The sequence below is a fragment of the Xiphophorus maculatus genome, chromosome 12 (assembly GCF_002775205.1).
Source record: "Xiphophorus maculatus strain JP 163 A chromosome 12, X_maculatus-5.0-male, whole genome shotgun sequence".
Taxonomy (NCBI): Eukaryota; Metazoa; Chordata; class Actinopteri; order Cyprinodontiformes; family Poeciliidae; genus Xiphophorus; species Xiphophorus maculatus.
The window spans coordinates 24,541,740-24,610,656 of NC_036454.1; the positions used below are offsets into that span (position 1 = coordinate 24,541,740).

Sequence of the window (68,917 nt, forward strand, 5' to 3'; positions counted from 1 at the left end):
GGAATGTGTACTGAGAGAAAGAGAATAGTTGGATATACAATTTAAATAAATGACTAACTGAATTAAGTTAATCCTAGTTGATTTAAGTTTGTTTAACCTGACAAGTTAATCATAAATTAATTTAGATAAATGTGATTCAATTACTTACCAACTAAAGCAATTATTTTAAAGTTGTAGCATCTGTTCTCTCTTTTTAGGTATGTAGGTTTCCACCAAGTTTTATTTTGTGGACCTTACCTTTTGAAAAAGTGTACAACTGGATATACTGTCAGACATACAAGCTTTTGACTATAATTACTGCACCCTATGCTTTTCTCTATTTTAATTTGTAAAATAAAAAATCCTCCACTTCATAGTGATGCATTATATCCTGTATTGGTCTATTCCATAACATAACCTCCTGTTTGCAGTTTTAACGTGGAAAAAATGCACAGGGTATTAAAACTTTTCCAAGACTCAAACATGGTCCACAATAATGATGGAAACAGTAACAGTTCAATGATACATTTCACTAAAAAGGAATCCAAAATAATTTTTATTCGAGTTATATTTGAAGAAAAAACTTCAAGCGAATATCAAAAGGTCAGAACCGACTGCAATACTTATATTGCCCACTAAGCGTCACACAAACACAAAAAAACAAGAATCCTGGAACAGAAGTTGTTGGACTCCAGTTTTAGGGGCATATTAAGATGATTAGATTGTTATATTGCTCCACCATATGTTTTATTTTGACAATTAAACACAACATAACAAATTTAAATAGAAAAATCACTTTATTTCAGATTCTATTCATACATGAATTCCAGTATATACACGTCACAGAAAATTTGAAAATAATAAAAAGTTCTCAGTTCAGCGTGGCGGCTGAGATGAGAGCATCAATTTCCTTAATGGCTTCTGCGGTTCTCTGAAGCGCTTCAGCAATGTAGTCCTCATTCACCACTTCATCCTCCTGTGCAATTGTTGAACTTGCTCCTTCTAAGTTTCGTTGCTCACTTTCACTTCTCAGCAGGTGGTTGTTCTCCAGCAGAACTGAGCACAGAATGCTAAAGACTAAACCTCACTGCATTGTATATTTTCTCAAACATTGCATATTATGCTCTTTGATAAAAGGATACAGTTGAAACGCTTTATCTTCTCCAGTTCTGCAGCGACAACATCCGAACTAAAGTTGAAGTGTGAAAACAGCTGTTCAAAAAGGTAGCCGCCCCCTTTTCCCCTTAAAATTAAGTGATCTGAAAGACACAACTTACAGACTTCCAGCTGTCTGCGGCACCTTCACTGCACTGGAAGGATTTTGCTCCGGTTGTATTGTTTTAGAAATATATTTGTCCTGCAAACACAATTGTATTACAATAAACAAATTAGAAGCTTTAACAAGTGCTAGAACTGTAGATGTAAACAGATGTAGAACAACCTGTTGCAGACAGGTGTGTATGACAGGAAACTTTAGTAAATGCTTGGCCTGGTTATAACAAACAAGAATCCTGTGAGAAACATAGGTGATGGTTAAAATCCTGAAAAAAATGGAAGCTTTATACGCCACAAACTGGAGTGAAGTGGTACCTTACCTGCTGGCACGGCTCACGATGGAGCCCACAGGGCACAACTGTCCAGGTGTATCAGGGGGAAGGCTGCTTAAATGGTACGTTGTTTCTCTTCCCTGAGCAAAAGACGGCAACAGTTACCTGCATCACTTTGATTTCATAACACGTTTGCAATGAAAGACTGGAACTGACCTCCTCAGAGCGAAGCCTGGGTTTGTGATGAGTAAAATAAGAGTTTAGGACACCGTTGGAGCGGATCACTGAGCCGTCTCCTGGGGAAACCTCTACCACTGGGATTTCTCCACTCAGTATCCTACAGAGTGAACATGAGGACAGAGAGTTGTTATGGAGCAAATAAATCCCACCACTTAAATTAGAAAATTTTAAGACACTAAGACTGCAACTAACAATTATTTCAGTAATCAACTTATCACTTGAGACGTTTTGTCTAACACATATTTACAGACAAATGTATTTTTATTTTAAATGCAAAATGTACAGATTTTCTGTGCAGTTTTGGCTCAATTACTGCCCCAAAATATGTTGATTGTTTCACCAAACTGCCTTTTTTAGAGTCTGCATACTCCAGTTAACAATTAATCGATTACTAAATTAGTTGACGATTATTTCAATAATCAGTTAATCATGATTAAGCCGAGGCACTCTGATCAAAGATGTAAGGCAAATTTCCAATCTCAGCTTTTGTGAAGACCTGCCGATACCACATTTCATCTGTTTCCTTTAAGAGCTTAACTAGCAAACATTCAACTTCACAGGGTTCCAAATGTAGGCTCTGTGAAAATTCAAGGTTTGCTCAGGTGGTAAAACCCACTTTGTGCCAATAATCAACATCAGATGAAAGTTAATGCCTCCAGGTAAACCGAGCACAATTACTACATATGCAATGCCTATTCTTATATGCTTCTACACGTACCTGTATGTGACTCCTTGACACCATAATATTTTTACAAGCTCCGTTGGAAGATCTGATATTTCTTCTTCAACCCGAGATTCTTTAATCTTCCACCTAGAAAGCATAAATATCAAGCTAAATTTGAAATTTAACAGAATCAATTAGCGCCCAAAATACTTAATCCACAAACCTGTGCCAGTGAGGTGACGGACATGTAAGAGGAAGAGCCTGGGGGAGCTGGGAGTCTCTGTCTTTATCATTTTTGTCAGATATGTTAATCTCATCATCAGCTTGTCTGGATTTACTTGGTTCTTCAGATTTAGTATCTTTACTGTTAGAGAGACGGGACGTCCAGTGATGCCGAGCCAAGGAGAGAGGATAGGCCCATGTGGGATCAACGGCAAAGCAAGAGTGATGCTGTACAACTGTGGTGGTCTGGTACATCTGTTCAGGCTGAAAGCAGAAGAGAAGTTGAACAATGATAATCGTATCAAACATGAGTTTAAAGCACAATAATATTCAAAAGGTAATACCTGTTGTTGAGTAGTGCTGGTAAGATGTGAGGAAAAAGAGTTTGATTTAGTTGACTCCTTCCCCAGATGTCTCTGATCATTCTGACTGTTTGCTTGCTGCTGACTCTTCAGACTGCCATCAGTTTTGTTTAAACTGCACACAATTTGGTGCTGAGGCTGACTCAGGTTACACGCAAACTCGACAGAGAATTCCTCACCAGACGGCGACAACGTCAACACGGCTCTCCCCTCTTCTGACCTGACTACGATCTCACCTCCAGGTCCAAACTCAGGCTTGTAAGACGAACACTCGGGCCATTTAACACCGGAGTCAATGCTGTAAAAAGGCTGTCAAGATAAACCCATGATGTTTAGATAATTTTACTCAACTTAGAGGTGCATCTCAAGGTATACAAGTTTATGCATTTTATTAATTCAATTTCAAAAACTGAAACTATAACTCAAATGTTATTAGGCTCCATTACATACAGAGTGATATATTTTGAGCATCTATTTCTCTTCATTTTTACAATTATTGATTACAACTAAAGAAAAGCTTAAATTCAGCTACTATGAACATTAGAATTTTACCAATAAGACGGTTCATAATAGAAAGATTTTGTGTTATAGATATGTTTTATGCTTATGTTCAGAAAAATATCATTTGTATATGTGAATTTCTGGTGTATTAGTTCATAATATTAGTTTAAAATACACAGGAAATACTGATGATATGTTGGAACACATAACACCAGTTTTAAAGTCCCTACATTGGCTCCCAGTAGCTCAAAGAATAGATTTTAAAATACTGTTGTTAGTTTACAAATCACTGAATGGCTTAACACCACAACACATTAAAGATCTGCTGTCGTTGTATCAACCTTCCAGACCCCTCAGGTCTTCTGGTCCTGGTCTGTTCTGCATCCCCAGAACCAGAAATAAGTATGTAGTTATCTACCCAAACGAGGAGAAGTACAAATTTGGAACAAACTTTCAGAAAACTGTAAAATAACTGAAACACTGACTTCCTTTAAATCTCGACTAAAAACCCACCAGTTTAGAGTAGTATTTGAAACATAATCAATTACAAATTTAACGACGGCCTTAGACTTAATGTAATGTTTCGATTGTTGATTCTATGTTGCATGACTTTGTGTTTGTAATGATGTAAAACACTCTGAAATGCCTTGCTGCTGAAATGTGCTATACAAATAAAATTTGATTGACTATGTTCTTAAACATTATTTGGGCTCACTTTTGTTTTGTTCATTATTTGACAGAACCAGAATATGCACATTCATTATATCTTTGTCTGAATACACAATTTCTAAAAACAAAACCCTAAAAAAAATCTGATTACAGTCAGCTCCTGTACTTGAGTAATTGTTTCTTTTTAAACATAACTTTTTTTTTTTTACTTCCGCTTGACTGATTCATTAATAGGAACGCTAGTCTTACTTTTAGTTTGGAGGTTATCTACCCAGTAATGACAAATTAACAGAAGCAAATATTTAAAATATAACACTACGTGAATCGCAATAATTTATTAGAAAAATGTGAAATAAATAACTTTAAAAATATATTCTAATCTATTGAAATGCACATGCCTATATTTGAGATTGAAGTGGACTGACCGTACCTTCCTGTTATCAGCAGAGATGAGCTCTCCTGGAATGTATGGTCGACTGGCATACTTATTCCTGAACGCCAGTGCGGTTGCCATTAGCGCCTTCGAAAACAAAGTGAACCTCGTCGTAATGCCTGAGGTACAAACACAAAATAACACTCGAGTGTTTCTTCTACCTTAAAGGCGCTGATAGTGAACCTGGTTCTCTGTCGGACTCGCTCCGTGGGCTGCAGAGGATGTCCGAGCGGGTCCGTGGCTTTAACCAGTACGAATTCACTGCCACACGGTGACAGCTGTAAATGAGCTCCGTGTCTGTAATGAACTTCCACGGACTCGTCCTCATACATCACCATCGCACTGACGCCCTCTGCGGTTCCCATTGTGGGTGGGGTCGTGCTTTCAATAATAAGCCAGACAGAGAAAGAAACATAAAACAAACTGACAAAAGTCCTCAGGTGGAGCCGTTTGACTATTGGCGCGATGTTAACGAAGGGGTCACGTGACCGGAAACATCCGCCTCAGTGGTTTACTGTGGGATTACAGCAACAGAGTGCCACCTACTGTACAAAAGACGGTACGACATCACAGCGATGTATCGTCATTGTCTCTTCTGTCCCTTCATCTGTCCTTAGCAGAGGCGCATTTAGTCATATTAGTAGAGCCTAGGGTAAAACATGCACCCATTTCCATTCTGAGTAAAAACATTTGACTAATTCCTGTTATTGGCAAAATTTGGAAAAAGTGGTAGAAGGCAAGTTTAAATCTTAGTTTAGGTAGTTTGTACAGAGGCAGTCCTATTAAAGGTATTTAATTATTTTTTTATGCTGGGCATTATTGTTTACTCTTGCTGCTTGACATAGTGCAGCACTTCTCAATTCCAGTTCTCAGGCCCCCCTGCTCTGCATGTTTTAGATGTAGATGTACCTCTGATTCAAATGATTGCATGACCATCAAGTGCTGCAGAAGCCTGTTAATTACCCACATATTCAATCCAGGTGTGTGGCAGAAGGGAACCACCTAAAACATGTAGGGCAGGGGTCGTGAGTACTGGAATTGAGAAACACTTACATATTGTAGCATTTGTTGTAGACCTGTGTCTATTTAACAAGCCACATCAGGCTATTTTTTGGCTGTCAACCTGGTTTCTTCCTGTGTACTGGATGGGTTTCTCTGAGAAAGCCATGCATACTACTCTGTGTAACATCTGGGGTTCCACAAGGGTCAATGTTTGGTTGATTATTTTCTTTTTGCATTGAGTAAGGCCAGTGTTCAAAATCTGGAAATAATTTTTGATTCTGACTTCACCCTGGACTCTATTAATAATTAATTACCCAATTGACCATAAAGAAGGGGATGGGATGTGGGGATGTGAGCATGTAAGTGTGCACAGTTGTGATGGAGGAGACAGGCTTTTTTGTGCATTTAATTAAAGTGTTTCAAGAAAAACAAAGTTGGGAGTATGGTGTTCTTCTGATGGCAAGTTGTTTTTATGACCAATATACACAACCTTGGTTCAAGAATATTTTGAAAGTGAATCCTAAGGTGTCTTAGAAAAGCTTGACATAAACTGCTTCCTCTAATAGTTTTTTACACTTGATTTACTCAAGATACTAGACATTATTTATATAAATATCTGGTATTTTGGCAGGATTCTACACTTTAGAGTGGTGCCCAAAGTCGGTCCTCGAGGGCCGGCATCCTGCATGTTTTAGTTCTCTCCCTGGTGGTAGTTACAACATTTTCAGCATGTCAATGTTCTTCTTAGGCCTCCAAACATGCAGGATGCCGACCCTCAAGGACTGACTTTGGGCACCACTGCTTTAGAGTGTCAGTATATTAATTTAATTTAATTTAATTTCTGTTAGTCATTAAGTTGTGGCACATTTCCCCTCAATGTAGTTCTAATTTACATTGGTCAAATAATGCCTATAGATTCAATGCATTATATTTTCCATTTCAGTTACTTTTTATAAATTGAACCACTTCTACAAATATAAGCCATGTTTATTATATTGTTACATCTCTTTGTAAGGTTTAAATATGTATACAGTACATATCAGTAAGTGCCCGGATGCCCTGGATGTTGGTTCTCTTTAATATGGGTGGGGCACAGTGGGGAAGCCCTCCCGTTGATCTGTTAAAAAAAAAGGGTGCCTGTCCCTTTAAGAAGCAGCGCAGGCAGCGCTCGGTGGTTTTATTCCACAGGAGTGCACCTTCTGCTCCATCACCAGACGATGCGCCCGGGTAACTTCTGAGAGACAGCGCTGCGTTCAGGAGCCGCAGCAAAGATGGCAGACTCAAAGCAACAAGGGTATGCATTTCTGTGTTCCTGCTGATGCTTCTCCTTGTTTGTCTCATCATGAAAATGGGGGGATCAGACAATCACACCTGACTCACGAATGGAAAGCAGCGTGGAACAGGAGAGAGCTAGTAAGGTTCACTTTGCGCTCTTTTCCATTTTGTTATAAATTTTTAATGTGGCATTTAAAACAAAGCTTATTTCATTCGCTGTAGCGTGGCGCGTCTTTTAGCCAGGGAAGGATGCTGCTTATAGACGTAATTTCACGACGCACTGCTACTTTATGACGGCGTTCCTGTTTCTCGTCGGGAATAAAGCGTTACGTAATTACCAGGGAGGCATCCTGCTGTCGCCATATGTTTATCGAGGCCAGAAATCGGATGATGTTCCGATGTTGATGCCGGAGGTTTTGACGCAAGCGGATGAATAATCCTTACTGGTAACAATGCAAGGAATAAACATACTAAACAAAGAGGAAAAATCTAATTCATATGTCATCATTTCACACCTGAGCGATGCCTTTTAGGTGACGTGGACCGGTGAGAGAAGTGCAAGAGTCTGTATCCGCTGTGTGTCCCTCTGTTTTCAGCACATGCAGGCGTGTGAAAGGCGGAAATGAAACAATACACGTATAAAATCCACGATAATAACAGCTCCGCTGTTATTATCGTTATTATCTGATATTAACAAGTACACTTGGGGACATTGTTTGGACAGAATAAAAACATCATGTGTTGAAGGGGTTTAGCTGTTATGCAACTCTTATCAAGTTCATAATGCACCTGGCTGCCCATGAGTGCTGTTGACTTTGCATTTAATATACTCAGACATATTTTTTCCAGCATTTTGCTGCTGATATTTATTCACTAAGTGATAATTTACTTGAGCAGAAAATGTACTCCTCACAATGTAGGTTATCTTGGTCTATGGGGGCATTGTAGGATCTGACCTTTGGGGCTGATTGGCTGATCAGCCCCAAAGGTCTCGTCGGGACCTTTGAGCAGCTGACAGCCCCTGGGTGGATAAATTGCTTAACAATGCTTCGTCTTTAAAGACCTTTTAAAGACGAGCTAATGTTTTCAAACAACAGCTACCCCCCCAACAGGAATTCATGTTTATCCATGATCACACAAACTGACTGCCAACACCATTAGTGCACCAGTAAATTCACACAATAAGAACATGCCTCTTAAATGGCTCACTCTTGGGTAAGAGTGAGCCTGTGAAGGTTTTGCATAAACCAGCCAGAGAGACATTGATGAAAATTCAAAATATAATCTTAATTTATTAACAAAAAGAATCCAAATATGATAAATTGGGCCCAAACTGAGGTCAACATAACAAAGTACAACTCAAATGGTAACAGAACAAACTCAAGCACAAACTGACCTAACAAACAAGACATGAGTGGAACTTAAATAGTGGCTGATCAGACCATTAACACACACTAGGGGGTAATTAAACACACAAAAACCTAACAAATACTGGTCAGAATATTACTAAATCTATAAATGAAATAAATATCAAAATTTAACTAACTTTCCAAAAGAAGAAACATTAAATAAATGGCAAATTAAACTAAAGACCAAATTTCCCCCTCCCCTGGTGAACAAATGGAATGGTCCGCTGAGGAAGTTTGACACCCATATATGGACACCAATCAGCTGGAGCTCATCTGTATGATTTTCAGGAGCAGGTCCAGAGGAAACTGGTAACTCAAAAGAAAGAAATTAATTTGTTATATTTAACAAAATATACAAAGAACTGACACATAAAGTTAACTAAATGGGTGCACAACAAATAGTTAACTAAAGAGACAGACTAATGAAAACAAATTTAAAGATAAAAATCTAAACTACTCACTAATCAATATATAAAGTAATATTAAGGGAAAACAAAAAACCATTACCAATAGTGTCTGCGTGTGACAGTCGTGACAGCTGTCACAGAGCCATCCCTGATTTGTCTCCAAATGTTACAAACATGCACACTCCCTGTGCATATGTGGCTTCTCTCCAGCCACTCCAGCTTCCTCCCTCAATCCAAAAACACCAGAATCAGACCTTTATTGTCATTATACAGAAACACAACGGAATTTCATTTCATTACAACACGTCCAAGACAGGTGCCTGAGGTTGCAGCTATTATTACTGTTAACATGATTGTTACGTTAAATGGTGTCTCTGAATTGTCGGTGTGTGTGTATGTGTGTGTGTGTGTGTGTGCATGGTTGTTTGTCCTTTGTGTATGTCACCCTGTGATGGACTGGCAACCTGTTGTATACCCCGTCTTTTGCTCAATGGGTCCTGGGGACGGCCACCAGCCTGCCTGCGATCCTGCAAGGACAAACTTTGTTGCTTTTGCATGGCATTCAAATTAAAAGCTAAAATCAGAATGAAAGCTGCATTATTAGCGTTATGGAATAAACTGTCATTTTAAACTGTTACCATTTGTTGTCTCTCTAAAAACAATCTAGGTAAATTTATTGCTTGGGAACAATGATACTTTGCAAAGTTGTGAAAACAGGGACTGTGAAGAGGATATTTTGACTAAAAACAAAAATCGCCACAGTTTATATTTCAAAAGCTTTCTTTAAATTTTCTTGATCCTAAAGTGAAGTGTACAGTTTTGTCCTGAAAACTTAGACCGTCCACGTTCTAATGTGTGAATTTCCTTTGTTTTGCAGGTCATCTTCATAAGTAGTTAATGGATCCAGTCTGAAAGCTACAACACCCACCCACTTCACTGACCTGTCTAAGACTGTAGCCATGGCAACTTGTTCGACTGGTTGTGCGCCAGCTGTGCGCCTTTGTCAAAGACTGAACCGGCTCAAGACACTCGATGGTGACATGATGGCGACTTCCCTGAAGCGCTGCCTCTCCACGCTGGACCTGACTCTGATGGGTGTTGGTGGCATGGTTGGCTCTGGGCTTTACGTCCTGACGGGAACGGTGGCTAAAGACACGGCAGGACCAGCTGTCATCATATCCTTTGTTTTTGCAGGTATCGCTTCTCTTCTGGCTGCCTTCTGTTATGCAGAGTTTGGAGCACGCATTCCTAAAACAGGATCTGCATATATGTTTACCTATGTGTCAGTGGGAGAAGTGTGGGCCTTTCTCATTGGCTGGAATGTGATTTTGGAAAACATGATTGGCGGTGCTGCTGTAGCGCGGGCCTGGAGTGGCTATCTAGACTCAATTTTTAACCATGCTATCCAGAACTTCACAGAAACGCATATCATGCAGTGGAATGTGCCCTTCCTTGCCCATTACCCTGACCTCCTGGCTGCAGGAATCCTTGTATTTGCCTCTGTCTTCATTTCCTTCGGAGTCCAAGTGTCCTCTTATCTGAACCATATCTTCTCCACCATCAGTATGGGTGTCATTGCTTTCATCTTGGTCTTCGGCTTCGTGCTTGCCGATCCTGCCAACTGGAGCCAGGAGCAAGGTGGCTTTGCGCCTTACGGGATGTCAGGGATCCTGGCAGGTTCAGCCACATGCTTCTACGCTTTTGTGGGCTTTGATGTGATTGCTTCCTCCAGCGAGGAGGCAAAGAATCCTCAGAAGGCTGTTCCCGTTGCCACTGCTATCTCTCTTGGACTTGCGGCGACAGCCTACATCCTGGTCTCCTGCGTGCTCACATTGATGGTACCCTGGCGTACCCTGGATCCTAACTCAGCCCTGGCAGATGCTTTCTTTCGCCGTGGCTACAGTTGGGCAGGAATTGTTGTGGCTGTGGGCTCCATCTGTGGTGAGTATCAGCATTTGCAAAAAAGTACGATATGAAGTTGTGCAACATGTTTTTCGGTGCTGTATTTTGACAAATACTATTTTTTTTCTTTTTTATTAGCCATGAACACTGTGCTTCTCTGCAATCTCTTCTCCCTTCCTCGGATTGTGTACGCCATGGCAGAGGACGGATTGTTCTTCTCTATTTTCGCCAGGGTCAATCCTGTCACCAAAGTTCCGGTCAATGCCATTCTAGTATTTGGAATCCTTATGGCTGGCATGGCTTTGATCTTTGACCTAGAGGCGTTGGTTCAGTTCTTGTCTATTGGGACTCTCCTTGCGTACACCTTTGTGGCAGCGAGTGTTATCGTGCTCCGCTTCCAACCAGAGAAGACCAACTCTAACGACACCACCACCACATCTCCCAACGTCAACGCAGAGGTGTCCCCTGCTCCCTCAGAGTCACAGACCATAACTGAAGACAGCGAGGAGCCCAAGCAGTACGAGTCCTTCTCCGACAAACTCCAGCTGGTGGAGAGGCAGAAGACGAGAGAGCGCCGTGGGGTGGGGCACCTGAAGGCCTACTGGGAACCCTACTTAGACAGGCTGCTGGGAGACTGTGAACCAGGTGAAGTGGTGGCTTTCTGTGTGATGACCCTGATTGTGAGCTCAGTATCCCTCTGTGCTGTGCTGGAGTTTGGAAATGGACAGCTACAGTTCCCAGTCTGGTGTTTCACAATGCTTCTGGTGATTTTTACCTCAGCTTATGTTCTTAGCCTGGCACTTATATGGATTCATGAGCCACAAAGAAACAACCAAACATTCCAGGTGAGCTTTCATACATGCTATATATTAAATTTAGCATGCAATTTATTTATATAAGGCAACATATAGTGAGACTGTATTCCCTATGACCAGAGAATGAGATAAGTTTTCTTGTTGCATAGGTACCTTTGGTTCCACTGACTCCTGGTGCCAGTATTCTCTTCAACGTATTCCTGATGATGAAGCTAAGCCTCCTGACCTGGATTCGATTTACAGTGTGGATTGCTATAGGTAAAATAACACCAGCATCAGAACAAACAAATATGTTCAATAGGCATATTTAAAATGTACACTTTAAATGTTTGAAAATGTTTGGTATCATGATAACGTTGTTTTTAGATAATTATATAAAGTGTGATAAGCTTACTGTTGCTGTTTCAAATAACTAATACTACTGCAGCATAAAAAATGTAACATTGATTATTTTTATTATCTATAAAATGTGTTCACTGTTGATTTAAATCCATCCATCCATCCATTTTCTTCCGCTTTATCCGGGGTCGGGTCGCGGGGGTAGCAGCTTCAGAAGGGAGGCCCAGACTTCCCTCTCCCCGGCCACTTCTTCCAGCTCTTCCGGGGGAATCCCGAGGCGTTCCCAGGCCAGCCGAAAGACATAGTCCCTCCAGCGTGTCCTGGGTCTTCCCCGGGGCCTCCTCCCGGTGGGACGTGCCCAGAACACCTCACCAGGGAGGCGTCCATGAGGCATCCTGACCAGATGCCCGAGCCACCTCAACTGGCTCCTCTCGATGTGAAGGAGCAGCGGCTCTACTCTGAGTCCCTCCTGGATGACTGAGCTTCTCACCCTATCTCTAAGGGAGAGCCCAGCCACCGTACGGAGAAAACCCATTTCGTCCGCTTGTATCCGCTTGATTTAAATATAAAACTAAATCAATCAAAACAAGACTTGCCTGCTAAATTAGTTTTTTGCTTTATATGCTAATTTATACAGAATTTTCAACCTTTTTTCATTCTTGTTTTTATAAACAGACATAATTATAACAAACTGATATTAGCTAACAATCTCTACCTGAGTCTGCAGTGTTTCAGCTGCGGAGGAAACTATGTGCTAGCCTGCAGCAGGATTTAAAGAGTGTTACCTCTCTAGGAATGATGGTTATCACTCCATTAGTTTTCATTCCATGGCTGTCCATGTTTTTCCAGAAATGGATATATTCCCAAGCAGCAGGCATATTTGTATTTCTTTTAGCAAGGGAAAAGTATAGTATCCCTCTATCAGGGACCAGGAGTGTGCAACAATAGCTGGGTGAGAAGCAACATTATGTTGCTCTGCTCCGTACAGAAAACTCTGGTCACTGTCTGGCATCATATTACAATACTTGTAAACTACATGAACATTATAACGTAAAATTTGAAGCTGACAGAACAAAAACATTAACGTGCAATTATTGGTTGCCAAATGAATTTACTGTCTGCCATGTGCTCTCAACTGCCTCACTTTACAAATACTGAACTGCATTCGCTTGTTAGCATATTATGATGTGGCTCTTATCTCCAGAAAGCAGTGTCATAAAACCTCCACCGTCTGTGATCAGTGAACTTGATGCTTTTAATAGTTACACAAACAGATTGCACAAAGATTTTCTGTACTTAAAGGAAACAGAATATTTTCCTTTTGAGGGCAGTCTTGTGTGAACATAGAAGATGCTCAGACAGAGTTAATGACCCGATAGAGGTTCGAGAGTCACAGGGGAAAGTTGATTATCTGGATTTGCATAAAGCTTCATCAACATGGTGAACTCATATGGTTGAAAACCAATTCTTTTGAACTATTTCACATTACTGTGAAATTATATTTGCAAGTAATTAGAACCAAAATGTGGTGCTTTAATGTGTACCACTAAAGCCTGTCCAAGTACCACAAACTGGTACTTACACAAGTTGCAGATAATCCTGTTTATTCCTAATGGACAGATAAGACTATTAAGAAAAGCTAATGGAGAATTTGCAAATGTTAGCATGTTAGACATTTGTTAAATTGGCAATGCTGAGCAAGTTAGCTTGTGTTTTTTGCTTTTTATTTGACATTTTAAGCAGATTAGGTTCTTGTCAACGTTGCAATGACATCAGCAAATGTACTTATTCATTTAACACCTAAGAAATTACAGATGGCAAAACGCAACAATCATGTCCAAAGTAGTCTGTCTTCTAACCTGTGCTCAGTGTTCTCATGGTTTAATCATGACTTCCAGTGACGTGTCTCCCACTGCCCTGTTCCCAGGTCTCTTTGTGTATTTTGGCTACGGGATCTGGCATAGCAAAGAGGGATTGAGGGAGCTGCAGCCCAAAGACATGGCTGCCCGCTATGTGGTGCTACCCAGCGGCAGCCTGGTGGAAACAGTGCAGTCCGTTCAGCCCGACGGTCAAGTGGTCACCTCAGCGCACCAAATCAGCTCTTCTGCTGCCCCGACAGCCGCCGAGGCTGCAGGGAAGAGATAATGTGTGACCATTCTGAGTCATCATCACTACTGCCTGGTTTTTGTCTGTCTCCCACGCATCCTGTATTATTAGTGTACTTTCTGTATCTCTCTCTCCCTGTTCCGCTCAACAGTCTGTACTCATTACTCTGCTAAAGTATCTACAAGATAGGATGGGAGGCACTGTCTCTTTGTTGAGCACATGTATATATGTTATAAGAATCAGATGTGCACTAGAGATATTTATCACTGCCCTAGGAACATAACATAACTGGGAACATGCTTCTTTTTTTTTTCTTGCAGTCTTGCCAGCTTTGTGCCGATCCATGTTCATACTGTGTTTGCGTTGTTACTAAGGACTTTTAATTTTCACGTTTCAACTTTTAAGAGTGGAGCTGGGAATTTAGGCATATTTCAAAGGAACACAAACGTTCAGAAGAAATTTGTGATTTGTGCTTATAAACGGTAGCCCTATTTTGGAAGAGTACAGTTTCACATCTGATTTTCTTTCCAGCTTAGCGTACAAACCAGTTTATGTATAACTACGAGCAACGCTTATGAAATGAGGTACTGCATACCGTAGATGAACAGATAATGACGATTCACTGGTAGCTTTTTTTCCATTTTTAATTTTTTTTTCTTTTGTTGTTATTTTGGCAAAGAACTGCATAATTTCACTTTTTTCCCTTCCAATTTCTATACATGCTGCATAAGTATGTTTAAATATTTATAATTTAAATAACGTGTGCCCTCTTAAAACTCCTGTAGGCATAAAGGAGTTTCTCATTATTTTTCTCCTACTCTATAAAATATAATGTATGCTTATTTTTCTATGAACACCATTCTGATTTTTAACTGTTTCAATATTACCTGTTTGTATCTTTACTCATCGCTACTCCTGCATTATATACTTTACTTACACTTGTGGCTTTATTAATCTCTATAAGATATTTACTTTTAAATTGCCTGGACTCGTCCGTTTCTTCCATAATTTTCTAAATCTCATCCCATGACCCTCTCTTGTGTCCCTGATCCCCAACATGTGATCAGCCTTTCTCCCATGCCTCTCCACACTGCAGCCTTTTCTTCTTGTTTTTATCTGATTGGCACAGCATTGTTTGCCAAAGCCCATAAAACTGAGATCATGTCTCCATATTCTATATACATGAGTGCATGGACAAGCAGAAAGTTATTCACAGGGATCCCTTACGCATAAATATTGGTAGGCAGGCATTATGCCCCCGTCCTGTCTCTCCGAGGCCTCCGTAATCTGTCAGATTTGCAGTAGTCCCTGTCGCCGGTCTGCCTCCTGACCCAGATAAGAAAAAGCCCGTAGATGTGAGAACACTCCCATGACACGGAGACAACAGTCACTTTACTTTTGCTCTTGTGGTTATCAATTTGACATCACATCACATATGTAGAAGCACCAAAAAAGATGTCAGCTCTATTGTTATTGATTTCTCTTTGCTTTTGCATGTTACAATAGAAACCAATGGCCTTAAACATGTTGCACATCTTATCTCCAAAGCTGATTTACCTGTTTATTTATTTGCCTGACGGATGAAGAACCGTATCTAATCATCGTCATTCATTCATTCAACTAAAGAATCCAAATATAGATTGTAGAAAGCCTTTTGGTGTAAGATTTGAAAGAATTTTATACAACTTTGCAAATATTTGTCCAGTAGTTTTGTTTCATAGCTAATGCTTTTGGTGTCAGGGTTAGTGACAATATATTTATACTGTGGTGCTTTTTTTAAGCTGAACATTATCACGACTCTTTCTCTCCTTTTGTGCCCTGATGCACAAATATCAGCGACTAGACTTTTCTTACACCTAAATGTCATTGTACTCTGCATAAGCACATGGAAATCACAGATTCCTGTCATAATGTTTGTGTAAAATGCAAAAAGGACAAAAAAAATAAATGTTTTGAAGCAGCATTAAAAACCACTGGTGCATTATTAATAGATGAGAATGAGAATTTACATCACATCGATTGATTACATAATTTACATAAGAGTTGCTATGTGTTCCCGGTTTGTTTCAAGTCAATCACAGGAAATAAGAGCAAGACTTCAGTGAACATATTTATTTAGATAATAATGAGGAGCAAGTAGGGAAACTTGTAGAGTTATTTATAACCATTGAAAGTTTTTTACCCCCCTGTCAATAGAGCTAGCTTTTGTGTGCAAATAAAGCAGCAAGTCCTCAGAGGTATGTCTCAGTCAGTTTTACAGTATTTTTTCTTCTTCTTATTTTCTGATTTTTAGTACAGATTTAGCCCTTTAGATGCCCCATTTTATTTGCTTTCTGTTTAATTTATATTTTATTTATTTTCTGTAACTTCTGGGGTTTTTTGTTATTTACTTTTCATCCACCTACTTATTTAAATAATTGCTGGGTTTTTGTGTGTGATTTGTTTTACTTTTGGTTTTTGTTTAGTCATTTATTGGTTTGTGTTGATGGTATTGATTTGCCAACTTAGATTTGATTTGATTTTGAACATCTAGTTTCAAATCTAACCACAGAATGTAAATTACATCTGGGTCAATCTAAGACAGGAAGATGTTTTGAAAGTTTGTAGCTTTGATGCTAACATCACTAAGTTTCTCTCTAGGGATTGAGTTCAGGTTAATGTGGCTGAAGGCCAAAAATGCCAATTTTTCTCCCATCTGACTAGAGGTTTTGTGGAAAACTGCAAAGTGGATTTATATGACTTTCTTTTAACATTCACTTTCTTCTTATCACTCTTCAAGAGATTTGTGGAGTGCAATGATTGTATTTTTCCATAAGCAGATCCTCCAACCCGAGCTAGGAATCTCTGCAGCTCCTCCATGCTACCACATGCTGAAGTCATAGAACATCTTTGACCTGAAACGGTTAATTTTATGTCAGAGTTAGTCCCAGCTCCATTCATAAGCCTCTAAATAGTTAAAAAGTTTTGATATCAGTACATTTTACTCACCAGATACATCAAGGTATAGTGTGAAAGTTCGAAGTTTAAAAATATTCAGTTTATCCAAGGAAAATGTAAAGGAAATATATTTTTACAACACCATCTGCTATGTGTGAAGTTGATATTTTCCCAGTAAGAAAGTAATCAGAGGTTATATGAAAGGAGACCAGACCGCAGGACACAAGCGCTGAGGTATCATGGAAACACATTGCCATGGAAACTAGCACTTGCTCCTCTTTACCGACAGCACACACAGTGACACAGACACCTGCGTCTTACGTCTTTGTGTGACACTCAAGGTTGAGTGAGCTGCTATGTACTCAGAACCACGTGATTCATCCGCTCTGCAGGCCGTTCTTTCAGACACATGCAGGTTTGTTTGAGAAACCGATCATATGACCTGAAAGCTGATACGTGGCATCCGTGACTGTCCCCGTTTAGTAGCATTAAAGAAATGTATTATGAATGGATTACCTGCTTCAAGATATTCACACTTTTGGGGTTTGTTTGTCTTTTTGTTTCTGTATCTTGAAAGGAGAATTGATTTATATTAGTGTCTGACATCTCAGAACTCAGCCACAAGCGATTTAACACTGCAAGCTCGAACCACCACTTGCATCTCCCTTTTTTTAAAATACTGCATATTGAATGGAAGGTTGCAGACGAGACCTTTTTGACCATCTTCATGTAGTTGAGATGTCAGAAAAACAACACAAAGCATCACTTAATAGGTCCTTTATTTTAATAAAAACTTCACAGCAATGCACCGCTCATGTCGATTATGTCATTTCTTCAGGTAACCTGTGAGAGAACATGTGCAGGGTCAGTGGAGAGCATTAAAACGGCATGTCCCAATCCAACCTCAAATACAGCAATAGGGCTTAGCTACACCATTTTTAAAAGGATCATTATGGGAGGTTAGCAGACTGCCAGGACTGACAGTGATGTTAGGATTGTTACTTCTGCATTTTGAGCTTTTTTAAAAATGTAATCTGTTTGGGCTTCTACTAAAACAAAGAGCTTATTGAAACAAATTAGCCAACAATTGTTGTATTCCAAATAGTTTTTTACCGAATCAGCATTGGTCACACTGAAACTGCGATTGGTGATTTATTGGTGATATATTGTTCAATCTTAGGTTTGACTTTTTTTTGTACATTATAAATCAAACGAAGAACATTAAGTCACATGGGTTGTTTTTAATTCAGAGTGAAAGATTGATACTTTTTAAAAAAAATAAAACTACTCGTAAACACCAAGAAACAGCCACACCATTAACAAAAGAAGATCCAGAGCTATCATTTTAAATTTAATATAATCCCATTGTCCTGAAATCAATCACTACATTCTTGAATCGAAAATATTGACATTTTGTAGACGAACCAAATGCTTCATTCTAATTGTGTCTCTGATCATTTGTAGAACAGTGGAATGCTATAACTTATTTGTTTATGGTCAGAAACTTGATTCCTCACTTGAAACCAAGTAAACTCTTATTCTCCCATCACTGCCAAAGCTGAATAATAAACTCCTTGATTTAAATGTGAATTCACATTCACATGTCAGTATTGCTAAGTAGGAGCCATGTTACAACCTTTAAGGGAGTGCTAAAAACAGACTAAAGCAAACATTTCCTCCTGGAGGCGAAGTATGATAAACAGAAACAGACATACTGTCGATTTTCAAGCGCAGCCCTGTGTTCCCCTTCTTCAGACACTCCTGCTCCTTGATTAGCTCAGAGATGTCTGTCAACACAGTGCTAGAAAACACAAAAACACATCCCCAAAAAATTCTTCATTACAGATACATGTTTTCTACCTGCACGTGCCACTTACTGGTACTGCTTTAGCGTTCTCAACGTGGAATCCCACAGTTTAACTCTCTCCTCTGGGATGATGTTGCCTAGACTATTCCAATACGCTGCATCCTTGGAAGAATCCCGCGCGTGTGCAAGCCACAGTCTGGAAAGCTCCTGGGCTGAGCTCGACCTAAAAGAATACCATGAAGATGACAGCATTGGATGTAGGTGATGAGGCAAAACAGAGATTTCATCTAACAGTCATAAACAGATGAGGGCTTTCAAAGCGGTTTATGATTGTAGTGCATACAAGCTCATCAGGCGTGAACTTTTATACACATTTAACTACGTTCATCAAATCTTCAAAAAACAAAATGGTGAAGCTGGACTCTTCGATTCATCGCAATCTGGTCAAAATGACTCTACATAGATTGCATTCCTTAATCTTTAAGATGTGGATGCTTTTATGACCTTGCTGTGTTCAAAGGTTGTTTGTTTTGATTCCTGTCGATACACGTCAGATATCCTTTAAATATGATCTCATTTGTAATGTTTGGGAATTCAGAATGCTTCCAAAAAAGTCATTTGTGATCAAGTCCAAACTAGAAATAGTGATTAATGCAAACTTATCTCTGCGTTCAGTAGGTTGATTACATATTCGAAACTGAAAATACTGCTTTAGCCGTTTTCTTTCCTTTTCTTTTTCCTCGTTGAGATTAAACAGTGCAACATAATAATAGATCCCATTTTTTCCTAACTGGCTGCGCAATGCAACAATCCATCTCTGACGGACTGATGAGTGCTGGTAATGTCTCGTCTCCCACAGTGCAGCGACCCCACTACTAAAACGCAGGAACACATAATATTAGTCCTGGCTTCTCTCCGTATAGGCTTTCAGTGTTCTTAAGTAAAAAATTAAAGCTTTTATTATTTGCCTTTAAAGTTTTCCATGTGCTCCTTCACACTTCGGTCTGTTTTAAACCGACCAATTTGTCTTAGATTCTCCGAGATCTAACCTAAAATATGAAAGGGGATCGAGACCAAAAACACAGAACAGTTTTCTGGTCAGTACATGATTGGCCGAGCCTGTTCGGTGGTTTAGATCAATGCTGAAAACTAATTTTTATTCCTCGCCTTTTAATTCCAGCTGAATCTGAGACAAGATCTTTCATTACGTTTATTAGTTCTTTTAATGTCCTTGCATTTATTTTGTTTTGTGTTATTTCACCAATTCTAACCTCTAATGGCAAGATTTGTAGAACTGCTTGCAATTCAGTGCAGAATTGTAAAGAAATGAAGTCTGATTAGAATAACTATTTTTTTAAATGTGACTCATCAACTTTTTAAGAATGTCAGTCATTTGCTGCAGTTAATGATACATAACTTTTTCTTACAGACAGCTCCCTAATATTGAAAGAGTTACTCCTTCAGTTGGAACTTTGACACACTGAGACTGATTGATTTCTAATACTGTATGTTAAAACAGTTTAGCATAGCTCCACGTTGCTACAGAGTTCTTACCTGAAACTTTGTTGCTCAAGAAAGCTTTTCAGAGCACAAAGAACGTGGTTAGGGTGGATGAGGTCCAATGAAGTGCTTGTCACGCTGGCCCTATGTGACTCCTGGGAGAATTAACAGATAGTTTTTCACCAAGACCGATGCTGCAGAAAACCCACAGAGCTCTTCATCTGTCACTCACCCCAGTCAGCTCATTCTGCTGATCCTTGTACCTCACCAGGAAATCGGTCAACTTAGGCAAATCCTTTTCGTCAATACCCAGAGTCTAGAATGGAAGACAGCATGTCTTCTTGTTCACGTTTCGTGCCAGGCTGAAACATTGGTGCTGAAAGTGATTTGAAGCAGCTGAATGTGTGCTTACGTAAAGGATGGATCCCAGCTTTACTCCAGTCTGTTCCTCAGTCACCAGAGGAGCCAGCAGCTTCAGGATCTTGGCTTCCATCAAGAAGTCCTGCTCGGGAAAAACAGGAAAATTTACGGCTCGGCGTGTCTGTGCTTTGACATTCTTTTGCCATCATAAAAACCGAATTAGTAACCAACCATTTCATTACACAGCAGCTCCCTCAATTCGTCCTGCATCTCCTCATTCAGCTTCTCGTCCTCCCATTCGGGGCCGCTGTCGGTGAACACTAATTCCTCTTCCGTGCTCCCTGTCGTATCCAGATTCTCGACGTGAGATTCAGCCGGACTCTCCACCAGTTGAAGCTCTGTCTGGACTATCTCTGTTCTTGTCTTCCAGGGCCGGAAGGGACTGGAGAGCAGCAGGAGGTTCAAATCCGTCTGGCTCTCGGGTGAACCGTAGAGCTGCTGGGAGATCACCGAGTCTATGGCCAAAGCCCTCTGTGCTAAGTGCTTTACCTCTTCTTCAATCATCAGCCACACCTCCTCAAAACGTCTTGCATCGGCAGCAGCAAAATGCCTGCACATAGAAACAAACGCAGTCACAAAAACCAACAAAAAACAGGTCTCCAGAGGCAGAGCAGCACTCGTTTGAAGCGGCAAATCGGACTCACCTGACTTGGTTCTTAATGCGTTCATGCTTCTCAATGTGCTGTGTGTAATCTGTCAAAGCAATACTCTGCTTTGCAAATTTTTTCTGGTGGTCGATGTAGATATTCTTCAGCTTTTCTATCTCTCTCGCCTCCCTGGAAACACAAACCAGTTGATGTATAGCAGCATGTGCAACGTAGGTTTCTGCATGGAAGAGGAGCCGTGCTACCTGTTGATCCTGCCTTTGATATTTTTCAATGTGGTCAAAAGTACTTCTTGCTTTTCCGTGTACAAGTGTTTTTTCATCTTCAGGGGTAAGTTGCTGTTTGTGTTTTTTTTCTGCTGTCTCTCTTGGGCCTGCAAAGCAAAGAAGAGGGCCGCGTAAGCCGCAAGTCAAGTCGTAAAAACCTTTTCACCACTGACAGGTAAGCGAGGTAACCATGACAATTTCACTGTGGTCCTTTTCACACGCTTTTTTATGGCTCTCATAAAGGCTTTTGGAAAGTCCTCTTCCATGACGTACTATGAAATAACTCTCTGGTACTGTGAGATCCAGGATCATGCCACCAGCTCATTGTAATTCTGAGGTGAGGTAACAACGAAATGAAAGCGTTTCTTGTTGGCTTAACTATGGTTGTTTCTCTAGTTTCAGAACTCGCTGGACCTCACAGGCCATTCTTGCACCTTTACGTTCATTCCTTTTTCCTGCTTCAAACTTTACTTTCAGAGTAAAGTCAAGTAAAAGCAATTCACGTGATCTGTGAAACCTTCTGATTTGAATTTCATAGACCCTCAATAAAGCCAGACTTTATTGAGGTTTTAAAGATAATACTCATCTAAAAGAGTATTAATCATTGTCCACTCAGTTTGTTTTAATTTTTATGCCGTTTTTCACCTTAAGTCTGCTTAAATTAAATTATTTCCTGACACTACTAGAGACCAGCACCTACGGCCATTCAGTTTCAAGGGAAATGTCAATATTGTGGTTCCTTCAGCACGTATGTATTGATAATTGACAAATCTCATTATTGCTCCTCTACTGTATTTCAGTTCAATTAAAATTCAAAAATATTTCATCCCAAAGGGAAAATAAAGGTTGTAACTCATATCATCCAAGAATCTTCAGAGAGTTGTTGTGGATATAGTGATGCTGTGAGCAGGTAGGATCTCCTGTAGCAGTCAATACAAGCAATAGGCCAATCAGGCAACGTCTCAACCCAAACAAATTATGAACAAAAGTCAACAAAAGGAACAAATCAGAACTAACATAACAGAGCTACTCCAACATGTCGCCACCACAAGTAGGGAAGTTCTGGAATGAGTGGAAAATATTACAAATGGTGTAATAAAATGGCTCCATGATTATGGAAGTAAATGTATACCTTCAGATTGATTTTTGGTAGATTTTGGAATGATAACAACTGCAACAAGCAAGACCCCTTTACACTCTTCTAACTTCCTACATACCAGAATTCTTGAGCATCTCTCATAATCCAAGGCATTGAAGACGTAATTGCTCTCTTGACCGATCTCGTGAACTTCTCTCTTGTATTCCTCCAATTTCTTTTTTCTCTCATTTAGCCTCTCGAGCTGCAATCACAGTCATTCAGTGGGTCATTTAATGAAGGAAAATGAAAACGTTGGACTTTCGTGTCAAAGTGCAGTCATCCTGACCTCTTCATCCCAAAGTCTCTTCAGTTCTCGATCCAGTTCTTCCTTGTCTTTTGTAAGCAGGATGCTTATTTCCTGCCGATGGCGACTCTGCACAAACAAACACCCCGGCGGTCATTAGTGAAATTTACATTCTGGGGAGTTTACAAAGACATTCGTCATGGGAATGACTAATTTTTTTTCTATGATTTTAAAAAACAAAACCTCTGTGCACAAGTTTTGAATTTATTTTGAATTTTAATTTTAAACACATAGATGGTTTAACACAGAAATACACTCCTTCTCTTTATTATTGTCCTTAGACAAAATGCACCTCAATAATGCTCTCTTTTCCAGCCACTAACAAGGTTTTGGAATAATCCTGGTGCCATTTGACCAGTCATACTGCCAAAAATGTCTAAATTAGTTTAAACTGCTTCCATGACATACATCCTGATTCAAAGCTAAGTCAAAACATTTCATACGGGCATTAATAAGGGCATTACGAAGGACCTTCCACAAGTTTGACAGTTAACATTAAGCTTTAGGAATGACCTTCTCAAAGTTAACTTTTGCTTAGAAGCAGCTCTATGATATGTAAATATAGAGTAGTGAAATACCCAGCTGAAATGATCCCAGAAATTTGCTAATAGCTAAAAAAAAACAACAACAACAACAAAAAAAACAAGCCATCAATGATATTACATTCATGCTCAAACAAGAGCGTATGTAAACATTTTGGTGGAATTGTAGAAAAAAACTCGGAACAAATATAAAATAAACATAAATAGTTATTTTGTTTCTTGGTTAGCTCAATCCATTAGATGCCCGTGGCAGATTCAGGAGCTTTCACCGAACCATTCGAAGCTGCTTCTCTTGTCAGAACTGGGTCCCACCTCAATTTGGGCAAGTTCCTCCCGGTAGACTTTGGTCATAAGCTTAATTTGGTCCTCCATCCGTGCAATCATCACATTAATCTCCTCTGTATTCTTCCTCAAGGTGCTCGCATAGTTATCATCTTGGAACTTGAGCGCCTGTTCACCACAAAGTGATCGAGCTCATGAATTTGGGAAAAAAAAAAAAAACATAAGAGAAAGCAGCAGATAACTGAATGGATTTACCTGCAGAAGATCATTTATGATGGCTTTCTTATCATGTATAATAGCGGAATAAAGCTCCTGCTGTTTCTTTAACGCTTTCTGCAGGTCTTCAGAGATCGCCTTCGGATTAGTAAAGTTCTCAGATTTTCCTTTCAGTATTTCATCAGATTTTTCCTGGCTTGAGGTTGAATCATTTTCCAGCACTGCCAATCTGATTGACAAAAAAAAAAAAACACAATAATGGTTTGTGTGGTGATTTAACCTTGAGATACTAACTTAACCTACCTGCTGAATAAATGTAAAATAGTTACCTCTTTGCTTGAGCTTTGGCCCGCAGTCTCCTCTGCAGCACCATTTTGGCATCACATGCAATTTGGGTGTTTGTCACTAACGTACTCAGATCTTTCTGCAGAAGTTTTATCCTCTAAAAATAACAATGTTAGTTTTACTGTAAGGGATGAAATGTTGCCTCTCAGAAATTCAACCAAAACAAACCGAAAGATAATAAAGCAGAAAAGGTTTAGACAACAAACAGAAATAATAGTGTGTTTCTTTACAGCAAACTGCTGATTATTTGTATGAAATCAACACAGTGAAAGAACTGGCGAAAAGAAACATGCAAGTCAAATATCTGACAGCAGCAATAATGTCACTGTAGGATACTTTTCAGATGTACTAATTAACATTAAAAAAAAAACTTTAGTAATTTGTGCGTTAGGGTAATAGATTCTGTTGCCAAATAGTGAGACACTGTTGCCAAGTAGTGAGATTCTGTTGCCAAGTAGCGAGATTCTGTTGCAGAATAAAACATTATGTGACCATAACTCCAAGCAGTATGAAGTTTTTTTTGTTTTTCGTTTTTAAATCATACAGAAAACAAATGGTTTAAAAGTGCAGACCTGTCCACTTTCTCTCTCCTGGTCCTCTCTTGGTTTACTTTCCTCTTTACCCTCCATCTTGAAGATTTTCCTGTGAGAAAATATTTTTCGAAAAATGACCTCGTTCGACAGAACATTAACAGTTTCGGGATCAAAGCAAACAACTTCCGTTTTACGTACTCAGTTTACCTGCTCGCTGCTTTACTGCCGAACTACACAGGGAACTGTCGTACCTCTCTATGGTTTGAAATAATTTCGTCCTTACTCACAACACGTCAAGTGAAATCTACTGAAAAAATGTAAGCAGTTGTAGTAGAAACGAACAGCTCGTTTGTTTGCAAACTGTTTCTATGGCGACAGAGCTACCAAACTGCGTCAAGTGCTGCATTTAAAGACCCTCGTAAATGTGCAAGAATATTAATATCACAAGCACCATCTGTTTGCTGCAGCGAGGTGTACTTGGGTCCTGCTGCTTTTGTGTGACCTCGGACACCTGAATTAGTTTGTGGAAATGATTTCACAGACTAGTTCACTATCTTCTACCTGTTTTCAAACCTGTTCCGACTTCAGCGGCATTTTTTATGTTTTGAGACGTGTGAAATGGGAATTCCTTCTTCAGAAATTCAAAAGTACCATTGTTTATTTTTTACTTATTTATTTTATCATTTACAGTCAGGGTCTGTCTGTTCCCCCTTAAATCACTAAGACAACTCAAAAGACACTTGTACTTTTGAAAACGTGAAAAATAAAAACTGTTGTGTTATAATTATGAGTTTTCAAGTAATATTTTTCACTGCAAAAAAAAAAAAAAAAAAAAAAAAGGTCGACATAAAGATTCATAATTATTAGTTTGACAAATGTACTTTTGAGATGTAAAGTACTACTTGACTTTCAAAATCATAATATTCATTTCAAAACAAGTATTGGTTGTTCTATTGCAAAGTCTGGTGTTATATATTCTTTTGGACTTTACTTTATAGATGCACCTCAACAGGAACAACAACAATAAAAACTCTAATAATGTTAATACTGCCATGTATAAAATATTCCAACTTATTGGGTTTTTTTTAAATATAACTTAAAAATATATATTTTTACATGTAAAGAAATGTAGCAATCAATTTCTATTTTCTATTGTTGTGTTGAACTATCACACACAATCTAAACAAAATGCATTGCAGCTTTTAACATGACAAAGAGTGAAATTCAAGGGATATCAATACTTTTTCAAAAGTTCTGCATCCTAGTCATTCTTTTTCTATGCATAATAATGAATTATGACCATCTTGGAACACATTTACAACATATACACTTGCTGACGTGCATTTGTTGGACTTCAGTTGTCCAACAAATGAACATTAGTTGGACATTTATCAAAAGCATTTTTTTTTTATTTTATTTTAGTATTTTTGTTGATTTCATTTCTTGGACTTGACACGCTCAGGCTTACAGCTGGTTCACTTTGTTCCTGGCTTCATGTGGGTTGAGACGGAGCTTCCTGTTTAGACAAAACAGTTTTCCATCATCCAAAGATCACATGAGAGCTGCTGTAAATGTGCAACAGTAGAGAAATCCATTCCAACTTTTAATCCAACACCGTATCTTATATCATCATATCTCACATTTCCATATTCTTACTTTGGTGATATTCAACATTCCTCTTTGTCGTAGTTTCTCGAGACTTTTGTGTAGAGTAAAATTTTCCTGTTCCAGAATTTTGATGCGAATGTTATTTGATTGCTGTTGTTGCTCCATATCCAAAATCAGGTTTCCTGTACCTTGTAAATAAAAAAAAAACTAAATCATCATATAGTTCAACATTGCAATTCGCCACTGCAGAAATGACAAGAGTTATATATTAAATATTAAATTCAAGTCCAGAAATACAGCGCCACAGTGATATTTGTGTCATGAACCTGGGCATGGGGATAGTAAACACCTATGTTTATTGACCAACCCAGAAAATATTCAGAAAAGTAGAAATTATTTCAGTTTTTTCAGTGGCATAAACTCACTAAAACCCCCCCAGCTGTTTTCAACATGTTCTCCACTCTTCCGTTTGAAGAGTAGCTATGACAAATAGGTCTCTGCGTCACATAGTATTTTTACCCTACAAAAACAGAAAGTTATGGAATACAGTTCCAAGACACTGATCATCTTGAAAAACGTCCAATATACATAAATAATTACAGTCCATCTGGTGACATGGGAGGAAAAAAATTATAATTGTGGCCACAAATTATATATTTTTTCATTCATCTGTCCCGCCATAGTCTTCCAGGTCGTTCTTTCGGAAGCTGCATGATGAAATGTACAGCTTCCCGGAGGTCAGCGTATTGTTTGTGTTGAAGCCCCAGTTTTTTAAGCAGCCGAATTAAGTGTCTTGCTAGGAATTACTCCATGTCTAACAGCAGGTGTATGAAGAATATGATTAGAGTTGATTCCCAGATTGAAATAAAACAAAAAGAGATTATTATCATTAATAATGCTAATAAATAATGTTATTATTAAGTCATGGCCACAAAGTAAACTAGTCGTTCCCACAAGTTAAACAAATCATGGCAGTGAGTTATTAAGTTAACAGGGCAGACTTTCTCTTCTGCCCTGTTATATATCCATTTCTAACACCACTCATTTTGATATAAACAATTAATTCTTAATTGTTTAATTAAATGCAGTCAAATTACATGTCGGATTTCTGTAGAAGATTTGGTTTGAGGTATGTTACTTCAATAAAAGAGGCCTTTTGTATCACAAAATATATTGTGTGGAGGACTTTAAATGCAGGTGGGAATTTCCTACTTTGTGGTTGAATGTGAGCCCAGTTGTTGAGCTCTGGGAAAGCCACCAAGAGTCTCTCTCTCTCCCTCAATGCTTGCACGTGCTCCATCAGTTCGGCTACATGCTTTTCTAGCTCTTCCACACGTGTCTGTAGAGTTTGCTTCTCTTTTTGGAGCTCTCTACAGATGTCCTAGTGGAAGAAAGCAACTATGTAAGCATTTAGAATAAGTCTCTGAATTACAGAAATGGAAAGGCTCTTATCTACCTGCTGCTGAGAGAGTTCAGCCTGCTGCTGCTCCTTCAAATCGATTATCTTTTTCAGCTGATTGTCTAAGTTGGTCTGTACCTCTTCTTTTTCTTCCAACTGCCTCTGTAGTTCTTCACGCTCTTCATCAAGAGCATCGACTCTCTTTAATAAGGACTTCTGCTTGGCCTGCATTGACTAGATTAACAGCCACACAGCATTTAGCCCATAGGTACTTAAATCTGTTGATTTGCGTAATAAACAGCTGTGTTTGATCTGCAAAGCTGACCTCCTGTTGACGGAAAGCGCTCTGATACTTGGCCTTCTCCTTGTCAAGACGAAGTCGCGTGTCAGTAAGCTGAGTCTCGAGCTTCTGGATCATTTGCTGCAGTTCACAGCAGGTCTCCTCCTCTCTTTGTAGTGTTTCCACTTTCTGTTGAAGTCCCTCTTTTTCACCCACTATTAGGAAATGGATGATAAATGGTTCATTATGCAGCAATGTTTTTTTTAAAAAAAAGAGGCTGGATGAAGAGAAATTTAGCATTTTTTCGCTTTTTTTTTTACCGACTGTTTCCAACGTTTCTTGCTGGAGTTTTACTTTCTCCTTGAGTCTTGTGTTGCTCTCCTCCAATGACAAAATTTCTATTAGAAATACATCAAAGAAAAATGTTTATATAGTCACAGTTTTTCCACATTAAAACCACAATTGTCAAAATATATTTTCCCAGATTTCAGAAACCAAACACAAGTGGTTATAAATGTGGAGTAGAAATGACACATAGATTTCTGGTTCTCAGCTGAATTTAGGTCAGGACTTTGACTGGTCATTCTGACCACTGAATATGCTTATCCACTGTAGCTCTGACTGTACTTTTGTTATCCTGCTATAAAGTAAACCTTCTCCCCAGTCACAACTCTTTTTCTGCCTCCATCTAGTTCTCTGTAAACTTCCCTCTGTAATTAGCTCCGCCCATCTTTCCATCCTCTCTGGAATGATGAGTTTAGGTTGTTACTTTCAACAGTGGCTTACTTTTTGCCAGTCTTTCAATGGGGTTAGATTTCACACAGCAGCTGATTTCACACTGAGATCAAATTACAGGCAAGATGTCTCATTTTAATTATCATGTGATGGGCCTGTGATGGACCTGCAGCCTGTCCAGTGTGTGGCCTGCTTCTTGTCCATCAACTGTTGGTGATAGGCCTCCTGCAAGCCCTAACAGGGCATAGATAACAACTGGATGAATAAGATCAGGGCTGAATGTGTGAAACAAAATTTTCTGACTTTTATTTGTCAAAAATTTAGGAAAGCATGTAACATTTTTCTCCACTTCAAAATGTGTTGCACTTTGTTGGTTTATCACACAAAAATCTCAGTGAAAAACATTTAAGTTTGTGTTTGTAACATGATTAATGTAAAAAAAAAAAAGGGATTAAATGGATTTAAATGAAGTCACTGTATAAATAATACTACCTCTTTTAGATTGCTTTTGTTCTTCTTGTAGCCTTTGCTGTCTTTCTCGTGCGGTCCTCTCTGCTTTCTGTAGGGAAGACTCCAGCTGGACCATGCAGACCTGGTGTTTTTCCACCTCCTGCTGGAACTCCTTCTTCGCGCTTGCCAGCTGAGAACTGAACCCGTTTCGATCTGTTTCCGCTTTTGCGAGGGCTTCTCGAAGAGGCCGGATGGTACTCTGCACATCCTGAAGGTGCTTTGCGAGGCAACGCATGTCCCTGAGTTGCTCTTGGGCCCACTGGGTGACATCACCCGCCGTCATCTGTCCCGGACCCACTGTGTCTTTCATGGCGCCTGAGAGACGCTTAAGAGACGAGGGTAGACCCTCACTCTGGAAAAGGTCTATCAAAGCATCTCCTGTGTTTCTCAGAAGGGACTGGACTCTATGACACGCTGCACAGGGAACGAGGGATGACGTTGTCGTCTGACAGGCAGTATTGTGGTGTTTGGCTTTAGAATAGAATGGAGCATTGTGAGTTGGACCTGAATGTTCGCTTTTCTGGGGTGAGGTCGGTGAAAAGGAAGCAGATGAACAATTTCTGCATAAGTGAGTGCTTGAGCTAGTTGGGGAAGACACACATGACTCTGTCTTTGAGTAATCTAATGTCTTTGTTTTTGTCTGTTTTATGTCTTTGGAGTTCTCCTACAAAACAAAATAAACAAACAAAAAAAATTGAAATGTACTGAAATATTTACATTGCGTCCAATCTGTAACAAAGTCAAGCTTACCTTTTTGTTCACACACTGAAGTAAAGTACCCCAGTAGTTCCTAACCACAAGGCCCACAGAAAGGCATCCTTTTTGATGGATTTGGTCTCTTCCCTGTCTTCCCCTCTGCAGCTCAGTATAAACACTGACGCTTTGCAGTAGGAAGAGGAGTCTAGTCAAAGCAGAGGAGAAAGCAGCATGTTAAGAGAAGGCCTTGCACAATCATCTTGTTACACATCTATGTAAATGCCTTCCATATGTATTCATATCCCTAGAATTTTCTCGCATTCATTTCTTCACAACCACAAATTTTAACATATTTTATTGGCATTGTGTGTCGTAGACCAACAGAAAGGAGTACAAAATTGTAAAATAGAAGAAAAATGAGACAAAGTTTATTTCACAGACAAAACTAACAGGTGAGAAAAATCTATTAGTATTCAGTCTCCTCTGCAAAAGAATTAGCAAAAAATTATTTTTGGATTGCAGCCGTAATCCAGCAAAAGGTGCTTCTGCAAACATTTAAAACCCTGTACCACATAAAACCCAAATAAAATAAGCTTACGCTTGTGGTTGAAACTTAAAATTTGTCACAAAATATATATTTATATATATATATATATATATATATAAAATAAGAATATTTTTACAGCTTAGTGTAATACCTGTCAACCACTAGCTCCAGTAAAACAACATGCGAGTGCTGATTGTATGCGTCCTCTCCATCGACGAAGTCATACTCCTCTAGCAGGTCCACCAAATCCAGATCGCTCGCCAATTTGTTGGGAAACTTCCAGGAGGTGTAACTGATCGGTCCGGTTCTAGAAACCACGTCCATAATCGCACCCTGAATATCCACCAGGTCTTTCCGGAGGCTCTTCATGCAGTCATTGTGGCCCAACAGCTCACTCATGTCTCACAATTAGCTTTTATATTCCCAGTTAAACACAGAAATAACCCATCTGACTTGTTTACGTCGCGTTTCCCCGACAACGACAAGAATGCCACTTCAAGGTCCATAATGCACTGCGGCGTGTTTCCGGATGTAATAAACCTCCATTAGGCCACCGAAGTTGAACCGTAGTAAGTATTACGAGTTTGGCAATTTACCTGTAATTAATTACACCAAAAAAAAAATACTTTTACAGTTAAATTGGGTTCGGAGTGTGTTTACGTGTCTTTGTGGTTGTCTGGTCTTTTGGTAGCTTTCTGTTTGGAGCAGTGGAGACGCAGCCATGCCGCCTGGGCCCGTTCAGATAGTTCAGCCGGAGACCAACAACAAGGTAACGCCGTAGCTTAGCTAATATTAATGGTTGGACCACTGACTCGACGGAAAGACTGTGTGGACTTCTGTCCACGTTCTTGCTGTAAAACATATTGTTATTTGTCTGAGTGTGTGTGTTTTGGGTTTTAAAACAAGAAGTGGCCTTGTTGAACATGAATGAATGAGCGGTTTAGCTCGTTAGCATGGAGGCTCTCGGTAGTTCGTTTACAGCGGGGTCTTTATTTGTTAGTAGCCTGACGAGAAGAAGTGCAGAGAGAGAGAGAGAAGGGGACGACATGCAGTAAATGGTCCGGGCCTGGACTCGAACCTGAGACGGGCTTTGTTAACGTTACACCCGCTCTACGTCTGAGCTACGCGCATAACTTAAATCGTAAATGCCTTGACTGCTACACAGCCTTTAAATTTGTGGACTTTGAATGGAGCATTTTTCTTCTCTGAATTATTAGAATAGCTTTCTAAATAAAATTTGCTCAAAAAATAAAGTTTCTTATTGATTTTTGCTTAATTGCACATTTCTTCTCAAGATCAAGGGTTGAGCTAGGACATTTTTCTGTAAGACAATTGATAATAGTGCCAAAATAAGTTGTTATTAAGTAATAAGTTGTTTCCTGTCGAAATTTGTTTCAAATCGTATTATTCACCTGATAAAACAGCGATTGCTCCAAAAATAAGTAAGCTTAAGATGCTTCAGGAAAATGAGACAATATGACTAAATTAAGAAGAAAAAATCGAGTTACACTGTTAGACAATTTAACTAGCATAAAAAAATTGTGCTTTCATGACAAAAATGGTTGGAAGATTATATGACGTATTTGTTCAATTGAGCCTGAATTTGTCGGTAAATGTGAAACAGAAATTAAGTACAAGCAATCCTATTTATCAGTCAGATGTAGAATTATTGTAAATATTTACATGTTGAAATTAGATTTTTGGTCGAGTTTATTTTCTATTCAGCATTTCCATTGAATTAAATAGAAAAATAAATCACTTTGTAGTGAATTTAATTTTTTTTAATATAAAGTACGTCTGTGTTCTAGAGTTGTAAACTTTGAACTGTTAAACATTTGTGAATCCCATCAGCAGAATGATGGACCTGCAGAAGAGACTCCAGCCACTAAGCCCATCGTTGGCATCATATACCCTCCTCCAGAAGTCCGAAACATTGTCGACAAGACGGCCAGTTTTGTTGCCAGGTTAGTTATTCTGAATGTGTCATTGGTACACGGTACACCTACAATCTTAAATGGGTTTCTTTTTACAATCCAGCTTTTTTTCTTGCGATTTCACAGGAATGGACCAGAGTTTGAAGCAAGAATCCGTCAGAATGAGATCAACAACCCCAAATTTAATTTCCTCAACCCCAACGATCCCTACCATGCTTACTACCGCCACAAGGTCAATGAATTTAAGGAGGGCAAGGCACAAGAACCATCTGCAGCAGTGCCTAAGGTCATGCAGCAGCAAGCCATGCAGCAGTCCCAGCAGCTTCCTCAAAAGGTATCCCACTCCCCCTACTCTGTATCCCCGCTTTTGGGGCTTTTACTTGAGAAAATTGTTTTTTTAATGGTTTTCAATGCTGCGTTTATTTCTAGGTGCAGGTGATTCAGGAGACCGTGGTCCCCAAAGAGCCACCCCCCGACTTTGAGTTCATTGCGGACCCTCCATCGATCTCTGCGTTTGATCTGGATGTTGTGAAGCTCACTGCCCAGTTTGTGGCTCGCAATGGCCGACAGTTTCTCACCCAGCTGATGCAGAAGGAGCAGAGGAACTACCAGTTTGACTTTCTGCGACCACAGCACAGCCTCTTCAACTATTTCACCAAACTGGTGGAGCAGTACACGAAGGTGAACTACAAGGTTCAGCCTGAATCTGATTCAGTGGTCTGTGCTACTGTATAGATGTTAACTACACTTTAATCTGTCAATTTTTTAGATTTTGATCCCTCCCAAAGGCCTGCTAATCAAACTTAAAAAAGAAGCTGAGAACCCAAAGGAAGTTATGGACCAGGTAATTTCTTATAAGTGGAAAACTGAAAGCTAACCATTGCAGATTTCTCCTGTTAATTGATTGTTTTCGGATCCAAAAATCAGGTGAGGTACCGTGTCGAATGGGCAAAATACCAGGAGCGTGAGAGAAAGAAGGAGGAAGAGGAGAGGGAGAAGGAACGGGTCGCTTACGCCCAAATAGACTGGCATGATTTTGTGGTGGTGGAGACGGTGGATTTCCAGCCCATTGAACAAGGTAGTATATCACCAATTAGTTTATGCATGCAAGCTGGGAATTTAGTTGTTTTGACTTTATTTGCTTTTGTTTTTCTTCCCTCAAGGTCATTTCCCTCCACCCACGACACCAGAGGAGCTTGGTGCTCGCATCCTTATCCAGGAGCGCTACGAGAAATACGGAGAAAGCGAGGAGGTGGAGATGGAGGTGGAGAGTGAGGATGAAGAGGATGAACGAGAAAAGCGGGCTGACGGCCAGCCTTCTCAGCCTGATCAAGACACACAGGTCCAGGACATGGATGAGGTGAGAACTTAGCAGAGGAGTCAGACAGAATCTAAACAAGCCCATTTGTACCAATTTTAGATAGAATAAAGAATGATTGCTTTGTAAATTTTTGTAGAAATCTAAAAGCACGTTGCCAGTGCATGACTTGAAAATAGTACTTTTAAAAGATCTGCTTTAACAGAATTTCCCATGCATTTCTTCAGGGATCTGATGACGAAGATGAAGGTATGAAGGCTCCATTGCCACCAGACAACCCGATGCCACCCCCCCTGCCTCCAGCTCCAGAACAGGTTATTATTCGCAAGGACTACGACCCCAAAGGTAACTTTTAATTCACTCATTTATATCTTAGTTTACTTTAATCCAAATAATTGTTTCAGTCCTAATGTAAAACTTTTATTTAAACTGTGTGAGGTGAGCTCTTAAATGCAGTTGATTTTTGTGGTGATTTCAAGAGTGAGAGGCATAATAACAGTTTTCTTTTCTTGAATGAACAAAGGGAACTCATGGTGGGAAGAGCATATAGGCAATGTGAAATGCATTAATATAAATTTAATCTCTTTAATCAAGGAATACACAACAGAATCAGAGGCAAGTCTTTTATTTCATTAGCCTCAACTACAGATAGCTGATATTGACAAAAGTTTAACACAATACTATGTTGTATTTATTGTTGTAACGTAAAAAAAGTGATGATAAAAACTCATTACAATTATTTTGGTAGTAGTTATCCAGATTGAAATGTCTGTAGGAGGACTGAAAACTGATCAAACTCGTATTATTTTGCCCTTACAGCTTCCAAGCCGCAGCCCTCGGTTGCAGCTCCAGATGAATACCTTATTTCACCGATCACCGGTGAGAAAGTCCCCGCCAGTAAGATGCAGGAGCACATGCGCATCGGCCTGTTGGATCCGCGCTGGCTTGAACAGAGAGACCGAAGCATTAGAGACAGGCAGACGGAGGATGAAGTCTATGCTCCCGGTTTGGATATTGAGAGCAGCTTGAAGCAGCTCGCTGAGAGGCGTACTGATATCTTTGGTGTGGAAGAGACAGCCATCGGAAAGAAGATCGGCGAGGAGGAAATTCAGAAGCCAGAAGAAAAGGTAGGGGATAGCTGTTGGTTCAAAAATCTCAAAACATGAAATCAGGACAGTTTGTTTTTTCCTTAAATATGAACATTTGTTTTCATATTTTTCTGCATTTTTGTTCTGCAGGTCACCTGGGATGGCCACTCGGGGAGCATGGCTCGTACGCAGCAGGCAGCGCAGGCCAACATCACTCTGCAGGAGCAGATCGAAGCCATTCACAAGGCCAAAGGACTGGTGGGAGAGGATGAAACGAAGGAAAAAATTGGTCCCAGCAAGCCGAGTGAAATTCATCAGCCTCCTCCCATCCCCTCATCGGCACCAAGTCTGCCTAAACCCAGTCCTCCTGTCACAGCGGTGCCACGCCCATCTATCTCAGTAAGTTGTTATTCAAAATGGCTTAATGAAGATCAGAGAAGGAAGCAGACAGATCACAGATTAAGTTCTGGAGAATTTAAAAATGGAGTTAGGTTGTTAAAATTTTGAAGTACTTCTAGCATGCTGATCATATGAACTGTTAATCAGAGTATGATATGGTGCTGGGATGCTGTCCACCACAGGAACAGTAGTTTTTCTCCAAAAGTGATAATCAAAAATTCACAATAAAAAAATTGGTTTTGTTAAATAAATAGTTCTACACCAAAAACTAAGGGGTATGGTCTTTAGTTTACTGGAGTCACTTTTTTTAGAAGCAGTGCAAAATATTTAAATCTCACTTTTAAAAAAAAACATCGTTAAGAGTTATTCTTTTCAGAATCCTAGCTCTCTACCAGCAGTAACTGGGAAGCTTCATTTAGATTATGAAAACATTGATAAAGCAAAATAAAGGGACCATCCTGGAAGAAAATCTCTAATTCCACTGATATTGATATTTGTAGTAATGTAGGAAAAGTTAAAGTGATACAAACTCCCTAATTTGCCTTTCAACAGGTGGCTCCTCCAGTCCGTACCACTCTGTTGTCTGCCGTACCTGTGATTCCACGGCCCCCGGTGACTCCCGTGGTGCGTTTGGCGCCAGGTCAAGTCATTACACAGATGCCGCCCATGATTCCTGCTCCTCGTGTCAACGTGGTTCCCATGCCACCAGCGCCCCACCTCATGGCCCCAAGGCCACCCCCTATGGTTGTTCCAACTGGTAAGCTCAAGGTTTCCCAGAATCGTCTTGGAAAGTCTTCATCATTCACTTCTTTTTTTATTATAGCTAAATCAAACCGTCTCTTCTTCCAGCGTTTGTCCCCGCTCCTCCCATGCCTCAACCACCCAGCGCTGCCCCAGCGCCGCCCATCCACCCACCCCCTCCTCATGAGGACGAACCTATGAGCAAGAAGATGAAGACTGAGGACAACCTCATCCCAGAGGAAGAGTTCCTTCGTCGAAACAAGGTCTGTTAGTAACGGTGTATAGAACTACACTGAATTATGTGCAGCTCAGATTATTTATCCAAACGAAGGTTTTAAGATACCCTGCAGTGTGCAGAAGCACAACATACACACCTTGATTTAAAAAATAAAATAAAATTTGTGGAAATCCTATTTCTGGCTGCATTTTATAGAATTTTGGCCATAATGGATGGCGATTTACTTAGTCACAGTGGATGTGATCACATTGCACATTACTTTTGTAACATGGAGCGTGTACAAACAAATCCAAATTTTCTTTGTTTTGTCACATTTCTTGCTGCATTTAGGGTCCTGTGGCAATCAAAGTACAAGTCCCCAACATGCAGGACAAGACCGAATGGAAGCTAAATGGCCAAGTGTTGAATTTCACTGTCCCACTTACAGACCAGGTATGTTAATATGCATCTTTTTTTTAAATGTGTGCTTGAAGATGTGCCCGTTTCAGACTTATGGATAAATAAATGAAATGTGTTTACAGGTGTCTGTCATTAAAGTCAAAATCCATGAGGCAACAGGCATGGCGGCTGGAAAACAGAAGTTGCAGTATGAGGTAAGCTTGTCTCTTACTTCATTGGAACATTTTATTAAATCCAAATTAATCAGATTTACAGATTCGTAACATTCATGTTTGTTTTACAGGGCATCTTCATCAAGGATTCAAACTCTCTGGCTTATTACAACATGACCAATGGTTCCATCATTCATTTGGCTCTGAAGGAGAGAGGTGGAAGAAAGAAGTGAGACGTTCGTCACAGAAAAAGTTATTACGCTACTCATCCCTAATACGTCGGTGTAGTTCAGGAGAACATTTTGGAAAAATGCTTGCTTTTTTTTGTCGAAAGAAATATTCTAAAAGTTATTTTGTTCTTGAATGGCATGTTGTTTCTAATTAGTGGTGATTTTTAGTGTTAACTCCTGATTTATCCATGACATATGTACACTGATGTTGACTTTACAAGTAAATTGCTCAAAATATAGATTCCTGGCTTGCTTGCTCATTTTAAATAAAGGACTTAAAAATTATTTGTTGCTGTTTGACATGTAAATTATTGTTCAGCATTTACTCATAATGTATTTTAACCAATTGTTTACAAACTGGTGCACTGCTGGTACTTGGCCTTTGTGAAATTCTATTTTTTGAAATCAACAAGGTAAACAAAGCATATTGCCTGAATGATTCAGTGAGCCCAGTCAAGAATAGAATACAACAAAAACAACTTTAATTGCACATCCATGGAGAAAGTCAGAAAAAATTTTGAAGCAGTTAAAGCACACCCATCTTTGGATTTAAAGATGGATCTCCTTCTTCAATGAGAGGTTTCAATAACTTCCCAGACAAAACTGAAACATAACAGTGAACCAAATTACTGATGCTTACTTATGTTACTCTGTATGCACGCTCCAACAAGTGTCCTGCCATGATTGCTCTGTATCATCAGTTACAGAGCAATGATAAGAAGACTTATCAACTCTCAACCACTTTCCTGTTCATGCTGAAAGAAAATCCCAACAGCAACATGCTGCCACCACCATGCATCACAGGGGGAATGCTGTGAACATGGCTGCACATTTCAGATTTTGATTTCTGAAAAGATTTGAAAACCATGTACTCGGTTTCTCCCACTTCCTAACGATGGGATATTTATGTTGGTTTATGTTTATCACATAAAATCCCAATAAAATGCTGTGTCTGTAATTTGGCCAAATGTGAAATAGTTCAAGCCCTTTTGTACACACAAAAAATATGTTGGACGTATGTTCATGCATTAAGGTTTAATGACAAAATGCCAAAGTTACAGATATTATGGATATCCCTGTACTGTATTTCAGACATATGACAGCCATTTTGGATTTGGAGGTCCATGAGGGAAAGACCAGGTTTCCCTCATGGATGTCAGACTTTTATTTTTCTCAACTTAAAAGTTAAAAAGAGGGCCAAGTTTACGTCAAATGTCTCCTTTTTTTTCCCCCCTTTCGTTGCTTTTTGCGAAAAAGCACAACAGGCCGTAAAGTATAAGTGGTGATGTTGTAGTGCTGCTTTACAATGTCTTGACAGTAAAGTACTACTTGGGAAACACAGTGGTGCTATTTATAAAATGTAGAATCGGTGTAAATGGGCGCTAAAAAGTGATTTATTCTATTCTTTATTCAGCCACTAGGGGTAACCATAACATTACCTTAGGAAAAATCCAGTCAGGAGTGTGGATTTGGCTGCTCCCTGGTCGAAGCGTCTGTCCAGCTGTACACTCGGAATGACAGCACAGCACATTAGTCTAGTATTAGCTGAGCTCAAAATAAGTTTAATGACATAGATGCCATGGGTTGTTAGTATCTGCAACATAGTTTTATATGATGTAACTCTGATGAGTCGAAGGTAGGGGCGGTCAGAAATAGTTTAGGTCGAGTTAGTGCGAGCGGTTAATGCTAACTAACAATTAGCTTGCTAATGAGGAATTTAATGCAAGTTAACCGCGAAGGCTAAGGGGTAAATTATTGATTGCGGTCCGATAAAAGGGGCTTTGGGACATTTCGCAACCAGGGCTGTTGTTGGGAAAAGTTTTATTGAGATTTAGGAATCATGGCGTCGATGTAGTTTGACTGAGTTTGGGCTGTCAACAAGCTCGCTGCTGACGTTAGCTAACCCTGGCTAGCCAGCTAACTCTCCTGCCACCATGGCCAAAACAGAGAACGGCCGCCCGTCAGTGGACATGGGGAGCATCAGGACGCTGAACAGCAGCCACATGGAGGATGAGAGCTCCCTGGGATCCGACTCGGAGATCAACGGCTTCACTAGCGAGAGGCAAGCCGACAGATACGGCTTTATCGGCGGGGCGCAGCAGTACTCGGAGGAGTCGTAAGTTTGTTTCTGCTCGAATGGTGATTCAGTCCCACACAATGTTGTTTTGCAAGCATATTCTAAAGGAAACTAAAACATGGGAGTGGTGGAGTCCATTTCAGATTGATTGCACGAAATGGGAATTGTGATACTTTTAATGTAATGTATGATGAAATGTCACAAGTCAGGGTGGTGATGTTCAGTTGACTTGCATGAAGTGGAAAGCTCCGAACCAGTTGCGTGGCACAGCCTGTCTTTCTTTCTCTCTGTCTTTACAAAAAAAAAAAAAAATTCAACTCCATCATGCTTCTCTTACTTTTGATAAATAATATTTTGATTCTCTAATATTAAGATTCACCAATAATAATCAGCAGAGATCTAGTCAATCACAGGGTATATATACTGTATATATATATATTTTTTTTTAGGTAGGTGTTATTTTCCACAGTATTTCAATCTGGATATCTGATTTTAATCCAATCACATTGGTGTTTTCTACAGAGGCATTTCTTCTCCTTTCATGGCAACGCTAAAATAGTGAAAGGAATGAGTGAAAGCTGTGCCAGTCACTCCCCAGGTTCTCTTTCTGGAGTAGTGTTGGCAGGCATAGAGTCCCATCTTCTGGTGCCCTTATACTAAAGGGCCTCTTTTGGCTCCGTCTGTTGGTCTCATACTTATGGGTTTGCTTACAGTGCTTGGCAATAAAAGTAACTTGATTGTTTAAGGGCTTTGAAAGCCTAAAAGGGAGCATAACTTCTTGTATTTGTGCACCACATCCAGCCTACACATTTAGCTGACTGAGAGCTCTCCTGTGTGTGTGTGTGTTTTCTTAAAGTTTACTCTATGACTGAGTTTTAACCCTGCTATTACAGGCTTAGGTTGATGAGATAATTACACACCTCAGTAAAGCATTAGACATCACATGTAATGTTAGCTTTGACCAACTTAATGTCTTCATTTCTGTTGGGGAACTTTCTCATTTTATTCCTTTGGATAAAATCACTTCAGGTCAGTTCTGAAGCTGTTTAAGTCGGCTTCATCTGAGTCCATTTGATTTTGGTTGTTAACGTATAAAATCAAAAATAATCTTATCCAAAACAACAGAGATGCTTCACTTGATTGGTTTTCATTTGCTCAAATACCACTTTTTTCCCCTTTCCTATTAATTAGACACACTGCAGCTCATAACTCCCACCATTTCAAGTCTTTAAACACATCAACCAACAGCATACACTTATTTGGCCTGTTTAGAGTTTAATAAAAATCAAATCAAGATTCAAAAATCTGAATAATGTTGTATTTCCTTCACTTTTCTTTTGTTTGATTCATGCAATCCCTATCAAAGATCTTGCAACACATTTTTCTCTTTCATGTCTTACAGGACTTAAAATATGTAGCAAAAAGGATAACCACTTAAAGATCAGTTGCTAATATTTTTAAAAGATTTGTTTAGTTAGAATTAATGTTTCATGTGGCAGATGTATTCACTATAGATTTGGTTGGTATGAAGATCGTCATCATCTTTATAGTTGTGAGTAAAATAACATGGTTTTATGATGTGTTTGGTGTTTCCGCAAATTGTTTAAATTAAAATGTGTAGCGTGCCATATTTTATATTTAAAGGTAAAAAAAAAAGAGGCTACAATAATTTGACATGTTGGTACATTAATTTACCTTACTTTAATATTGTCCGTATTTATTGTTTGATGCATGAGCTTAAGCAAACAAACAAAAAAAGAAAATAGAATAAGCACAAATTAAATTTGGTAGTTTTCAAGTGGTTAGAGTGTGGAATATTAGAGATTTGCCACTTTGCATAACAACGTTGCTGCATGTAGATAAAAAAAAAAAGAGTGGGTGGTGCGCCTTTAGTTTCCATGTCATCACTGTATATTGTTTTTTTTGGGGGGGGGGGGGGGGGGGGGGGGGTTGCAGCTAAAAATATGTCCAAGGAGGCTAATTTGTCTTTCTTAGCAAGGAAAAAAAATATAGTAGTAGATTTTTCAGCCAGCTGAATGGCAGTCATTAAAAGGCTTATCAGCCACAGTGGCATGAACTTTTTAAAACCTTGGTTTATGCTTCTCCGGCCCTATCTCTTGGCAGACGTTGGTCATACTTGTCCAAATTAAACGTAATTTTCTTTCTGTGTGTTTTGTATATTCATTCATATTTTACATCCTTTTCACACCCCAGCGCTCAGGACGTCCCCCCCGAGGTGCTGAGGCAGCGCGAGGTCAAGTGGCTGGACATGCTCAGCCACTGGGACAAGTGGATGATCAAGAGGTTCAATAAGGTCAGCACCTGCTATTAAAATCTGCCAAGTCGATCGTTTGTGTGTCTTGAATCGTGTTGTTGTTTTGAGCTTCAGCTTCCATCTCTGTTGCTTCAAGGATTTTTAATTGCGCAAGCCGAGACTTTATGGACTTATTGTTTGCGGATCCACTTGTCTAGCAAGTTCTGTGTGAACGGTTCTCTGCAACTTAGCGACGGGCTGGAACGTCACCTTGTTTCCGTGAGTCAGCAGCAAGCCAGGACACAGCCCTGTTTTGTTTTGGGGGGGTTTTAAATCACACTGCAGCATGTGACAAAATGACTGTCTCAGCTGCAGGGCGGGCCCGTACTTACTTTCTGTGAGAGAACCATGTAATAAAGGTGCTGTAAATGTAAACTGCCAGTGCATTGCAAGCGTGCACGGCGTCTGAAGAATTAAGCCGTGATGTGATGGTTTGGGGTTTGTTTTATTGAAATGACTTCTTACTGTTAAAAAGAAACTATTCTTCAGAAGCATACAGAAATCGTCTCAGGGAGTGATGGTAATGCAGATAAGACCACAGTGTGAAATGTGCTCAGTTAGTTGCCTGATGTATGGTTTGTTGTTGTTATTCATGAAAGATCACAGCTCCAGTAATTAGAGATATTACATAAGACGCATGGTGCTTAAGCTTTTGTTGCATTCCTGAGTACGCTGACGGCACAGTTTGGTCCAACAAAGGTCAACACAATCGTCCGTCAACTTCCAAGCCAATCAAGAAGCTGGCTCTGTGTGTTTTGAATGCATTTAACAGTTTTGGCCCACCATATTCTTTTTATCTACTTGCTGATCTCAGTCCTTTACCCAGATTTCTTTTACATTAAATGAATTTGAATGTTATTAAAACTTCATCCTGAGGGTTCATATGCAGTCTTGCAAAGTCGCAAAATATAATTTTCCAGGTCTGGAGAAGTTCACAGGTGCATCTTAGATGATCTATTACAATAAAAATAAAGTGAACCTCGTATATAGCTTGGCCACACGGTGATATGGGTCAGTCATTGATTTGTGATCATTTTGATGATTGATGCTTATAAAAACACCATGTTCATTGTTAATTAAAATATTACATAAAACCAATAAGAAATATTTTTTTTAAGAGGGAAGTTTTGCTCTCCTGACAAATATGCCCAATATGCTCCTGGTAGACGTCTCCTCTCACTATGGACCTGGTGAAGCCCAGCGGACCAGCAGCGTCACTTCATGGCTCCCTTAATCATTCCTGACTGAAAACGTCACATTGAACCTCCAGCACATGGATTCTGTGCTTTTCCGCTATTTGGCCATAGTTTCTAAATAAAATCTGAATTTTCCTTTCATCTGAAAAAGGGACTTTGGACCAGTCCTGTCCTTTGTCTGTTAGGTCCATACGAGACCCTTCTAATGTTGTTTCTTATGCACAAATTGAGTGCATTCCATCTGCTTGTTACACTTATGTGTGCTGGCACTGGAAACGCCAACTCCAGCTACATCCGCACCTTTTTTTTTTGTATCAGTATCACATTTTCTGAGGAACTGAATGTGGCTTTAAGCTATAAGCTATTAGCATCAAAATTTACAGAAATAAAAGCATGAAAGATGTCAAACTCTGTAATTAATGTGACAGAAGCAGCCTGAGCAAGAAAAATGATTTTATTCTTTTAAAAAAAAACTGTCTTTTTTGTGACATTAATTATTTAAATGTCATATTTTCTTTGGTTTATCACATTGCCACATAAACCTATTCAGTAATGAAGTCCAATCTAATGAAGAATCTGTATGTAGGCTGTTTTTATCAGTTGCATCTTTTCTGGTTTGTGGAACATAAATTACAGACATTGAAACCCAATCAGATTGTTCTGAAAGCTGATGGAAAAATCCAGAAAGGTAAATATGTAGTAATTTAGAACACAGAAATGCATACATTTTAAACATTTCACACCAGCCTCTTTAATGCTTGCTCTGACTGTAACTGAATAATAGTAACCTCTATTTTTAAAGTTGCAGGCTGTGATCAAAACCAAACAATTTTTTCAAGCCAAAAAAAAAAAAAAGCCATAACTAAGAATTAAGGTTCTTCCTTTAGGTTTTTAAGATGCAGTTCATTAGTGTTTCATTGACTTTTGTTTAGCGTTGACCCACTTGCTCTTCGGTCGACGTTTTTATTCAATAAAATTCAACTTCTGGTGCAGGTGAGACTCCGTTGTCAGAAGGGGATTCCTCCCGCCCTGAGAGGCCGCGCCTGGCTCTACCTTTCAGGAGGGAAGGTGAAGAGGGAACAGAACCAAGGAAAGTTTCAGGTCTGTCGACTTCTTCTTTCACTTCCCCCTCTTCTGCGCCATTGTTGCTGTATTTTGGCCTCATTTCTTTTTTTTTATATTTCTCTGGAAATTTTTACTGAAACTGACCAGCTTCGATCTACAATTAGATATTTGTGTCTACAATATCTAATTGGTTTACAGTTTGAATGCAGCCTAAGAAATCCTCTGATTCCCTTTTAATAGTTATGACATTATAACTAGCTTTATTAAGCTTTATGACTGTAAAGCTTAAAAGTAAATTCCTTATAACTTCATGACAGAAACTGTCTGATTTCTGTTTTGTCAGGAGCTGGACAGTCAGCCAGGAGACCCAAAATGGCTCGATGTGATTGAGAAAGATCTCCATCGACAGTTTCCTTTTCACGAGATGTTTGTGTCGCGAGGGGGACACGGGTGAGTAATCGGATGTGTCGGGGTCTGATCTCACACTTTTAATTAGCGATTGTGTCTTGTTTGACAGAGAATGTGATTAAATCCTGCGTCTTTTTGTGTTTCGGCCCCGTGCAGGCAGCAGGATCTGTTTCGTGTTCTCAAGGCATACACTCTGTACAAACCGGATGAGGGATACTGCCAGGCCCAGGCCCCTATTGCTGCTGTTCTGCTGATGCACATGCCTGCTGAGGTATCACTTTTTTGCACGCGCACATGCATAAATCAGCTGTTGTTCTCCCCGTTCTGATGAAGATATTTTGCAGTTAAAAATACTTGGATCACAGGGTTTGCTTTGAAGCGGTGAACTGCGATGTTTATATATATTTTTTTAGGTCAGCAGCACAATGATAAACTGTATAAGTGCTGTAATGCCAGGAAAGTGAGCTACTGCTTTAAGTCTTCTGTGGTATATTAGTGAAGCAAAGACGCTAATCATCTCGATCAGTGATTTGACAGCTTATTTCCTGTTTCTGAAGATTTGTAGTTGGTTTCCAGATCTTCGTCAACCACGTTATCTGGCATATTCACACACACACGTTTATATTTCAGTTCCTCATTCAGAGTTATAGAATTATAAATAAAGATGGAATAGCATGATTGTAAATACCAAGTGTTCTCAAAGTGATTTAAAGATGAGGAACTGTTCTCCACATGATAGTTTTTGTTGAGGATTTGTTTTTGCACACTCATTCTAGGCATGTTACCTGTATTTGGGTTACAGTGCTTTGGCTACTTTCAGATTTCTGCTTTTTTTTTTTTGTCACGTTTAAATGTTTCTGATTATTAAACACTTTTTAATTCCAGACAGAAGTCACCTGATTATCTGCAAAATACAGTATTGAAATGAGGATCGCATTTTTAAAAGCTATTCAAACCAACCTGATGATATAAAAAAAAAAGAATCACCTCCCTTGTTTAATCAACTCATTTTAATTAACTTCAGTTTTGTGCGTGTTTAGTTTCCCCAGCTACACCCTGGCCTGAGTCCTGTAAGTCCCTTGCAATCAAGAAATCTCTTCAGTATAAACATCAACATGTCTTGTTATATGAAGTACTCTAAAAGATCTCTATAAGCAACACATCATGCCCCGATCTAAAGAAATTTAACAGTTTAGAAACAAAATCATTCTATAAAGAGTTGTAAAGCCATGACTAAGGCTTTGGGGCTGCAGAGAACCAAAGTGAAAGCATTATCCACATATGGAGAAAACCTGGACCAGCTGTCAGAAAACATCTAGATTATCCCCAAAACCGTTTCAAAGGTGAAATGTTTTGGAAGATGTGTGTGACATGATCCTGGCAGTATGGTGATGTGGGATTACTTTGTTTGTTTTGCACCTGGATGACTTGCATGCTCTCGAGCAGAAATCCTGACTGTCCAGGAATCAGTTGGTGACCTGAACCTCAAATGTGCTTGAGCTTTGCACCGAGGCAAAACACACTAGCAAGTCCACCTAAGAATGAGGGGGAAAAACTAAAACCAATTTGAAGTTTCTTTTCTAAGTGGCCTAGGACAGGATCTGCAACCTTTAAATGTGAATATTCTATTAATAAAACTGAAAAAAAGCTAAAATTTGCATTTGTTATATCTGTTTTTAACACCTAAGTTGTCTCATTTGTAGTCAAATTTTTAAGCGCTGTCATGGAAAGTCCAAAAACACAATTATTTCTCCAGAGATGAGACATAACTGGCCTTTGACTAGGCCTTTGACTGTGGCTTACTTAAAGGCCAGACTGAAATTGAAATGTTCTGGGATTATTTGAAACATAAATTTTTAGATAAATCTCCTTCAGTGGGGCTGAATTAATCAGATTAATAGTGGGCCAGACTTCCTCCACCGCAATTAAGCAGACTGATTGCCAGTTGTCTAAAATGTTTGATTGCAGTTATTGTTGCCTTAGGGCGACTCAACCAGTTAGGTTTAGGGAGCAATTCATTTTTATTTACTTATTTTACAAGGGCTACCAGGCTATTTTTTTTGTCTCTGTATTGATTTTGAATTTACTCAGGTTTTCTTGGTAAATAAAATGTGTTTCATAATCTCAAACATTTTACTGCTACAAAAAGGCAACAACAGAAGAAATCTGAAACTGTATAAATACCTGTTGAGATATAAAGACGCTGCTCTTGTGACTCATTTAGGATTATTGGACAATTAATTACTTTCTCCATAAGCATGTTGTGCTGTCATTTTATTTGCATACTACATGTAGTACAACAGTCACGATGATGTTCGTAATGGTTCCTATGGGGATGCTCTGTGTTTGTTTTGGCAGGATGCTTTCTGGGGATTGGTCCAAATCTGCGAGAAGTATCTTCCTGGTTACTACAGCCCAGGCTTGGTGAGACCGATATAAGAAAGCATGCACAGTATGACATCACCTGAGGTTGGGTAAACAAAGGAAGTAATCTCAGCACACATGGACAAGTTCTAACAATACTGACACCATACGGCGGGATTGTTGTGGTTGAAGCTCTCTGATGAAACTATGTGAAGTATTTTTTTTTTTTTTTTTTTGTCTCTCTCTTCATACTTTTCTTGCTTTTACGTCTCTCAGGAAGCGATCCAGTTAGACGGAGAGATCCTGTTTGCTCTGCTGCGCCGCGTCTCCCCAGTAGCCTTCCGGCACCTGGAGAAACATAAGATCGACCCCATCCTTTACATGACTGAGTGGTTTATGTGTGCCTTCTCCAGAACCCTGCCCTGGGCTTCAGTGCTGCGTGTCTGGGACATGTTCCTCTGTGACGGTAAGAAGCACCTCAGTGCGCCTTAGCTCTGGAACTAAGCATCCTAGCTGAATCCTCCTCCCCCCCTTTTTTTCCCTCTGTCTCTCTCTTAGGAGTCAAAATCATTTTCCGGGTGGGTTTGGTGCTGCTTAAGTGCACACTAGGGACTCGTGAGAAGCTGAAGAACTGCCAGGGTCTGTACGAAACCATGGAGCTCCTCCGGGCTATTGACCCTCGCTGCATGCAGGAGGGATTCCTGGTCCGAGAGGTAAGAGCAGAGGACACAGAAGTTCCTCCTCAGTGTAAAATCACGAGACAATTTTATAACTAGTGGTGGCAGATGAGATTTGTGATTTTATTTTTTACATTGCTTACTGAAGTGGTGGTTTCTCTGAACTAAATGCTGTGTCATAACTTGCTGTTGATGTCAAACTTGAAGGGGATGTCTTCGAATGGAATCGGCATGTCCACCAATATTTCATTTAACCCAGTTAATAGTTAATTATGAATAAAATGCTGACATGCAAACAATATTTCATGACCATATTGAACCAGTTCAGATCCTTTTCTGAGGCTGTGAACAATTAAATTGTTAGGGAATTAGATTTCATCTAGACGTATAAATATCTTAATTATGGACTCTATTTTCTTTTGTACAGTTGACACATTACTTTTATATCTATCTTATGACACGTTGCAAAAATATTCACATGCGTAAAAACTTCACAAGTAATGCATTTTATTATGCATTATATTTATTATTATATATGAAAGGACCTACATAAAGTATTATACAACTCTGAAGTGAAAGGAAAATTCTGCAGTGTCTAGAGCCTAACATTTGTCTGCAAGGCTTGGATCATTCAGTTTCTTCCATCGGCCCAGTCTTACCAACAGCGTTTTCTCAATGTGGGCATGAAGTTGGAAAGGACAAAAGGATGCCACGGATTTAGAGAAGAGTAGAGTCTGAGAGTCAATTAACTTGACAAGAACCAGACCTATTGAGCAGAGCGCCACATGGGCAGTGTCTGCTCACGTACTAAGCTGTGTAAGAGCCTCTGTCTCCTCTAACAATAACGGCTCTCATGTATAGTGCTGTCTCCACTGTGGGTGACCGAGTATCCACAGCAGCTCGCTCTCCTTTGACATTTACTGACAAAGGAGAAGTTCACATTTCTAGTTTGAACGGTCCAACATGGATGGGATTTATTTTCCATTGTGGGCTCCTCTGACTTTTCTTGCCCCACACTTTCCTAATGACGTCTGATTTGTTTTGTTTATTCCCCCCGCCCCCGATGTTTTCAGATTCTCGAAGTGCCCGTGACAGCGCGGGACGTAGACAAAGAGCATCACACCCAGATCAAACGCTGGAAGAAGAACCGCGGCGAGTTGAATTTCAAGCCCGCCCCGAGGATGCACGGCGCCCGCATCATCATGCAGGCCGAGCCGCCCAGGCGCCAGGACCTGCAGCAGAACCCCACTATTGTGCTGGAGGTTCCCGAGCCTCCCCAGAAGCTGAACAAGGGCAAAGAGGAGCGGAAGAGTAAGAAGAAAAGGAGCATAAAGAAACCGACCGCCATCGAGGAGATCCCAAACCCGTACCCTCTCCTCACAGGTCCGCCTCCTCAATCCTTGAATCCTCCTCCACCGTCTTTGAATCCTCCTCCACCGTCTTTGAATCCTCCTCCACCATCCTCGGCTACACCTCCACCATCCTTTGATCTGCCTTCTCCATTCTTGGATCTGCCTTCTCCATCCTTGGCCCCGCCTCCCCCACCCTCAGATCCGCCTTCTCCTCCTCCTTACGCCACCGTAACCCCGGAGACCTCGCCAGAAACTGAAACGAACTCCAATCACCAGCAGAGCGCGCCTCCTACGGACCTTCCTGCTGCCAAAGAATCTGCTCTGCAGCAATCCACACAAAGCCTTAGCAGCTCAGAGCAGGATACATACCTGTAGCTGTAAAAGCTGCACAGCCGTGTGTGTGTGTGTTTTCATATGTTTGTGTGTGTAAAAAGCACCAGCACCCTACAATCAAAAAGCCAGCCTAGCTGAAGTCTCCCAACTGGCCAGCATTCTCGTTAATCTTAGCGCTGGACTTTTCTCTTCTTTTGTATTCATGTTAAACACACGTTTTCCTGTATTATTATTCACATACTCTAAAAACGTAAGTGCAAAGTGTACAACTACTCAAATCCCGTTAGTTGACCACGTCAAGCTGCAGCTTCCACATTAGATGCTGAATGCTCACTGCAAGTCAAGTTACAAAGTGTTTGTGCATTAACATAGAAGGTGCCAAAGTCATGCAACTTCTGCTCAAGTTTAACACTAGGAATTTACCAGGTAACAGGCCAGCACACCAAGACGTTTCTGGTTTAGTCCACCAGAGGGCAGCCTCACACAACCTCAACCTGTTTTTCCACATTGCTAGGACAACTGACCACAGTACTGAGTCACTAAATGTGCTCTCTTTTTGTATTTGCTTATCACAAACATTTTTGCTTTCAGTCAAGCTGTTGTGCCGCAAATATCTCCGGAGTTCATCGTCTTCCACCAGCAGGTTTCTACGTTGTTGGACAGGAGAACACGGGACATTCCTCTTTCTTTGACACATTCCTGCCTTCTTAAACGTTATTCACTTCAGAAGCTGTCTCTTGTAGATATGCAGATCTGTGTAACGTGGGCGTGTGTAAGGTGGGCGTGTGTGCGCACACGTACCTCCCATCAAAACGCGATCAGTGAATGACTGCAGATCACCTGTGGGTGCTGACCTTTTCTTTTTACGTTACTTGAGAATTTGTAAGAACAAAGGTCAATTTTTGGGGGGACTTTTTTTTTAGTTTTCTACAGCTAGGTCTTCCAAAGAAATATGAGACTGTTCTGAGACTTATCCGTGATATTGTGCTGCGTTCACGGTCAATAGGGATTATGGGATTTCCACGTGGGAGATTTGTAGTGTTTTTTTTAAAAAATGTAATTACTTATACAGAGACCTTCAGGGGTTGTGAGGCTTTTTTTTTTTTTTTTTTTTTGTATTTCAAAACACAACAATCCATGTCAGTCCAGCTCTTGTTACTTTTATCACTAAATGTAACCACACACTTGTGGATGTGAGAGTGTATAAAAACGTCAAATAATATATATAAAAATATCTGTAAAAAAAAAACCCACAACTTGGAAAGCAGTGGGGATTAGGATGATATGTGACATCTGTATGCAATTTCTTTTTTTAACATTTGTCTTCTGTGTTTAAATGCTTTTTTGTGTAGATATGACATGTGAAAAAAGATTTTTGTCTTTTAAAAAAAGCATAATGCTGAATTTGTACTGAGTGGTTAAAGAAACAGACTTTAAGTCAAAGTAGGCCAACTTAACACTAGAAAAAAGGTTCAAATATGGAGATTGCAGGAAACTTGCCACTTTTTTTTTCCCCCCTCACTCCAAAAAGATTATTTTGTCTTTTTTTTTTTTTTTTTACACTAGAGATACAGAAGAAGTGTGATTAACACGGAGGCTTGAGTTTTATAGTTGCGGGAAAATGTTTTTGGTTGTTCTCGCATGAAACATTTGTTGCACGTTTGATTGCCCCCATCTGCCAGTAGTGCGGTGTGTCCTGCTCACCAGCAGATGGCAGACAGGAGTCACTGCTTTGAACTGTTCTCCACTGTGGGTTACATTAACTTTTTTTCTTTTCTAATACAGTTGCACCTTTTTACTAAACGTATGGATAAAGTTAACTGCATATTTCCATTACATTTGTAAACATGCTACAGCTGAGGTTGACGTTACAGCTCTCATTTTGAATAAAGCCTATAAACGTATGTAAACATGAATGCATTTTGACTTGCTGTTTAAGGGGCCAGCTCCTGACCTTCTTGTTTCCGAATTGAAAAGAAAATATGCATCATTACTGCCTGTTTTCACACATATAATAGTTTGGATACATTTAGGAAATGATGATAGCTTATGATGGCGTTTTATGTCAGGAGAAATTGCCTCCAGATATTACACTGTAACATTTTATTACCAATATCAGCTTAATTTAGTCTCCGTAATGCCAATCTGTATTATGCCAAGGCTATCATCTCAGGCAGGGATAAATGGTACTGAATCTTATTTAGGGGTCCATGACATTTAATACATTGTCTATTAAATTAATTATTTAAACTATTTGATGGTACATTTGATTAATGTCCCTTTAAACTCATATTTTTCTTCTTGAGAGCAGTAGTTTATCGTTCTCCTTATTTAGACAAGGGGTCGGCAACCTGCTTTGGGCTCTCAAAACCAATTCTTAATAATTTTGGTCAATGATTAATTAGACCTGAATAGTTTTTTTAACTAAAGTAGACTTTTCATAGTTTTTCTATGTCATGGGGTGTAATCTATGCATAGAAAATCTATGACAGAATGACATAAAAAAAAATAATAATTTTGTTTGCATGTTTGTCAGTTGTCTATAAATTAGGGTCTTCCGTTGACTAAAATGCATGTGTTTCTGCATTATGATTGTGACTCCAACTAAATCAACCGTTTTTTTTTGGAAGTGAATAAAAACAAAAAATAATTCAAAAATAAAGTTCAATAGTATTAAACCCAACTGCTCAGCAGCAACTCAGTAACTTCAAGGAGGACGTGTAGAAATTAGCTTCTGCTTCCTATAAATACTGGCTTTCTTTCTTTTTCAAAGGCTTTTACGGCTCCAGACAATTCTTAACTCCGAGTGAGTGCAAAAATTCATTTTTGCTTTGTGAACGGTTTCTGACTTCTGGTTTAGACTAATGACGGGTTGCTATTATTTTCTTAATTCACCCTTTGAGCTCTCAAATGCTCCTTTTCTCCTCTTTGGGGTGAGAGATGTTAGAGTTTCTGCCTCGGGCTTCAAAGAGTTCAGTGCAAATTGCAGCCTTGATGACCTCCAATAAGCCTGTTAACTCATTCCTAATCGTCCGGCAAGGTGTGAGCTGCAGCTGTTGACCGGTGGTCAGCAGGAGGTGAGCAAAGTGATTAACACAGGCAGCAACTTGCAGGAAATTTAGAAAGTAGCCATTTTTTAAGAAAGTGTCTGAAACGTTTGATTTTCACAGCATCAACTCAGGTGTGTGAAAGTATTCACTCCCCGTGAACTTTTTCACATTTTGCCACGATACATCTCCAAATGATTTCATGTCATAGACCAATATAAAGCAGCGCACAACTGGAACAAAGGGTCATGCTGTGGGGATTATTTTTGCAGGATGGACAGAAAACTACTTGTAGTTGAGGTACAGGTGAGTGAAGCTAAATTCTGGGCAAAACCGAAAGAAAACTTGAAACTGGGGAAGAGAGGTTCTCCTTCCAGCAGGACAACGACCTAAACATACAACTGAAGTTACCATGGAAGGATTAACGCTCAAAGTGGAATGGCCCAGTCAAAGTCCAGACATCAAGCGAGTTGAGAATCTGCAATAAAACTTGGAAACTGCTGCCTGATGTTTGCTCAAGCAAATTCCATGCAGTTTGCTTGAGCTGTTTTGCAAAGAAGACAGACTGTTCAGTGTCTAAATGCCCAAGTGGCTACTGTCGATCACAGAGTAATCGATGCGATCGTACCTGATGCCTGATTTCACCTGAGCCGTCAGGGGGACATGATGGCGCCTGCTGGTGTTTCCCCCACATGAGGCACAGCAACAGTTAATGCCCGAGGTCCCTGAGGAATGCATGCACCGTCACGCTTTTCCTCTTTGCATCGGACACCTGGCCCTCTTTTACTGCCACCGTGCCATTTACATCTCAAAGGGGGGTGACCAAGAAGGCTTCCTCTGTGCTCACCCTTCCTCACCCCAGAAATGATCTGATTTATCTCTTCATCAACGGAAATATACGCCTTTCGGAGGGCCACTCAGCGGCTCTCATCCCCAGCTAATGAAGATGGTGGGCAAAAAGAGGGACTTGTGATCCTTCATGTGATCCCAGGGCCCAACGGACCCCTTGTCACAGTGCTTGATTCATTTGACGCGGGTGACTTTCTCTCGCTCTCTCCTCTCCCAGGCTCGGTGTGCTGAGGCACAGGGGAGGCGGTGGATGTGTTTGGGAGGGAGTTTGTTGGTGGGGAAATAACAGTGAGCAACAGCGCATGTGTTCCCGATGTATCCGATTCCCACGTTTGATGGAGCATGACAGGTTGGCTCAGGTCAGATTAGAAGGCCGCAGTAACTAATATGGAGGGGGCAGAGCGGAGCGACACTGGGACCGTCTGTGCAGGTGAACTCTCTGCAGCAGAGGAGAATAAAAAGTTATTTATGGCACTGAGGGAAAACATCAGTCTTTGTGCAAGCCACATTAAGAGGAGAGGTCTCTATGTGAATAACTGAAGCCTTCTGTCCTTTTATCTTCCGCTTTTAAGATTACAAATGAGGTTCTTTATACTCTCACAGACCTACAGGAGAGTTTCTGCCTTTTATTTTCAAACGCTCAGAATTTTCTAGAAATAAATTGAGGTGCGTCTGGTCTCGGGACTCGCCGTAGTGTCCTGGAAACATGACAGTTCTGTAAATGTTTTTCTATCCTGCAGTCCCTGCGAGCCACGTTAGACCAACGTAAACAGAGACTACTGTTAAATGAGTGCTTGGTAATGTTTCCAATTTGCAGCGATGCAGGCCGAGACCTTTATTTTTTTTTTTTAACTTACAAGTTCATGCCTGCTTTTGGAAAAGGGCACTTGGCATCCCATCAGTTTCCATTTTAGTGGATTCCACTAAGAATCCACAAATGGCTTTGCATATTACTTGCTTAGCTTGTAAATATACCGTGGAATAACACCCGAAAATTCTCCCGGGTGCATTTTAGTGTTTTAAATGTCATCACAGTTCTCATTCCAGCTGCTCCCAGAGGGCACACTCCTTTAAGGAATGCATGGAAATCATCAGCTCGAGGGAGGGAGGGATGAAGAGGGTGCTGAGGTTTTTGGAAAAGCAAGATCCAAGATGGTTGGTTCAGGAGGTTTAAAATGGCATTCTGTTATAAAGTAAAGTTGGGCCAAGGACAAAGCGGGCTTCTGCCGTTCTGTTTTCACTCTAACCTCAAAAACATCATTCCACTTCACGAAAAGCTAACGTATTAATCCAGTAGATGAATTTAGGGAAATGTCATATGCAGGAAATGGAGCTTGGAGGCAGTGTGCCATTAATGACGTTCCTGTGTGAAACAGAGAAAGGTTGGTATAAAGTGTTTCCAGTCAGCATAATTAGCTAGGAGAAGAGTACCATTCATAAAATCTATAAAATAGCATTTAGTCAAACCCCTTTGCCATTACAAACCATTACAATATTTTTTTTCTTTTTGGCATTGTTCTTGTTCTTTACTTTCAATATGATTACAGCCATTTACCCAGACTGGAAATACTTCACGTTACATTTTCAGTGGGTGTTTCACTCAGGAAGCTCATTAGTGGTGCACAGCTTTCAACCCCCCACTCACCATGTGCATGATTATTGGCTGCTTTTAAATCCTATCCAAATGATATGATGACTTTATAGTTTAAAGTCATCATAAAATGTAAATGCAAGTCCAGTGAAATCATCGGAAATGATTTCACTGGACTTATTTCCAGCAATTCTTAAATATAGGCAACAAGATTCTATGAAACAGTGTCATTGTTTTAAATTGTTTTTATTGTCTTATACTTGTGCATATGTATTAATTGTTTTTATCTTGTAACCAGGTTGCTATGTATTGCAATTTTTTTTTTGCCCAGGTCCCTCTTGAAAATGAGATCTAGATCTCAACGGGGTTTACCTGGTTAAAAAAAGGAATATATATATAAATATATACAGTTTCTATGTGCTTTTTTTTAAGACATTGCAAGTCCACTTTGTTCTTGGAGTTTCCCAGAGTAGATATTAGCTTAATCTTCTGGGGCCAACAGATCTGGATTTTTAATAAACATGGAATCCATGAGAGTTTTCGTCGGCACATCATTTAGGAACCCCACGTTTAAAAATCCAGACTTATTCTGTTAAGAGTCTTGCTTTTTAAAAAAAAGAACTTCAGCTTTTGTCTTTTTGGTTGTCAGCTTCGCTCCTTGCACCCTTTTAGCACAACCTGTCTGTAATATTCCTGAAGCCCTTTCCTTGCCCTTATGTACGCTTTGCAGTCTGATCAGTACATTGTAGGTAAGGTAAGGCAAGATAAGGTAATTTTATTAATATAGCACATTTCCAGCAACCAGGCAATTCAAAGAAACAGGTAAAGAGACAATCTTCTGAATCTCTTCACTGAACCTACTGATGTCAAAACAGTCGTCCAGCACTGGCCTTAAGCCTCTGCTTTCAAATCTTATGAAGCAGCAAGCGTCTGTGTGACGCCGCATTCAAACATGGGGGCGTGTGGTAAATAAAAGGCAAGTGAGGCGTACTAAATGCTTCGGCTATTGCTGCCTGCCCTCCATGCACCCACAGGGTATTTTTGCTCCAAACGACGGGCATGTTTGGGTTACGTCGGGGAAATGTTGCACACCTGCATGACTGCCACACTGCTTGAAAAGTTTCAGCCGTTTCATCTAATCTTAGTCACTTGTCTTCCCCTTTATCCCCGCAGCACCCATCCTTCCGACCTCTTGACCCCTCTGCATCCCCTGGCTTAACAGTGCCAGAGGCGCGTACAATTATGACTGTGAAGTCTCATCAAGCAAATGGAGCATGACCAGCGGCCACATTTTTCCCCGACACCGACCGAGTCCTGTTGACTCGCCTCTGTCGTCAGTATCTGCTGGAGGTGATTAAAGCTGTCATAATAGTTTCTCTCCACATAATTGAGTCCCGTTTGAACTGTTTTTCTTTTTGGGGGGTGGTTCACGAAACAACCACCATCAGGAAAGAGAATGGTGAAACGGGGTTTACTCAGACTGGAAAAGCTTTGATAGACTTTTTCTTTTTTAAGTGTGAGGAAGGGGAGCAACGGAAATGTTTTCCTGGCTTCCTTTCTTTAAATGTATCATAATGGAGCTTATGAGAATGTTCTCGCTGGAAAAGTTAACTTAAATCCTACGGGACGACAGCAAGTAATTTATAAAGATATGAAAACCGCTACTGGATGGACACAATCCCATAGACTTGGACTTTACAATTACATATGGGATGAAATGGTGCCTTTTTTTGTCTGTTTAGTCCATTTTTTCTTTAAGCTTGTTGGCTAGTGTGTGACCTGTCAAGTTAAGTGTATTTGTATAGCACATTTTTTCAACAAGGCAGTCCAACGTGTTTTACGTTGGACTACGTTGAAACAAGCAAGCATTTCAAAATCATCAATACGCATCTAATATGTTGATCAATGTTCCACTTCCTACTAATCAAAAGCAATTCCAGACAGGTGGGCTTGATTTAAAAGAACTCAGCGTTTCAGCTCGTTTGCATTTTTCTGGGAGTTTGTTCCAGATTAATTGAGCGTAAAAGCTGAACGCTGCTTCTCCATGTTTGGTTCTGGTTCTGGTTCTGGGGGTGCAGAGCAGATTAGACCAGAAGACCTCAGAGAAAATAGGGGATTCTCTATATATGCTGTAACTAACAAATGTGCATGTATGTGTTCTGAGAACCTCTACAAACATACCATTAAAAACAATTGGAATTTGATCAATTTTAGTACTGATGAGTTTGAAATATGAAATTAAAATTTATATTTTACAGCTGGCTTCAGTCTTTCTCTTGTCTTTGCATGCGGCTCTCCTCTGCTGCACGGGTAGTACTCCTAATTGATAATTAACCAACCCAAGTGTGGAGAAATTGCTCCGTCAGACTGTTTGTTTACCCCTCGCCTGCGCGCCTGCCGAGGCTCCTGGCCAGTGGGTGATGAGTTACAGACACAGATGGTGGGCATCAGCAGCCCGGCTGGGTGCAGATTAGGAAACCTACCAATGTCTGAGCAAACCCCCTCCCAGCCCCCGCACCCCTCCTTGCTCCCACTCCCACTGAGCCCCAGAGGAGAGCCTGTCTGTAACTCTACTCGCCTCTGAAAGGCTCATGTGTTGATGGAGGCCGACCATGGGCTTATCTCGTCTCATTCCGACACCAGTGGGCTCGAGGCTCCCAGGGAGAAGGGGCTGGGGGGTGGGTGGGTGTCTGATGGGAATGTCTGCACGAGCAGCCTTGTTTTGACAGAGTAATTCTGTTGCCTGAGAGTGGCAAATTAGAGGTAACTCAAGGCAAGTAAACAAAGTCCTCTCTAAACGCTTGCCCATATTTGCACCTGCATGCAACAGTGATGCGATCCTTCCATTTTTAAATTTCACGACTTCATAATAATTCATATGAACACACGCTTCGGTGTCTCTGTGAGGCCATGCGTCAGTTTGCAGCTGCCGCATCTGCCACCTCTCTGAGGATGTGTTTGGTAATCCCATTGTTTGATGTGTAAGACCTGCTTACAGTGCAGTTTTTTTTTTTTTGTGGGGGGGCATTATGCTTCACTCATGTTCCACTGGACAGGAAGAACAGTTCAAACAGTCCAGGTCAAAGGTCGGCCAGATGCAGAGATGTGGGTGCAGGAGTCGAGAGGAGTGGGCAGCCTGTGGGTTGGTGTTTATTTTATAAACACAGGGAGTAGATTAGAGTTGGAGCCAGCCAGGCCCCCCTCAGCCATGTGGGGAGGATGTCCTCTCCTCTGTGGTAGGGTGCTCTTAATACACCATTGTGTTCCTCGCCGCCGACACGCAGTCCCCTGGCATCGTTTCTGGTCATCCCTAACGATGACTTGATGCTGTCGGGTGAATGCAAGGATGTGGCGTCTGCCCCGCTTCCATTCTGACCGTAATAGAGTACTGACTGATTGCGTTAGCGACGGTCGACGACGCTTTGAGTCATTAGCAGGAGTTGGCACATGCAGGCCCTCAACTTCGCTTAGCCGGGAGCTGAAAACAGGAAATGGATGCACCCTCAGCGCCAGTCTGAGGAGTCCTGCCCCAAGATGTTTGTGTGCGGTTCGTCTCCTGAAGACCTGCAGCCGCTTCCTGCCTTTGTTTTTTTTTTATGTTTTCTTTTTTGAGAGATGCGGTAGCAGGAGAGACTCTTTGATGACCCATACTGACTGTCATCTTTCAGCTGGACTGGTGGGTCTGTGTCCATGCAGTATGGGCTTCAGGCAAAACACACTCTTGTTTAAATTTAAACATGGAACACATATCTTTCTTGTAATTCACAAGCATTCACATTTACTGAACTTCTTTTCTTCAAATTTGTATCACATTAGAGATCAGAACTTCAGGGTTTTTTCTGGGAGGGAGGATTTCATGTTTTCTATCATTTATCTAAAGTAGTTTCTGAAAGGTGAGGTGTGTGTTTGGTCCATTCTTCTTTTGTCTTCTAGCAGAATAGCTCAACCTCATTCAGACTGGATGGAGAGCATATGAAAGCTGATTTTAAGTCTCTCCAAAGAATCTCTATTGGATTTAGAGCTGGAAACGTGCAGAGCAGCAGCTCCAGATGACTGGAGTTGGAAAATCCAGTGTGAATCATTCTACTGTATCTCTGTCTGTATGTTTTGGGTCACTGTCCTGCTGGAAAGCGAACCTTCGCCTCAGGCTGGAATTTTGCAGCTTCCGACAAGGTTTCTTCTAAGATTTCCCCGTATTTTGCTCCACCCATCTTTCTGGTAACTCTCACCAACTTTCTTGTCCCTGCTCAAAAAGGCATCTCACAGAGTGATGCTCCCACCATCCATCATCATTACCATACTTTAATGTGGCCAAAATGCCCTCCTTTCACCCAAAGCACTTTCTTCTACAAGTTTGCTGATTCCTCTGGAATTTGAACTCTTTTTATTATTTGTGCATCTAATATGACGACTCCACAACTAACCTGTAAATCAATTCTCCTACCGGATCTGTGGATCTCTGCAGCTCTTGAAGCTCAGTTGAGGCAGACTCTATTTACCAATTTGGTAACTTCTAAATTCAATTAGTTGAACTGGATCTTGTTTGGGAGTTGCAGATGAAATGGAGGCTAAAGTCAATACGTTACGAAAGTTATTAAAGTTTGTGGTTTTAACGTGCGAAGAAATTCAAGTGATCTGAATCCTTTTGCAAGACCTGAATGCAATAAAATCATAGTTTTCTCTTTCATTATTTCAACCCTAAAGCCTGCTGAACTTTGTTGCAGTGAAAATGAACTGATTATTAGGTAAAGCGTCATTAACGCTGCAGTCTACCGCTGCAGGAACACATGCGAACATTCAACTCCATGTTTGCTTCCTCAATATGAACTCAAGATGGCGTGTCATTAATCTTGTAGTGACCATGATTGCGTGTGTGCGCCGCTGTCCCCTGAACTCAGACGCAAACTCGCATCTCGACCGGGCCCCGGGCCCTGAAAGACGGATAAAACATGACTGCCGCCCGCAGTCATGTTTGATGACTTTACTTAATGAGAGTACGGCATCGATTCCCGGACGCCGAGAGAGACACAGGAACGAAGGAGAAAGTCTGAGATGTTTAACCGAGTTCGCCTCTTTCCATTTCACCGCAATTATGAGAAGCACTAACAGACATATATCACTGGTCAAACGCGAGCCCTCTCTCTAAACACATCAAGTCCCCAATAAGTGCTATCTGGTGCTTTTGGACGAATTGCAGTGTAATATAAGGAGGGTGTCGTAGAAGGGAAGGGGAGGAATGAGGGAGCGGGGGCCCTGAGAGAGAGGAGTCTGACCATGGTGACGTGCAGTCTGCGGTGACCATGGAGATTAGAGAGGAGAGGGGGAGCGAGCTGACGCTGGCTGGGATAGCAGCAGGAAAGATGATAAAGGACAAGGAGGTTCCTCTATGTTCCCTCAGGAAGAAGCCACCTCTGCCTCTGTACGCTTAATGCAGTCTGCAAGCAGGAGCGGCTGTCTGCTTGCTCTTCTTCACTGAAACATGGATTAGTGGTGTTACAATTTTTTTTTTACTTTTTATTGAGAAATAATGCCGGGGCTTCGAGTAGAAGTATGCTGTCACTGCTACGCTCAGTAACCTCTTCACTGACCTTCCTCTGTTATCACAGGAAGGGAGGGGAGCTGCCACACATGTTCGCACATAAGACTAAGTGGTGTCTTAATCACGCTGTCCATTATACAAGAAGACAAACAATGGCTCTGGGACACACACCCTGAGTCTGTGTCCAATTCATGATCCTGTCGCCTGGCAACGGAGTGTTTGCCTTTAAACTGTCTGTGCATTGCAAGAGCTGTTGCGCAGAAGTATTCGTACTCCTTCCACATTTTTATTTTTTAAAGTGTGCTATTCTATCGTGCTGCATGTTCAGCGATGTTCTGTAACAGAACAGATGAATTCACAGTGAGACTGAATCACAAACAGACTAACTGAGTTCAGGTGTTTGAAATCTGTAACGTTCTGTTATTTTCTCATTATTTTAGAATTATATTAAAGCTTCATATGTAACTTTTATGAATTTTTTATTTTTAGTTTTTAAACATTTTTTTTACATATGCCCAAAAGTTCTTGGAAAACTGTTCATCCACCGTCATTGATGGCTATGCTAACGAGCCTGAGCGTTCCTGGCAGGCTCTGTTTTGGCGAACCAGCTGTAGCACAGCAGAGAGCAAAGGGTGTGAGTGGCGTGTACGCGAGAGTGATTGACCTCATTCAATCCAGGCTCTGACTGGTTGTTTCTGACCGAGCTGTGTATTTCTGTAGTTAGCACTGGGTGTTCTGGGAGAAGGCATTGAAGCTCAATTTTTCCGCATACTGTATTACTTGCCTCACACTGTCAACGAGTCATAGAGAGAGTTTTAACAAATATGTAAAAAACAGATTGTTTTTGTAGAAATGTTACATTCCCCAGCTTTAATGGGAGGTGAATGCATGTGTTGCCACACGCTGTTTAAGACAGATTTTTGTTGTTGTTGTTTTTTACCAAAGCGTCCGAAATCCCAGTGAACAGAAGCTCTTTCGCTCCTCACGCTCCAACGGCGGTGTGATTTGGGGAGATCTGTTTGGGCGCACTGTGGTTACAAGCTGCCGTTTTTTTGTTTTTTGCTTAAAAAAAACATGGTAGGAGTCAAAGCACGTCTCAGCTGACTTTTAATGATCCTCATCCAACCACCGGCTCAGTTAAAAGAGCAGAAGGCCTGTAATTAGTTGACAATGGGCCCCTCTCTGGTGAACATACTGATGACCACAGAGTTATTGATCAAAGACGCAAAGACAGGAAGAGGAGACGGGCCAGGAAACGGGCCTACTGCGGATGGCTGGCCGTGTGAACAACAGGTGATGCACATCTTGCAGGCATGGGGTTGCCACCCTGGGGAAGCCATATGCTGCAGGAAAATAGTGTAACAGAAATTAGATGATGCACAAGTTGCCGTTACTAGAACTGATGATGCTGATAGCTTCTTCTTCTTCTGGTTAATCAGGAGACACGAAACAGTTATTAATCTTCTCCATGGATTTAGAAAAAGTAATTATATTTATCTGTGTGTTACTGATAACCGAGGGGATTTACCAAACTGGCAGCGCCTAAGTATCTTTAACTTACCATAAACTATCAGAAATCCCCCTTAGAGTTCCATCAACATGACCTATGACCCTTTCAACCGAATTACCTCCTTTTCCTCCTGCTCTATGGACCAAAAACGTCTAAAATACAGTAGCTCATTCTAGTCTGCGGAATGCTCCAGTTCTGCTGGGACGGCTGCCGCCGCACACGTGCGCCTCGGCAAGCCGCAGGCCCAGATGGCGAGGTGGAAGCGGTCCAACGTGGGCTCAGCGTTTCTCCTCCCCGGGGCCCTGCATACTTTAGATATTACTCTGATGTCATTGGAAGGGGTTGATGTGGTCAGAGCAGGAGGCCCTCCTCACATCGGAGCACGAAGTGCAGATAGCGAAGAAAACTAAAATATTCCCTCATGAAGTTTATCTAAATTTTTTTCTTTCAACCCTTTTACTCAGCATCACTTATAAATCACGAGGGTTCAAATGTTCAGTGTTCATTCCTACGTCGCGCGGTGCAGCTCACCTGGATCTCGCTTCTCGGCCTTTGATGAGCCGTGAGCATGGGTCTGTCTGGCTTTAGACAGCAGAGTCGTCCTTCTCGCAGAAAGAGTCGTTCAAACTGCACGTCAGGCATCAAGGGCCCTCTTGCCAAGTCATATCAACAAGAAATCTGCTTGTGTGAACAGAGGAATGTCCTGTCCTGCTTGTTCTACTTAGTGAATAATGTACTTGTACTTTAATGTTTGGAGATTCAGTTGACAGCTTGACATTGCAGCTGCCTCCTGTGAATGAAAGTTCTTCAGAAAACTCCATATGAGGACGAACCAGCAATGGATGAATGAGGGGATTCTCCAAATGTCCTGACAGAGATTATGTGTCCTCCAAATCCATCGTCACTAATCTATTGTTGCAGCCACAATCGCAAACTTTAATGTATTTTGTGAGGCAGACAGACACAAACTAGTGACAAATTGTGACGCGAAGGGACGGAAAGATGGTTGTCAATTTTGTTTCTTGCAAACAAAAATCTATGTGCAGTGTGCATTTGTACTTTGATACCCCTAAAAAAATCCATTGTCTTCAAATGTCACCTTCATAACAGTCCACCAGCACGGATTTTAATTTCAGTATAAAACCAGTTAATCTGTGAAGGATTCTGAGGGTTTACTAGAGAATATCAGTGGGAAAACAGCTTCACGATGAACAAGGGGGTTGAGGATGAATGCCAAATGTTCAATTTATGATAAAAAGTTGAAAGAGTACAACACAACAGCAACTACACTGAGGCATAGCTGCTCATTTCAGCAAGGAGATCATTAATCAAATAAACACCCAGGAAACTTTGGAGGAGCCACAGCTCAGGTGGTTGAGCCTAGTGAAAGGAAAACTAGGACCACTTGCAAAACATTGATTTGTGTGCGTTTAAACGTATGTAGACGTGTATGCACGTATGTATATATATATATAATTGTTCTCAGTTGATTTGTTTGAAATTAAGAATCAAATAAAATGAAGAAATAAATTTAAAAATCTGTCTTTTATGAAAGAGTGACGAGAAGAAAAAAGAAACTGAATATTTTGGCCCTACCTAAAAATGCTACATGGTTGAAAACTGACACCTTGAAGACACCATCCATGCATCATGCTATTGGGATTCTTTTACTCAGCACAAACAGAAAAGCTGGTCAGAGTCAATGGAAAGATGGACAAAGCTAAATGCGAAACAATCAAAGTAGAAAAACCTGTCAGAGGTTATGTTGTGGAAAAGAAAACAACATAACAGCATAAACCTACAGCCAAAGCTGTGGAGGAACTGTTGAGATCAAGGCAACATTCGTGCAATGGGCAAAACTGAGCCCTAAGTCTGGAACACTGTGGACAGGGAGGCAAAATGATGTTTACAACTGTTTCCCGCGCGGGAACTGCTTTGATGTTCCTAAAGGAGGCCGAGCAGAAATTCTAAAATTATCCACTACTTTGTGTTGCTACGTCATGTAAAATCCCAATAAAACATCTGAAGGTTTGTGGTTGCCATGTGACTAAAACTTAAATAATTACAGTGACTTTTGCAAGGCACTGTAAGTTATTAGCAACGGAAGTAATCTTCCACGGAGTTGGATAGTTTTATAAATGGACCCAGAACACACAGAGACTTCGTAGCTAAACGGTTTTTGAAGAGTTCCTCGTCTCTGCTTTGACCCTCTGAGGAGCTTTAAACACCATGTGCTCTGTAGCGCCTCTAAAACATATAGTCAAACCTCCAGAGCTTTTCATGTTGATGCAATTACCTCACAGTCCTTCCCCCGCTTTGTTAAATACTTGACGCTGTTGATGTGCCCTCTGCATGCCTCCTGCATGTGGATGAAAGCACTCGGGTAAAGTCGGCGGTCATATTTTCTGTGCTTTTATGTGGGAAATCTAAGTGCTAACAACATCCAGTGTTTGACTTCAGCGTACTGGGACCATAACTCAGACATTATTGTTATAGATTTTCATTCAGACGCGTTGCGCTTCCCTTCCATTCCTCTTCTTCCTCTTCTGTCCTCGGCTGATTTTTTTCCATCGACTTCAAAAATATTAGCCATCCGACATCTGTTTTAAATGTATAGCTCTCAAGTAAGACTTCTCCTATAATTTTTCTTGTACTCAGTAGTACTCCGTGTCCACAGAAGCCTGTCGGAGGTCGCACGGGATCGGAAGGGTCGTGATGCAAAAAAGTTAACTATAGTAGAGACCGCATTTTTTCCATAAACTTTACAGGTTTTTAATGGTTGTTCGGTTTTGGCCAATTTATGTGTTGGTTACTTTGTAGAGCCATCAGATGAAATTATAGTGATTTAACTTGAAGTTAATAAAAAAAAAAAAAAAAATTTCTCAAGCCATCAAGTACTTTGAATGTTACGAAGAACGCTTTGTAACAATCAAGAAAGTGTAACAGGTGACATGACTCCTAAAGAGAACTGAGTTTACTTTCAGTACGTTTTTCAGGACATCATGCCCACAAGTCAAAAGAGGCAACAAACCTTAATATTTGGAGTCCATTTCCAAGAAACTTCCCATATCCTTCCAGAAGGACGACGGGCAAAGATATACGGAAATGGCTCAGTCAGAGTTCAAGCCAAAAGCAGCTCATAACCTGTGGTAAAACCTGAAAATTAATGTTAAGGTAATTCAGGTTTTAGGTATTTTGCAGAACAAAAAGTGGTCCTGGGACACCCAGGGGCCTACACCCCATACTTTTCAAGGGGTTTTTTGGTGTAGAAAAGTTGCTTTTCCTTACACTTCACAATTATGTACTGCTTTGTATTGATATATTGAATAATATTCCATGATGAAAATGAAAACGTTCAAGAGAGAAAATCTAAAATTAAAGGAGCAAATAGGTTGATTCTGAAAGCCATAGAAAACCTGCTCCCACAGTTAATCATTTCTAAGGTGGAGAAAAAGTTTTGAATTCAGTGACAGTTACTTGTAAAAAAAAAAAAAAAAAGTTTTTGTGATCACAATTTACAAAAGTGGACCAAAGAGAACAGAGCAGACTTTTCTCTTGCTTGGATTTCTGCCCTCTTGGCTGACAGTGAGCAGATTCTTGGAGTCACCAAATTATCACAAGTAACCTGAACTGCACACGTTTTTGGCCTTTTCCTGCCTGCTAAGCCATGGTGGGATCTCATGTTCTTCCTGCTGTGTCTTTCCTCTCCTGCTTTCCAGTCCCAATTCTGTTTTTACCTTAAAAAATAAAAACCAAAAAAAAACAAACAGGAAGAGGATGAGTTTGAAGAGGCGGAGCCTGAGGCGTCATGCCGTTCACTTACAGTCTGTATCCTCTCTGCATGTGTGTACATGCATGCCAGGATAATTGCCTACGGGGGGCCCCTCTGAATGCCTTGCTCTTGTTTCTTCATCTTTTGAGGGACCTGCAGTGTTTGCTTTGGGCATGGTGCCCCAAAGACAACAGCTTAGGTTTTATGCATGCGGCATGCTACCTGAGGCCTGTTGCTGCCTGTCGCTCTTGCTCACACGACAAAGTGAGAGCAAATATCTTTATGTTTGCTCGGACGTTTCTCAGCAGTTAGAGATCTTTTACAACTCTAAATTTGTGCGGATGAGACTCAACAGGGTTTGCGGTACATTGTCAAAGTATTCATGTCATAAATCCTAATGATTTACGAGAAAAACCACAAGCTTTAATGTCTTTTATGAGAATTCAATGAAAGACCAAAACAAAAAAGTGTAAAAAAAATAATAAAACATGGAAGAAAACAGAAACTTGGTTTTCCAACTTTTTTTTCAAACCACTCCCTCGGTATGCTGCTGCCATGTGTCACCTTGAGGATAACGTGTTCAGGTTTAAATGTGTGTGAACTCTTTCAGTAACAGCTCTCTTCCTGTCAATTATCAATAAATGTCTGATGTGGAACGTCCTAGACCAGGAATCTGCAAAAAGAAGTCCGGATGTTAGATATTGTTTTCATTTCTGTTTTCATGGAATAATTACATTTAACAGTCACTTTCAATGTGATCTATTTTTCTTGTTATTAGGCTGGAAACTTTGTGTAAATATCAGCATCCCATAGAGAACAAAAGCTGTCAGATTATTGAAAAATGTTGAAACATCTTTGCCTTTCTTTATAAAAAAGAAAACAAAACATAAAAATGGGAATAAAGCGGTTGCCCGTTAAAAAGTACAACATATCTCCTGTCGAAGATATTTGTCAAGAATTATAAGATGTCTTCTTTATCATATTTGTGACTATGAAGCCGTTTAATTTCTCTGAACTGAGGGCAAAGACGGCTGCTTGGATTGTAAAAGTTGCAGGCCTTTGCTCTAGCAGCTGACCCCGTTGACAGATTTCTCCACCTGAGCTGCAGATCTCTTCAGCTCCTCCATACAGAATTGTACCTTTGGTCAATGTTTGTCTTGCCCTGGTTGTCAACATGTCTTGAGGTCCATCAGATGTTCATTGCTTAAGATAGGATAAGCGGGAGTAGACAATGGGTTGAATGATCGCTGGTTTTATAACCTACTAATTGGGTGACTGCTGAAAGCAGCTGGTTGCCATGGATTTAGGGGTATCAGATTATAAGGGATTGAATAAATTTGTTTTCTTTATTTGTAAAGAAAACAAATGTAGTTCTTCCTTCCTATTATTTTTGTGCGTATGTCACATAAAATCCAAATAAATTCAATACTTGTAATAGTGTGAAAGGTATCAGTATTTTTACAGGACACTGTGTCTTTGGAGCTTCTGTACTTCTGGGAAGTCGGGTCTTTGCACAGCCACCCCCTCTCCCTTCAATCTGACGGGAATTAGAAATGTCTTGTCTGTCGCCTCCCAGCAGGAGCCATCATGAAGGCTCCGGCGTCCTTCCACAAAGCTTCTCTCCTGTCGGGCCCCGGTCAGGGGCCACCATTAGGTCACGTTTGCAGCTTCTGCAGCTTTTACTGAGCAGCACGCCCCTCTGCCCCCCTTGCACCATCTATGACGCCTAGAGTTCATGCTGTGTACCAACCATCACTCAAGCTACAAAGCAGAAGTAGGTCCAGGTCCAGGTAAGATCATCAGTTGTGATTTTGAACAAAAGTCTGCATCAAATTAACCCCATTAAATCCACATTTTGTGATTAAATGGCCCTGCTGATGATGTGATTCTGCCTGATATGGCGCTCCTCTGTTGTGAAGAACCAGTGGGCCTCTCCCTCTCCGTCCTACCCGACGGTGCTTGTTAGCGGAGGAATTCGGTGCGTCTGTCCACCGACCTTTCGAGTGAGATGGCTCCTGACACGGTATGTGAGATATGTAACAGAAACTCCTTAAAGTTAGGCAAGAAAATGAGTAATATGTAGGGAAAAGGGGTTAACTTGAAACATGAGGCTACGGCTGAGATTTGATGGGCCTGGTGGAGCAAATCCTGCACACTGAAGGTTTTTTTCTTCTTCTTCTTCTTCTTCTGTTTTTTGTGATTGAACAGCAGACAAAAAGCTGGGGTGTGAATACAGAGATCTGATCCGTGAGGGCAGCTGGACGTAACTTCAGAGGATGTGGGTAATGACAGGCAGCAGCTGGACAGCATGGAGGAAATCTCAGTGTCTGCCTCTGCGACCGGCATCTGATGTGAAGAGGAGCCGGCCTGGTTCGGTGTCTTCTTAACAATAACAGGCTATTAACTGGACCTGCTGCTGCTACTATATCCTCACTTCACAATGTAATGCTGTAATCCTTCCTGTGAAATTTATTATGTGGACTATAAATCTCTCCAACCCTGCCTCACATTTCCTACCTTAGAGCAATGCAGCTGGGAAAGAACTGAGTTTATCTTTTTTTTTCCCCGTCAAAACAGCAAGATGACTCTGGGAGCCAACGTGCCACTTCCTCCGGTCAAGTGAATTGCTCTTTTAAATTATGTTTTGTTGCGCTTCTGCCAGAGGGAAAATTCTTATGAGCAAAGTGCAGGGTGAAAAAACCCTGGTAAGTATGAAACCCTTAGAATATTTGTTGATTTAGATGTTGAACTGGAATTAAAAACTTACTTTCCAAGGGCCTTCCTGGAACTTAGCTTGTTATTGCTAGGACCAAGAGGATAGTTTCTGAAACTTTGACAGAAATTAGTAGTTTTCTACCAAATATGTCATAGAAAGAATCTGGAAAGCTCCAGAAAGCACTTGGTAGTTTATACCAAAGTTCAGGGCAGTTATTTCCATTATCCAGCCCAGCAGGCCAAATCGGTTTTCACTCAAAACTTAAATTTAATATTCACAGACACTCGACATCCAGTCTGAGTGAGTTTTAAAGTATTTGTTACTTTAAAACAAACATGTTTCAGTCTCTGGATGTGCAAACCTGTCAGAGACTTCAAGGTGTCCATGCATCCTTTAAAAAGTCTTAAATTAATTTATCTAAAATTAAGGCCTTAAAATGTCTTTAATTCATTTAGTATGTTAATCACTGGTCTGAAATTTTGTTATAATTTTGTGTACACAGTTATTTTTTCTCACAAAACTTTTTTTGTCAGGCAAAAGTTGGAGTCGTACTCAAACAATCTTCACTGCATGTCATTCGGTAAGATTGAGGCTACCGATAACTCACTGCTAATTTATCCTTGCTAGCTAGCTAGCTACCTTTTTTGCCTCTATAATGGGTAAGTGCAAATGTATTACCAGTGGCTGAACAAAATTCATACATTTCTGTCAAGACATGGGTCTTAAATTCCATTCATAGTGGTCTTAAAAAGTCTTAAATTTGAGTTGGTGCAACCTGGACGTAGCCCTGAAGGTTTATTTCAGTGAAAGATGAAAACTATTGACTCAGAGGGGTTGAATTCAGATGTATGCCACATTTCCTCTCCCCCCACCATAATACACTACTTTGTGCAGCTCTGACGCATAAAACCCAAATAAAATACATTCAAGTTTGTAAGATGAGAAAAAGGTAAAAGGAGGATGAGTAATTTTGGCGTTAGTGTCACCACCGTGACTGGAAAATGTAGCCTCTCTCCTTGTGGAGTTTACAGCTACTGGTGCAAATTGTATTTCATTTTCCACATCC

General features: G+C 40.4%; 6 protein-coding genes across 14 annotated transcripts; 3 read left to right on the plus strand and 3 right to left on the minus strand.

Moving 5' to 3' along the window:
• Positions 1-792: 792 nt before the first annotated feature.
• c12h5orf34 (chromosome 12 C5orf34 homolog) lies at positions 793-7,452 on the minus strand. 3 transcript variants are annotated; one of them, XM_014472476.2, is made up of 12 exons: positions 7,233-7,328; positions 4,779-4,998; positions 4,615-4,704; positions 2,997-3,323; positions 2,654-2,916; positions 2,485-2,577; positions 1,743-1,863; positions 1,575-1,666; positions 1,421-1,490; positions 1,257-1,336; positions 1,122-1,168; positions 793-1,035 (listed from the first exon to the last, which is right to left on the minus strand). In XM_014472476.2, the coding sequence occupies exons 1-12, from the start codon at positions 7,241-7,243 to the stop codon at positions 851-853; spliced, it is 1,599 nt and encodes a 532-aa protein (XP_014327962.2). In that variant the 5' UTR covers positions 7,244-7,328; the 3' UTR covers positions 793-850. The 3 variants fall into 3 exon arrangements, with proteins under 3 accessions (XP_014327962.2, XP_023199775.1, XP_023199774.1); XM_023344007.1 differs by lacking the exon at positions 7,233-7,328 and adding an exon at positions 7,410-7,452 and having other exon boundaries at positions 1,257-1,490; XM_023344006.1 differs by lacking the exon at positions 7,233-7,328 and having other exon boundaries at positions 1,257-1,490; positions 4,779-5,085.
• slc7a4 (solute carrier family 7 member 4) lies at positions 6,731-16,203 on the plus strand. Of its 2 annotated transcripts, none has more exons than XM_005808967.3 (5): positions 6,731-6,913; positions 9,588-10,651; positions 10,751-11,457; positions 11,577-11,685; positions 13,694-16,203. In XM_005808967.3, exons 2-5 carry the CDS (start codon positions 9,670-9,672, stop codon positions 13,909-13,911), a joined length of 2,016 nt encoding a protein of 671 aa, XP_005809024.1. In that variant the 5' UTR covers positions 6,731-6,913; positions 9,588-9,669; the 3' UTR covers positions 13,912-16,203. The 2 variants fall into 2 exon arrangements, with proteins under 2 accessions (XP_005809024.1, XP_023199773.1); XM_023344005.1 differs by lacking the exon at positions 6,731-6,913 and adding an exon at positions 6,928-7,032.
• A 1,368-nt stretch (positions 16,204-17,571) lies between these two features.
• Positions 17,572-25,122, minus strand: drc1 (dynein regulatory complex subunit 1). 3 transcript variants are annotated; one of them, XM_005808981.3, is made up of 16 exons: positions 24,975-25,122; positions 24,807-24,876; positions 24,219-24,331; positions 23,929-24,118; positions 23,704-23,841; positions 22,832-22,918; positions 22,625-22,747; positions 21,387-21,514; positions 21,181-21,312; positions 20,708-21,086; positions 20,529-20,618; positions 20,349-20,432; positions 20,171-20,271; positions 18,687-18,839; positions 18,525-18,610; positions 17,572-17,652 (listed from the first exon to the last, which is right to left on the minus strand). In XM_005808981.3, the coding sequence occupies exons 2-16, from the start codon at positions 24,861-24,863 to the stop codon at positions 17,636-17,638; spliced, it is 1,878 nt and encodes a 625-aa protein (XP_005809038.1). In that variant the 5' UTR covers positions 24,864-24,876; positions 24,975-25,122; the 3' UTR covers positions 17,572-17,635. The 3 variants fall into 3 exon arrangements, with proteins under 3 accessions (XP_005809038.1, XP_023198978.1, XP_023198979.1); XM_023343210.1 differs by having other exon boundaries at positions 17,572-18,610; XM_023343211.1 differs by having other exon boundaries at positions 17,572-18,610; positions 24,966-25,122.
• A 1,036-nt stretch (positions 25,123-26,158) lies between these two features.
• ccdc157 (coiled-coil domain containing 157) lies at positions 26,159-31,008 on the minus strand. The gene is made up of 9 exons (XM_023344182.1): positions 30,694-31,008; positions 30,050-30,200; positions 29,282-29,963; positions 28,375-28,452; positions 28,100-28,269; positions 27,832-28,008; positions 27,588-27,756; positions 26,424-26,563; positions 26,159-26,283 (listed from the first exon to the last, which is right to left on the minus strand). The coding sequence occupies exons 1-9, from the start codon at positions 30,939-30,941 to the stop codon at positions 26,260-26,262; spliced, it is 1,839 nt and encodes a 612-aa protein (XP_023199950.1). The 5' UTR covers positions 30,942-31,008; the 3' UTR covers positions 26,159-26,259.
• A 16-nt stretch (positions 31,009-31,024) lies between these two features.
• Positions 31,025-37,326, plus strand: sf3a1 (splicing factor 3a subunit 1). 4 transcript variants are annotated; one of them, XM_005814766.2, is made up of 16 exons: positions 31,025-31,111; positions 31,234-31,311; positions 32,397-32,506; positions 32,603-32,810; positions 32,906-33,157; positions 33,246-33,320; positions 33,404-33,554; positions 33,640-33,836; positions 34,022-34,139; positions 34,614-34,921; positions 35,033-35,281; positions 35,834-36,038; positions 36,131-36,285; positions 36,591-36,692; positions 36,782-36,853; positions 36,943-37,326. In XM_005814766.2, the coding sequence occupies exons 2-16, from the start codon at positions 31,264-31,266 to the stop codon at positions 37,042-37,044; spliced, it is 2,352 nt and encodes a 783-aa protein (XP_005814823.1). In that variant the 5' UTR covers positions 31,025-31,111; positions 31,234-31,263; the 3' UTR covers positions 37,045-37,326. The 4 variants fall into 4 exon arrangements, with proteins under 4 accessions (XP_005814823.1, XP_005814822.1, XP_023199948.1 ...); XM_005814765.2 differs by having other exon boundaries at positions 31,026-31,111; positions 32,394-32,506; XM_023344180.1 differs by having other exon boundaries at positions 31,056-31,115; positions 32,394-32,506.
• Positions 37,327-38,491: 1,165 nt separating this feature from the next.
• On the plus strand, positions 38,492-50,743 carry LOC102222994 (TBC1 domain family member 10A). Its single transcript, XM_005814768.3, has 9 exons — positions 38,492-39,157; positions 41,333-41,432; positions 43,622-43,729; positions 44,037-44,143; positions 44,258-44,372; positions 46,460-46,525; positions 46,742-46,931; positions 47,024-47,178; positions 48,216-50,743. Exons 1-9 carry the CDS (start codon positions 38,976-38,978, stop codon positions 48,867-48,869), a joined length of 1,677 nt encoding a protein of 558 aa, XP_005814825.1. The 5' UTR covers positions 38,492-38,975; the 3' UTR covers positions 48,870-50,743.
• Positions 50,744-68,917: the final 18,174 nt, after the last annotated feature.

Bases quoted from the DNA above. Each gene is read 5' to 3' on its own strand.
- sf3a1 (XM_005814765.2), top strand. From the start codon at position 31,264: ATGCCGCCTGGGCCCGTTCAGATAGTTCAGCCGGAGACCAACAACAAG. The intron at 33,321-33,403 runs GTAATTTCTTAT...TCCAAAAATCAG, and splicing joins CAAAGGAAGTTATGGACCAG to GTGAGGTACCGTGTCGAATG. The intron at 36,693-36,781 runs GTATGTTAATAT...ATGTGTTTACAG, and splicing joins CTGTCCCACTTACAGACCAG to GTGTCTGTCATTAAAGTCAA.
- c12h5orf34 (XM_023344007.1), bottom strand. From the start codon at position 4,982: ATGGGAACCGCAGAGGGCGTCAGTGCGATGGTGATGTATGAGGACGAG. The intron at 2,578-2,653 runs GTTTGTGGATTA...TATGCTTTCTAG, and splicing joins CCGTCACCTCACTGGCACAG to GTGGAAGATTAAAGAATCTC. The intron at 1,169-1,256 runs GTAAGTTGTGTC...CTTCAACTTTAG, and splicing joins CCGCAGACAGCTGGAAGTCT to TTCGGATGTTGTCGCTGCAG.
- slc7a4 (XM_005808967.3), top strand. From the start codon at position 9,670: ATGGCAACTTGTTCGACTGGTTGTGCGCCAGCTGTGCGCCTTTGTCAA. The intron at 10,652-10,750 runs GTGAGTATCAGC...CTTTTTTATTAG, and splicing joins GGCTGTGGGCTCCATCTGTG to CCATGAACACTGTGCTTCTC. The intron at 11,686-13,693 runs GTAAAATAACAC...CCCTGTTCCCAG, and splicing joins TACAGTGTGGATTGCTATAG to GTCTCTTTGTGTATTTTGGC.
- ccdc157 (XM_023344182.1), bottom strand. From the start codon at position 30,941: ATGAGTGAGCTGTTGGGCCACAATGACTGCATGAAGAGCCTCCGGAAA. The intron at 28,453-29,281 runs GTAGTATTATTT...TATTTCTAATAG, and splicing joins ACAAAAGCAATCTAAAAGAG to AAATTTTGTCATTGGAGGAG. The intron at 28,270-28,374 runs GTAAAAAAAAAA...ATTTCCTAATAG, and splicing joins AGAAACGTTGGAAACAGTCG to TGGGTGAAAAAGAGGGACTT.
- LOC102222994 (XM_005814768.3), top strand. From the start codon at position 38,976: ATGGCCAAAACAGAGAACGGCCGCCCGTCAGTGGACATGGGGAGCATC. The intron at 41,433-43,621 runs GTCAGCACCTGC...CTTCTGGTGCAG, and splicing joins TGATCAAGAGGTTCAATAAG to GTGAGACTCCGTTGTCAGAA. The intron at 46,526-46,741 runs GTGAGACCGATA...TACGTCTCTCAG, and splicing joins GTTACTACAGCCCAGGCTTG to GAAGCGATCCAGTTAGACGG.
- drc1 (XM_023343210.1), bottom strand. From the start codon at position 24,863: ATGGAGGGTAAAGAGGAAAGTAAACCAAGAGAGGACCAGGAGAGAGAA. The intron at 24,332-24,806 runs GTCTGCACTTTT...TGTTATTTTTAG, and splicing joins AGGAGAGAGAAAGTGGACAG to AGGATAAAACTTCTGCAGAA. The intron at 21,313-21,386 runs GTAGCACGGCTC...TTGTGTTTCCAG, and splicing joins ATCAAAGGCAGGATCAACAG to GGAGGCGAGAGAGATAGAAA.